The sequence below is a fragment of the Sus scrofa genome, chromosome 17 (assembly GCF_054392235.1).
Source record: "Sus scrofa isolate SSC_HxYL_T2T_F1_AM1 chromosome 17, Sscrofa_HxYL_maternal_Yorkshire_Landrace_v2.0, whole genome shotgun sequence".
Lineage (NCBI taxonomy): Eukaryota > Metazoa > Chordata > Mammalia > Artiodactyla > Suidae > Sus > Sus scrofa.
Window position 1 is genome coordinate 55,335,390 of NC_139399.1, and position 58,140 is coordinate 55,393,529.

Genomic DNA, 58,140 nt, shown 5'->3' on the forward strand with positions numbered 1-58,140 from the left:
AGGAGGGTAATGATAGTGTATGATCATTTCTGTCCTTTTATATGTTTGGTTCTAAGTCTTCAAATCATAGACTCTTAAGATTAAAAGGGATCTCAGAGGTCATCTAGACCAGGGGTCAGCAAACAAAAGCTTCAGGACCAAATCCAGACAGCTGCCTGTTTTTCTAAACGACGTGTTATTGGAACCCAGCCATTCATTCATCTGTTTGCGTATTGTCTGAGGCTACTTTCTCACTACAATGGGATAATTGCACAGTTGTGGCAAAGATCCAAATTAGGCTTTAGACAAAGCCTAAAATATTTATTATCTGGCCCTTCACAGAATATGTTGGCTGACTCTCGACCCAGACCCAGCCTCCAGCTGGCAGCAAGAGACTGAGGCCCCCAGGAGAAGTACAAGTCCAAAGCCAAATAATGAGTTATTACACAATAATAGATAGAGCTTTTCTAAAACTGGTTATTCTCATGCTGATCCCCAGACCCTGTTTGATAAGTAATGGGTGGACACTTCCCCTCCTAACCCGAACTTAACCCAAGATTAATTCACTCAGCCTACTTCACATACCCTGTATGGCCTCTAGAAATACTACGGACTTTTTTTTTTTTTTGTCTTTTTAGGACCACCTCTGCAGCATATGAAGTTTCCCAGGCTAGCGGTTGAATCGGAGCTGTAGCCACTGGCCACAGCCACAGCCACACCAGACTGGAGCCATGTCTGCAACCTACACCACAGCTCACAAGAACACTGGATCCTTAACCCACTGAACGAGGCCAGGGATCGAACCTGCATCCTCATGAATACTAGTCAGATTCGTTTTCTGCTGAGCCACGATGGGAACTCCCTACAGACTCATTCTTTCATTCAGTTCATTCAAAAAAAAAAATTGATAAATTCACATTGTGTGCCAACTATTGTGCTAGGCCCTCAGGCTACAATCAAGAAGACACACAGAGGCAATATCACGTGGTCATTATGAACCTAAACTTGAGAGTTCCCACCATGGCTCAGCAGGTTAAGAACCTGACCAACATCCATGAGGATCCCTGGCCTCACTCAGTGGGTTAAGAATCCGTGAGCTGTGGTATAGATTGCAGATGTGGCTTGGATCTGGCGTTGCTGTGCTGTGGCCGGTGGGGCACATCAGAGCTACAGCTGCTGGCCTACACCACAGCCACAGCAACGCCAGATCTGAGCCACATCTGCGACCTATACCACAGCTCACGGCAACAACAGATCCTTAACCCGCTGAACGAGGCCAGGGATTGAACACACGTCCTCATGGATATTAGCCAGGTTCGTTACCACTGAGTCACAGTGGGAACTCCCCCCATATCATCTATTTAATGCCAGTTACATCATTGTCCCCAAGGCTGTATGGTCCATTACGGACCCTCAGTACTGGCTTCCAGTGACTGTCTCAAAGGTTGTCCTTGTTTCGGATCATGAATGCAGCCAGAAGGAAGGGGGCCTGAGTTGTGGGATGGGACCTGGGGCACTGGAAGGGTCGGATTCTCCCTGCGAGTGTCCCCATGCCTAGGGGAAGCAACATCAAGTGACAGGTAAAAACCACCGCGGACAGATCACAAAAGAAAGGCGAAGTTTGCTTGGGTGTTTTTCACTACCTTTAGCAGCACTTTTTTCCTGCTTTGAATGAAGGCCCCCACATTTCCACTTTGCCCTGGGCCCCAAAGACTGTGTAGCCAGCCAATCCTGGGGGCGGTCATGGGTGAAGTGAGAAAAGAGGTCCAGTCACACAAGAAATGTGTGCCTGGGAGTTCCCTAGTGGCTCAGCGGGTTAAGGATCTAGCATTGTGACTGCTGTGATTAGGCCCAGGAAGTTCTGCATGCCATTAGTGTAGCCAAAAACAAAAGGGGAAAAGTGTTGCTGTTCCTAATCCTGCGCGACTACAGATTGACCCAAGAGTGATACCTTTGTATGGCATCATATATTGTAACGAGACATAGTTACAGTCATTTGAAATAAGTAAAAATCTCAAATCACCATGTTGTGTAACAGGAACTCACGCGGTGCTGCAGGGCAATAGACTTCCAAAGCAAACAAACTCATAGAAAAGGAGATCAGAAGAGTTCCCTGGTGGCCTAGTGGTTAAATTCTGGCATTAGCACTGCTGTGGCATGGGCCACCTGGCCCAGGAGCTACTTTCTGCACGCCATAGGTGCGGCCAAAAAAAAAAAAAAAGAAGGAAAGAAAAGAAAAAGAGATCCAATTTATGGTTACCAGAGGTGGGAGATGGGGGAGGAGAAAGTGGACAAAGGCAGTCAAAACATACAAACTCCAAGTTATAAGATAAATAAATATTGCGGATATAATGTAGGACATGGAAATATACATATAATAACGATACTACATGTACGTTATGCGAAAGAGGGTAAATCCTGAGTTCTCATCACAAGGAAAAATACGTTTTTTTCTTTAGTTTTATATGAGATGATGGATGTTCACGAAATTTATTGTGACAATCATTGTATGATGTATGTAAGTCAAATCATTAAACTTAAACTTGGACTGTCAATCACACTGGGGGGGGGACGGACTCAGAAGAACAATCAGAGGCCAAAAAAAAAAAAAATTCCATTGGAAATGCCCCGTGGCATTGCCAAGCTATGGTCCCATAGGGTGACTGCCATGGATGCCAGCAATGAGGGGGAAATTCAAGGGAGGAAAGAGTCCCAATAAATCATCTATACTTCATTAATAATAATAATAATAATAATAATAAAATGAAAAAAAAGCTTTAAAAAAAAAAAAGAGCCCCAAAAGAGAGAAAGCAAGACCAGGACCCAGACAGGTCCCAGGCCAGGCTGGAGGGGCTCCGCCCCTGTGGCACCGCTGCCCCTGGCTGGTCCCAGGCCGCTGAGGGAAAACAAATGATTGTGAGGAAGGGGCTCCAAACACACCTGAGCCCTGAGGTGTGAGGCCCAGGGCAGGAACCCTCATTGCCTGGGTCTAAGGGATACCAACATCTTTGCAGTCTCTCCACATTGAGAGTAGGAGACATCTTTGCCCTTAGCTCAAATGCACTGTTTCTCGGTCTCAAAACAAGAGCAAAAACCCTGTCCGAATCTGTAAATCAGGCGACGAAGGATCTTACAGCTCCTCCTGTATGAGTGAGGCAGCCACTGCTCTTCTCTGTGCCTCTGCTCCTCCGTCTGTCCCAAGAGGATAACTGTGAGCTAAGAAACCAGGCCGCCCTGCTTCCTCACAGGCCATAAACACACCCAAGAGCCTCAGCCCATGTTCTGACACCTGCAGTTGTCTTTATATCTTAATTTGACCTATTCCCGCAAATGAAACATGCATAATATATATAATGTATAATATTCAGTCATGACCCAAGAAGAGTAGGAATGCAGAAGCCAGGAGGCCAGGAGAAGTATCCAGACGTGGTGCTGATGATATCCAGGAAGGCCACCCCTGAGTGGGGACAGAAAGAGCAAACTGAGGACGAGAAGGAAACGAGGGAGGGCCAGGGCTTGGTCGCTCACCTCTGGAGACCCATGGGCGACAGGTGTGGCCCCAGGTATCCCCACACCTTAGAGAGAAGCATATAGCCTAACCACTTCCTGCTTAGTCCTTCCCCACCCCAGAAAGTTCAGATTATACAAGGTTTGAATTTATTCCCCAACCGTTCATCATATTTCTAATAAAACTGCGGAGGGTGTACGATTCTTTGTTTTTTTTTAGGGCCACACTCATAGCATATGGAAGTTCCCAGGCTAGGGGTTGAATTGGAGCTGCAGCCGCTGGCCTACACCACAGCCACAGCAACGTGGGATCTGAGCCGCGTCTGTGACCACACCACAGCTCATGGCAACACTGGAGCCTTAACCCACTGAGTGAGGTCTGGGATTGAACCTGTGTCTTCATGGATCCTAGTCAGATTCATTTCTGCTGAGCCAGGATGGGAATTCCTCTTTAAAAAAAAAAAAAGTGTGGCCGAGACAGGCAGTGGCTGGATGTGGGATCCAGTCCCCAGACTGGATCAAACCTGGGCTCCAGCAGTGAAAGCGCCAACTCCTAACCACTAGACAACCAGGGAACTCCTGGTGTATTATCCTTTTAGGATCAGATTTGAGTGGGAAGCTCCCAGGTAAAGCAGAATCTAAGCAAAGGTGAAAAATATCCATCCGTGGAAGAAGTAGCTGGAGGAAATAACCAAAGCGGTAGATTTCAAATATCTTCCTACCTGTGCGCATCTAAGAGGGGGTTCATGTACCAAACGGGGCTCTGCAATTTGTTCCTTGAAAGGCTGAGTGTCCTCCTAAAAGAAGACAGTCATTTACCACGAGATTAAGGAAACAGGCTGAGGAAATGCTTAGCAGTCTCGTGAGACAAAAAGAAAAGCAAATGTTTGTTGGACATTAAGGAACCGTGAGCCAGACTCTCTGTGGAAGAAAACAAGACAAAGGAAAAAGGAATTATTTTTCTTTGCAAGGCCCCGCCTGCGGCATATGGAAGTTCCTCTGCTAGGGGTCAAATTGGAGCTGCAGCTGCCAGCCTACGTCACAGCCACGGCAATGCAGGATCCAGACCACATCCGGGACCTATGCTGCAGCTTGCAGCACCACCAGATCCTTAAACCACTGAACGAGGCCAGGAATCGAAACCGCATCTTCACTCATGCACTCGATGCTGGGTTCTTAACCCACTGAGCCACAATGGAAACTCCAGGAAAACTGAATTTTTTTAATTTTTTTATGTGTGAGGAAAACTGAATTTTTAAAAATTTAATTTGATTTTTATTTTCTGTTGAAGTATAGTTGATTTACAGCGTTGTGTTAGTTGCAGGTGGACAGCAAAGTGATTCAGTTAAGCATAAACATATATCCATTCTTTTTCAGATTCTTTCCCCATATAGAAAGTTTTTTTTTTTTCTTTTCTAGGGCCATACCCGCGGTATGTGGAGGTTCCCAGGCTAGGGGTCTAATTGGAGCTGTAGCCGCCGGCCTACGCCACAGCCACAGCAACGCCAGATCTGAGCCTCATCTTTGACCTACACCACAGCTCACTGCAATGCTGGGATCCTTAACCCACTGAGCAAGGCCAGAGATCGAACCCACAACCTCATGGTTCCTAGTTGGATTCGTTAACCACTGAGCCATGACAGGAACTCCTAGAAAGTTTTTTTTTTTTTAAACCCTGAATTTTAACACTCTTTCCAGTGTTTTCCAAACCAACACTTACATAAAGGGCACTCAATTTCTGGTACCGCATTCATCCAGTTTGGAATCTAGATGAAAGCAGTTCTCTCCATGAAGTCCAGATAAGCTTCTTTATAGACTTTACAGATTAAATAAGTTCAGTAATTTTAAAGAAGTTTAACAACTTCTAATGTACTCAACATAAAATGGTAGAATGAGAACAGAATAACTACAATAAAAAAACCCCTCCTATTTACAAAAGAGAAAAATATGAAGCAACATTCAGGGGGTCACTGGTCCACAGGACACATTGTATATCCAGTAAGACAGGGACGTGGGGACTTCCAACCTGGTGCTGCAGTGACTTCCTTGTTCAGTGACCGTGGCTTATCCAATTCTGCTCTCTGGGAGTCTCTCCTTTGCCCAGTGTTTCCCACGGCTATATCGCAGAGAAGTACTGCAGAGGATATATCTTTTCAAGAGTTCACTTCGTAAGGGTGCGGCAGGACATCCTTATGGATATGAACAATCAGTGCCCATTGTTGGAGAGGCTTGGGTTTCTTGTTTAGCTGACTCCTGGTCTGCTTGCTTCAGATAAAAGCATAAACTAATAACCATAGTCAGAGATCCTGCAGAGTCATGTTTGTCTTTTATGTACTCTGCCCAACCCTAAATGCACACTTTTAATCTGAAGATGCATACCTTATTTAATTTTGAACATTTTCTTCTTTTTAACTCTTTAAATATGGCTTCTCTGCCATTCTCTCCATTCTCCTTCTAGAACTTCCATTGGTTATTAATTATATCTCCTATTTACAGCCCCCTTGTCTTACCTTTCTCTCATATTTTTCTCATCATCTCTCTGTTCTGTGTTACAGGTGATTTCCTCAGTACTATCTTCCAATTCACTAATTTTTCTTTCACCTGCACTCAATCTAGACTCCATTTTGTCTAATTAGTTCTTTTGAAGTTTGGAATTATCTAAGTATCTGCTTCTGAATGTACTGTTGGTACATACAATCTCAAAACAGTTAAATTCTCTGTCACTGAGAAATAGGTGATGACTCCCAAACTTTGAAAAGAACTCACAGGAAGGCATTGTACTTGAGCACTGATCAGTGTACATAGAGGCTGGAACAACACCAGATATCTACCATCTATAATTTAATGACCATTTGTCCTTATCTTAAAATCAGAGGACATTTGCCCTGAAACATACCTCGGAATAGATTTAAGCCCTGAATCTAGTCACTCTCATCTTATCTCAGGAACCTGTTCTGTTTGGCTTTGCCCTTCATGACTTGATCTGGATCCTAGATCCTTGACTGCATCTTCTCCAACCAGCCTCTATCATCTCTTCCTATATCCAATGGTCTTGAGGATCTTTATTCATTTGCTCACTCAAAAAAACTGTATCGAGTGCCTACCATGAACCAGGCACTATGCCATGCCCTAGAGATACAAACTGATAGATGGAGCACAGTGTAGTGGATAAATGCATGAACACTAGCGTTAACCCAATCTGGATTCAAACCTTGGTACCGTAATTTACTATCTGTGTGGTCCTGGACAAATCAGGAAAGATCTTCTAGTGCCAGTTTCCATGAAGCAAGCAGGATCAACCTTTTCTTCCTAGAGTTGTTGTGGGGAGTAAATGAGCATCTAGCCCAAGGCCTGGCATACAGAAAACACTTAATTATGGTTGCCATTATGATTATGACAAAATATTCTCTCTCTCTCCCTCTCTCACACCCACACACACACACCCATTAGAGCTCACAGAACGATATCAGGTCTTCAGGAGTTCCCTGGGTGCTCAGCATGTTAAGGATCTGGCATTGTCACTGCTGTGGCTTGAGTTGCTGCTGTGGTGAAGGCTGGATCTCTGGCCCGTGAACATCCACGTGCCTTGGGCACGACCAAAAAACAAACAAACAAAGAACCCAACACAGACCGAGGACATGGCTGGTGGGCCCTCCGGCTTTCAAGGGCCATCTTGGCTATGCTGGTCTCCTAAGGTCTAGGATAAGAAGAGGGACCAGGAGGAAGACGAGTGGCTACTCCTTCTCAAGAAAGGCTACTCTACCTCCCCTCTGGCTCCTGGCTGTAAGACTCATGGCCATGCCTCTGTCGGATGGGCTTCTCTCTTTCACTCGCAAGCGCCCTGCCATCCACTGATGTTGGGGAAGGGGGAGTAGAGGGTCTCTGACGTCCTTTACATTAGATGCCCCTCTCTGGGCCTCACTTCACCTACCTCTTTGTCTATTGATTTGCGTGTCTCCACCCTAGACTAGGATTTCTTTGAGGGAGAAAACGTACATCATTAAAATCTCATAGGCTTTGGCATTAGACTGACCTGGTTTCAAATCCTGACTCTCCCACCTAATAAATGTTCCTTTAGATAATTACAGCAAATAATTACTGAGCATTTGTTACACTCCAGGCACAGTGCTGAGCGCTTTGGGTGACTCATCACCTTTAAACCTCATAACAATATATAAGTAGGTATATAGTCATCCAGTTTTACAAATAGCAAAAAAATAAGGCTGAGACTGGCCTTCCATTCAAGGGGACAGGAGGAGGGAAGACGGGGTGAGGTTGATCAGGCGCTGCCTAAGAACTGATGCTACTCGCCCAGGCCTGAAAAGCAGCCCAGAGGTTCCCTTAATTCCAAGCTGGGGTCAGAGGAAAGAATCCCTGTGAGGTCACCTCTGTAGTTCATGCAATTGCTGTGAACCATGTACAGATGGTAAATGAGCTCCAGAGAGAAGTATCAACTAGCAGACACTTTAGTTTTAGTGTCATCTTTTTTTTTTTTTTTTTTTTTTTTTTGTCTTTTTAGGGCCGCACCCTCGGCATATGGAGTTTCCCAGGCCAGGGGTCAAATTGGAGCTGCAGCTACCTGCCTACACCACAGCCACAGCAGTGTGGGATCCAAGCCACGCCTGCAACCTACACCACAGCTCACAGCAATGCTGGATCTTTAACCCACTGAGCAAAGCCAGGGATTGAACCCAGATCCTCATAAACACCATTCAGGTTCGTTACTGCTGAACCACAACGGGAACTCCTAGTGTCATCTTTTTAAAGGGTGTACTTTTTATCTTGATGGAGTCCACTTTACCTCCTCTTCTTTAATGAATTTTTTATGTTAAGCTACCCTTACCTAAGAAGCATCCCTTCTATACTTTAAATATCTTTACAAGTTCTCTTTTCCACATTTAAGTCATTAATCCATCTGGAATTTAGATATTTATTTTATGTATTTATTTTTTTGCTATACCCATGGCATGCAGAAGTTCCCAGGCCAGGGATCAGACCCGTACCACAGCAGTTACCAGAGCCACAGCAATGACAATGGCAGGTCCTTAACCCTCTGAACGACCAGGGAGCTCCCTGTAATTTACTTTTTGTGAGAAATTTGAAGGAAGGATCTTGTTTCATTTTTTTCCTAAAGTGTTTCCCCATAGCCTTGATCCCCTGTTAATTTATAAAGCCACATCTATTTTGTACGAAGTTTTCATACATAAAAGGATGCGTTTCTATGTTCTATTATGTTTTCTTATTCAATTTATTCTCAAACCAGTCACTTTTAATTAACATGTACATTTTATATATCTTTGAAGCACAAGTCTTTTTGATTTTACTTATTCAGAATTGTTTAGGCTATTCTTACACTTTTAATCTCCTACATAAATTTTAGGGTCAGTTTCTCCAGGTCCTCAAAAAAAATCTGTTGAGATTTTTATTACAATCGTACGAAAGCTATAAATGACTGAGGGGAGCCATATGAAGTCTTCCCAAGTATAAAAACAATGAGTATCTCTCTATTTATTCAAAGCCTCATCAAGCCATTTAATGAAGTTTAATTTTCTTCATGTAATTCTTACAAACTTTTATCTGGCTTATATTTACATAGTAATAAATTTCATGGCTATTGTGAATAGGATCCTTTTCTCTCTTTTTTTTTTTTTTTTGATTAGTTTTTTGGGCATAAGTATGCAATTGATTTTTTTGTATATTAACTTTTGTAATTGCAAACTCAATGAACTTTCTCAGGAATTTTAATAGCTTACCCTTGAGTCTCTTGGATTTCAGTGAGACGTTTGTATCATCTGTAAGCATTAACTATGCCACCTCTTCCTTTCCAATCCCTCTACCTCTTTATTTTTATGTCCAGTTTTATTGCATTGGCATAACTTGATCACTAACTTGATATTGAATCAGAGTGGCGAGAGAGGACATACTGTTTTTAAGGATATTGCTTCTACATTTTCACCGCTGAGCATAATATTTGCTGTGGGTCTTTGGTAAGTACCCTTCATCAGGTGCTTAGATCAAGAATAATCACTTTTGGAGTTCTCATCGTGGCTCAGTGGTTAACGAATCTGACTAGGAACCATGAGGTCGCGGGTTCGATCCCTAGCCTTGCTCAGTGGGTTAAGGATCCGGTGGTGCTGTGAGATGTGGTGTAGGTTGCAGACGTGGCTCGGATCCCACGTTGCTGTGGCTCTGGCGTAGGCTGGTGGCTACAGCTCTGATTCGACCCCTAGCCTGGGAACCTCCATATGCCGTGGGAGCGGCCCTAGAAAAGGCAAAAAGACCAAAAAAAAAAAAAAAAGAAAGATCACTTTTGTTCTTAGTATACTGTGGATTTTTATCATGATTGAACATAGAACAATATAGAATAATTTTATGAATCAGTTTAAAGATTCATTTGGATTCTCTTCTTTAAGTTTTTAATTTGCTTAATCACATTAATAGATTTCCTGTTCTTAAACTACCCTTAAATTCCTGGGATGTACCCTATTTATTTATGAGGGTTTTTTAAAGCATACTGAGAAGTTCGATACCTAACATTATTATACTTATCACTTTGAAATAATTTCAGGACTATAGAAAAACTGGACCATAACACAAAGAGCTATCATATTTCTTTCACACAGATCCACTAAAATGTTAACATTCTGCCACATTTATCATTCTTTCTTCCATATGTGGGTGAGAGATGATATCATGTTTTTGTTTGTTTGTTTGTTTGTTTTGTCTTTTTGCCTTTTCCAGGGCCACACCCGTGGCATATGGAGGTTCCCAGGCTGGGGGTCCAATCGGAGCTGTAGCCGCTGGCCTACACCACAGCCACAGCAATGCAGGATCCGAGCCACGTCTGCAACCTACACAACAGCTCGTGGCAATACTGGATCCTTAACCCACTGAGCAAGGCCAGGGATCGAACCCACAACCTCATGGTTCCTAGTCAGATTCGTTAACCACTGCGCCACGACGGGAACTCCAAGTTTGTTTGTTTGTTTGTTTGTTTCTTGTCTTTTTAGGGCCGTACCCGAGGCATATGGAGGTTCCCAGGCTAGGGGTCCAATCAGAGCCAGCCTACACCAGGTCCGAGCTGCGTCTGCAACCTACATCACACACAGCTCACAGTGACACTGGGTCCTTAACCCACTCAGTGAGACCAGGGCTGGAACCCACAACCTCATGGTTCCCAGTCAGATTCGTTTCCGATGCGCCAGGACGGGACCTCCGATATCATGGTTTATTCTGAGCCTTGAAAGTAAGTTGTATACAGCACGCTCCTTTATCCATGAGCATTTCCATGTATCTTCCCTACGAACAGATTGCTTACATCTTGATAATAACCTTGACGGAACATTTAAAGAGTGGGATACATATCACTTTACTATAAATTTAACTTTGCGTTGACCTCATTTCTATAATTACAGCTGGGACCTGATAGTGTCCTGTTTTTTATATTGCATATGTAGCCAAGCTATGTGAGAGATCAGTTTTAATTCAGATGAGTAAAGGGGATGTGATTAGAGATTTATTACTAAAAAATTAAAGGCATCGGGGTCTGTAGGGTTGAAAAACACTTATCCGGATCATCTCCAGAGGGACTCTGACTGTGGTACAAGTTTGGGCTTGACCCTAGGCAGCAATCCCACAGCTACTTCCATCCCACGGAGAAATCCCAGCGACGCATTTCAGAGAGCAGAGGTATAGCGGCATCTATGACCTGACTCAACGTCCATTTCGAGCTCCTTCCTGTGTACACCCTACAAAGCACAGAGGCTGGAAAGGTAAAAGCTCCACTTCTGAGACCACCTTCCCCCCTACCCCCCGGAGCCGGGGTTCTGGCTCTGATTTGGGTTTCCCTGATCGGGTGTGCTCTCTACACCAGAACAGTCTGGAGGGAAGCAGAACGCAAGGCACAGACCATGGCTGAGAAGCATTCTTGGATTATGGCCTCAGCAGGATAAGTGGGGGAGGAAATGTATCCCTAAAACTCAGTTTACAGTCTCTTTCTCCAGCCCTTCAAGCGATTTTGTAGATACTAATTCCTGATAAGAAGTAGCTTTCTGCTTAAACTAGCGAGGATGGCTCCTGGTTTTGCAACCAACCCTTCACCAATGTGGAGGACGAGAGAGAGACAGGGCTTGCTTGCAGTCAGTCAATTGACAGCAGAGCCGAGGTTCATACCCAAGACTCTTTAGGACGTGGGCTCCTGCTCCACATCCCCAAACAGCCCTCAGTTCCAGGACCCAGATGAGAAGGGACTGGGGTAAAAACACTTCTAGGGGAGATCCCACTGGTGAGGAAGGGGTCCCTGCTCTAGGGTCTGAGGACAGTCGAACACATGACCCCCAGCACTGACTGGATGAGATCAACAGCAGTTTACCAGTGACACATACTCACAGCTCAAGAGAGGACACCACACACCATGCAGGACCACGTGAAATTGCGCTTGAGGAGTTCCCGTGGTGGCGAAGCGGAAATGAATCTGACTAGGAACCATGAGGTGGTGGGTTTGATCCCTGTCCTCGCTCAGTGGGTTAAGGATCCGGCACTGCCGTGAGCTGTGGTACAGGTCGCAGATGTGGCTCGGATCCCGAGTTGCTGTGGCTGTGGTGTAAGCTGGCAGCTATAGCTCAGATCCGACCCCTAGCCTGGGAACCTCCATATGCCATGGGTGCCGCCCTAAAAAGCAAAAAAGAGGGAGTTCCCGTCGTGGCGCAGTGGTTAACGAATCCGACTAGGAACCATGAGGTTGCGGGTTCGGTCCCTGCCCTTGCTCAGTGGGTTAACGATCCGGCGTTGCCGTGAGCTGTGGTGTAGGTTGCAGACGCGGCTCGGATCCCACGTTGCTGTGGCTCTGGCATAGGCCGGTGGCTATAGCTCCGATTCGACCCCTAGCCTGGGAACCTCCATATGCCGCGGGAGCGGCCCAAGAAATAGCAACAACAACAACAACAACAACAACAAAAAGACAAAAAAAAAGAAAAAAGAAAAAAATTGCACTCGAGTGGGCAACCAAGGGTCATGGGAGGCAGTGTTGGTAGTATGTCCCCTGGTTCCCATAGAAGGCTGTGAGTGGCTTGTTGGGATGATTCCACGAGCTGGCAAGGAACTGACAGGCATTCCTCAGGGAAAGTGGGAATTGTGCTTGGTCCCTGATGAGGGTGTTGTTTAGCTGGAGACCTAATTAGTGGGAGCAGAGTGGGGAGGGGACCCTGATGTTAGGACATTTCAGGTTCTCTTCCTATCTCACCTGACGTCAAGGCGACACATCATCCTGAGTCTTCATTTGAAGTCTCTCCCAGGCACAAACTTGTTGCAGTGATGGAAGAAAGTGCTGAAGTTAGAAATGCCAGACAGATGCTCCTCCTAACAGGTGAACAGGCAAGTGATCTTGTCTCCAGAGCCCAAGGCACCAGAGGCTGTGGTCATAACCAGGTTTTGCCTGAGGTCAGCCTCTTCTGACTCTTCCACTATGGGAATACATGGGAAATACACACCCTTGCAATTTCGTGAGGGTTTGAGCCTAACATACCAGCCTCTGGATACTTCCAGGGTTTCATCACAATAGGTGAGCCCAAGGCCATATGTCATCCCAGCTACTCCCATTGGTGCCACAGAGCCTGAGGACTGCCTTCAGGCATGAGCAGTCCACCTGCTGACCAACGTAAGACTTTCCCTGCCAATACAACCTGTAACTTAGCTTCTGGCCTATTGGCTTTTAACCAAAGCCAAGTACCATGTTGTGTAGATATTAATTTATTCATTCTGTTCCACGGTTGATGTGTGCTCTTGATCTAAACACTCGCATCACTCTTTGATTCTGGAAAACCCTCTCCCATTACTTCTTCGACTCTCTCTCCTCTGATTTTCTTTTCTCTCACTCTAGAATTCCAACTGGCTGTATATCACATCCGCTTATTTTCCCCATGTCCATCTGTTTTTGATTCACATTTACCTATTTTTATTCTATACACTTTTGCTCTCTTTTTATGACTGCTAGGGGGCAGGCACCATTCACACTGTTCCAACCAGATGCCTCACTCTCACCAAGACTTTTGAAATTGTGCAACTTGGAAGCCTTGCCAGGAAAGTCGGTAGTTCGAGGAAATAAAAGTCAGAAACTAAGAAAGTCTGTCCAGGACACCAGCAAGAATCATCTGGTTAGGATTCCATCAGTGGACTCTCAATATTGTCACTGCACTGTCATGAATGACCTAGCAGTCCCTGCTCCTTTGCCTTATTCAGCCTCAGCCATGCATTTTGGGTTTTTAACAAACACTCACACTGGATACATACTATGCACCAGGCAGAGTTCTGGCTCCTGTAACCGCCCCTCCAAAAGGGAATCAGGAGATGGACAAGGGAACCAGCCCATCAACACTTACGCAGAGCTAGTAAGAAGCAAGGCTGGTCTTCAAATCCAGGAGCGTGTGGTTATTGCCCAGGAAATGAAGCAGCTTATAGGCTGGGGTGGTCCCCCAGAGTGAGGGGGAATGGTGTGAAGGGAGAGGAGAATCTTTCACAGAAGGCCAGTCCAAGAGCCAGACGCCAAGGACCTGCAAGGACGCTGGGACCCGACTCCAATTCAGAGCTCCAAGCGCCATCCAGTGGCCAATTCAAAGACTGCAGGAAAAAAACTTGGAGAGGGGAAAAAACCCTGCAGAAAGCAGTCCTGGCCTGTGCCATGGAGAAGGAGGGAGCCTGGCCTTTGCCTTAGAGCCACCCCATCAGTTGCAGACCCCACTGCAATCAGATCCTCTCAAGACTGCTGCCTGATCCAGCTGCAGTTCTCTCACTGTGATCCAAGCAGACAATTCTGCCCTCCAGGCCTGGTCTACCTGCCCTAAAACAAAGGGGTTGGACAGGCACACAGGCCAGGGGCTGTGCTTAGTGCTTTTGCTCATCCGACCGTCATGTCCAGGTAAATTATCCATCACCCCTTCACCCCTCTCCCTGCGCCTCCAGTCACTCCTGACCCCCGCCTACCTCTGCTTCACTGACCTGTGAAATCTCACTTAGCCGCCTGAAGAAATTCCAGCCACAGGTTAAGATTTGGCTAAAAGGCACCTCCTCCAGGATTTCTCCCTCCTTACCTGCCTTTATTCCATCCCCTCACCTGAAGAGCCTTCTTTCTTTCTTCTTCTTTTTTTTTTTTTTTCTTTTGAGGGCTGTACCCATGGCATATGGAAGTTCCCAGGTTAGGGGTCGAATTGGAGCCGCAGCTGCTGGCCTACACCACAGCCACAGCAACATCAGGTCTGAGCTGTGTTGGTGACCGACACCACAGTTCACAGCAACACCAGATCCTTAACCCACAGAGCGAGGGCCATGGACCAAACCTGCATCCTCATGGACACTAGTCGGATTCATTACTGGTGAGCCACAAAAGGAACTCTCCAGGCCTTCTTCTGCTACCCCTCTCCACCCCTGAGTGCCCCCAGATCAGGGGTTTTTCCCAATCATCTTTTGCCCTCCTCACCACGCCCAGCATAGGTGTGATTAACAGTGCCTGCTCTGAGTTCAGTCCTCCTGGTGTCTAGCCTGGTGTGGTAGGCACAATAATGCCCCCCTGAAGATGTCCACGTCCTAATTTCTGGAACCTGTAAATATGTTACTTTAGGGAGTTCCCTGGTGGTCTAGTGGTTATGATTCAGCACATCCACTGCTTCAGGTTGGAATTCAATCCCTGGCCTGGAACTGGGATCCCACATCAAACTGTTGAATGCCTCAGCCAAAAAAAAAAAGAAAAAAAGGAAAAAATCTCCTAGCTCTATCACAATTGCTACAAAAAGAATTTTTTAAAAATATCTTACTTTGCAAAGAGAGTTTGCACATGGGGAGATTATGGTGCATTGTCTGGTCAGCCCAATATAATCACAAGGATCCTTTATGAAATGGAGACAGGAGAGTCAGTCAGAGGCAGGAGATGTGATGCCAGAAGCAGAGGTTGAGGTGATGAGAGAAATTCACATAGCCTCTCGAAGCTCAAAAGGGCGAGGAAACAATAGTCTCCAGAAGGAATGCAGTCCTAACAACCCATTTTAGACTTCTGGCCTCAAGAACTATTTGCATTTTTCAAGCCACTAAAAAAATTTTTTTCCTTTTCATGGCTACTCCTGCGGCACATGGAAGTTCGAGGGCTAGGGGTCGAAACACAGCGGCAGCTAGCAACCTACACCACGGCCACAGCAACACCCGATCCAAGCCTGGGACTTACACCACAGCTTGTGGCAACTTGGGATCCTTAACCCACTGAGTGAGGCCAGGGATGGAACCCGCATCCTTATGGAGACTATGTTGGGTTCTTAACAGGCTGAGCCACAATGGGAACTCCTTAAGCAACTAAGTTTGTGGCACTATTACAGCAGCCATAGGAAACAAATACACCCTGGTTCAACTTCTTACTAGTCATACGTCTGGGAAACTTAACCTCTCTTTGACTCAGTTTCCTGGTCTATAAAATGGGAATGATAAAGGCACTAATTCCTACCTCACAAGGTTGTTGTGAGGATAAGATGAAAATATCTGCAAGTCGCTATGAATGATGCACAAGACTAAACATGTCAGCTATTATTATAAGAATAGTTTAATAGCTACCATTAATGGAGAGCCTAATATAGACCAGGCACAATGTTAGATACCTTAAAATAATTTCACCATCACCCTAGGGGGTAACTTTTCTATCCACATTTACACATAAGGAAACAAACCCAGAGTAATTTGCCCATAATCACTCTAAGACGAAGCATTTTAATCTTTGCAGTTTCTAACAAGCACTTGGGAAATTGTACTGGTTTGTGCTCTTTACAGAAAGAGGGTTAGTTTTTGTTTTGTTTTGCTTTGGTGAAGAGCAGAGGGTGAGGCACAGGCTGGGCAGGCTACCCTGGGCCAGAGGTCCCGGCTGACACCCTATCTTCTTCCTCCCTAGTACAGGTAGATAAAATCCTGGTGAAATTCACTTATCCCGCCCCCATCTCATCCATTTAGGGGTTCAGTTACTTCTCCCGCTTCCTCACCGACTTCCCAGTCCAGTTATAACTGCATTTGAGCCAGACTCGGGGATACCAGGAGATAGGCAGGGCCAGAGAGAGAGCCAGGTGTCCGATCCACCGGAGGATGGAGGGACGCAGACCTGCCCAGATCCCGGGGGTACCCGTGAAGCCCCCTCCCTTCCCTCAGGCTGCATAAGGAGCCATCTGTTCTCGGCTGAATAAACAAGCAGGGGGAAGCTGCTCCCGGTCCCCTGCCCCCCGGCCGGACCCCCGCACAATGCGCCTTTCTCTAAGGAGACGCCGCCCGGGCGCCGCTGGAGCGCGCTCCGTCTGGCCTCCCCTCCCCCTGGCGGCCCAGCGGGACACTCACACCGACCTCGTGGAAACCAGATTTTTTTTTTTTTTTTTAGAAAAAGAAAACAAAAAAAGAAATCCAACAAAGAACCGAGCGCAGCACGCGTCCCCCACATCCTCTCCCCCCGCGCCCCCGCAGTCCGGCTTCTGGTCCAGGCGAGGCCAGCTCGAGCGCAGCGCTGGGAGCCCGCCAGCGCCTCCTCCCCGACAGCCCAAGCCCGGGGGACCCAGGTTCTGCCCGGCCCCGGCTCCCCAAAGGCGCACGGGGGGACCCAGTCCGCGAATCTGCGCCCCCTGCCCGGGTCTGGACCACTCGCGGCCCTCACTTCTGGGCGGCCAGCTGGTTCTCCAGTTCCTCCAGGCGCGCGGTCAGCTGGGCCAGTGAGCGGTTAAGGAAGCCGCCGGGGGCCGCCGGGGTCCCTGCCTCTCCCCTCCAGCCCGCGCCCCCCTGCCCCAAAGGATATGATTCTGCGACAGACTCTCGAGCGCCCCCAGCGTGCGTCCCTGGAACTCCACGAGGCTGTCGCATTCGCAGGGGCTCCGAAGCTCTGTCCCGGCGCCGATGCCCTCCTCTGCCAGCGCGACACAGAGAGTCAAGGAAGTGAGAAGCTGCAGGAGGACCAGCCGGCCCTGGCCGAGCCCCTTCGATATCCCGCCATCTGGCCTGAGGCTGAGTGTATGGGTTTAGGATTCAGACAGTTTTAGGATGAGTCCCAGCTACATAACTGTGAGATACTGGAAAACTCACTCCACCTTTCCAAGCCTTAGTTTCCTTATCTATAAAAATGGATATAATGAAAAAACCTATTCGTTGGGTGGTGCTGTGGCTTGTAGGATTTTTCGAGTGTGTATGCGTGCACACATCTGAGAAGCTTTCTCAAATATTGATGCTTACTGGAATCACCAGGAGACTCGTATAACAGGGAAGGAGCTGAGATGCTGCATTTCTAAGACACTCCCAAACGATGCTGATACTGCTGGTCCTTGGACCACACTTTGAGTAGCAAGAATCACAGCAGCACCATCCAGATGCAACTTTAATAAGCAGTGATGGAAATGTTCTGCATCTGCCCTGTCTGGTGGAGTAGCCGCAAGACACAGGTGGCTATTTAACCCTTGAAATACAGCTAGCATGAATGAGAAATTAATTTAATGTAATAATTTAATCTAATTAAATGGGCATATGTAGCTAGTGGCTATCTTACTGGATGGTGCAGATCTAGCACATTACCTGACACAAGTAAATACTTTATGGTGCATTTCAACTAGACCAGTGGTTCTCCAAATGTGGTCCCTGGACCAGCAGCATCAGCATCACCTAGGAAGTTATTAGAAATGCAGATGGGGAGTTCCCGTCGTGGCGCAGTGGTTAACGAATCCGACTAGGAACCATGAGGTTGCGGGTTCGGTCCCTGCCCTTGCTCAGTGGGTTAACGATCCGGCGTTGCTGTGAGCTGTGGTGTAGGTTGCAGAGGCGGCTCGGATCCCGCATTGCTGTGGCTCTGGGGTAGGCCAATGGCTGTGGCTCCGGTTCGACCCCTAGCCTGGGGACCTCCATGTGCCGTGGGAGTGGCCCAAAGAAATAGCAAAAAGACAAAAAAAAAAGGAAATGCAGATGGTCAGATTCCACCCCAGACTGAGTGAATCAAAAACTCTGGGGTTGGAGCCAACAATCTGTGTTCTAACAAATCCTCCAGGTGAGTCTGTTGTACATGGCTGTTTAGAAAGCACTGATCCAAGTCTATCTTCTCATACAATTTAGTATCTCTGAAATCAAAATGAGTGCCTTACAAATATTTGGCACCTATTTTTTAGCAGTATAGAAAAAATGGTGAATTTTATGATGGATGGTATTTTATATTTACTGAATTCTGTAAATATGTGCCTTTGGGGGAGGTCTTTTTTTTTTTTTTAGGGCCACACTTGTGGCATATGGAAGTTCCCAGGCTACAGGTCCAATTGGAGCTGCAGTTGCTGGCCTATGCCACAGCCACAGCAACGCAGGATCTGAGCCTCATCTGTGAGCTACACTGACCTACACCACAGCAACGCTGGATCCCTTAACCCACTGAGCAAAGCCAGGGATCGAACCCATGTCCTCATGGATACTGGTTGGGTTCGTTACCACTGAGCTACATTAAAAACGGGAACTCCCCATTTTTAATATTATAGCACAATGTCTGGCACTTGGCTTTCAATACAGAGTTGCTGTTATGATTTAACAGTTATATCTCAGTCTTGTACGTGCCCTCATACAAACTGTTGTGTGTTGTGTCATCAGTGGTATTGATAATGGTCCCTAGAAAGGCTCCTAACTTTGCAGGTGGGGAAACTGAGGGCCAGAAAGGGGGAAGGATCTGCCCAAGGTCACCCAGCCAATTGGTGATGATCTCAGCCACAGAGCCCAGATTTCTCTTAGGATTCTGGAGGGAACCTGGGGCAGCCAGCACCTTCCCCTGTTACAGGAGAGGAAAGTTAAAAGAGGGATGGGGGTTAAGTGACTTGTACAAAGTCACACTGCAGGGGACCTAAGAGTTAAGATAAGAAGGAGCCTGAAGGAGCAGATTATCCAGTGCCTCCACAATACCTTAGCTAATGATTAGAAATAGCCTGGAGAGACTGGGGGAGAGAGAGGTTTGTGTGTGTGTGTGTGTGTGTGTGTGTGTATTTTTTTTCCTTTTAGGGCCGAACCTACAGCGTATGAAAGTTCCCTGGCCAGGAGTCGAATCAGAGCTGCAGCTGAGCCTTTACCACAGTCACAGGAATGCGGGATCCAAGATGCATCTGTGACCTACACAGCAGCTTGCAGCAATAGCGGATCCTTAACCCACTGAGCAAACCCAGCAATAGAACCTGCATCCTCATGAGCACGATGTCAGGTTCTTAACCCACTGAGCCACAGCAGGAACTCCTATTTTTTTTTTTTTTTTAACTATAGGTTCCCCAGGCCCGGCCCAGCCCTACTGAACCTAGCTCTGGAGGTGGGGCCTGGTAAACTGAAAGAACAGTCACATTTTGGGCCTAGGTTAGAGTCTAAAGACTATAGTAAAAAGCACCCCCAAGAAATGTCCTGTATCACCTCTAAAACACAGTACACAAAGTTCAACAGCCCACGTCCCCTCCACAGATAAAGTTGGTCATTTTTCCTTCAGTTGAGCACCACGAAAAGAGAATGGACTGAATTTATGGCAGATATAGATAGATATAGATGAGACATGTTTGTGTACTTGAAACATACCCAGTCCTGCCACTTTGCCAGGTCTATCAAGTTGAATTCCAGCAAGGTAAAGGGACCTAGGATGTGGCTCCCCTTACCCGTGCCGAGTTAGGCATGCCTTTGAAAAAACTCCCCCAAATTATTCTGAACACTCACTAATATGGGGGACAGGGAGCTTAATCTAATGCTTCTTACCCTTTAACATACACACTAATCCCCTGAGGGTCGTGTCAAAGTGTAGAATCGTGTTCAGCAGGTCTGAAGAGCGCGGGAAATACTCTAGTTCTAACAAACTACCGGGTAACCAACAGACCTACCGCGGATCCCCGCGGATCCACAGACCGCCCTTTGGGTAGCTGGGCTCTGTCCAGGAGCCCAACCCCTGGCTGTCGCTCAACGAAGGAGGCGGGATCGAATAGGAAAGGGCGTTGGAGGGTGCGCCGTGAGAGAGAGGAGGGGTCCCGCCCGAGACAGCTGTGCTCACCTGGGCAGATGCTGCCTTTGAGGTTCTCCAGCAGGTGCGTCATGGTGCTGAAGTCAGGCGAGTAGGACACGTGTAGTTCCGCCGGCTCCGAGGCGATTTCTCGCAGCTCCTCCTCCACCGCTTTGCCCACGCCCACCGCGTACATAACGATGCCTGCGGGGTCCGGGGGGACAAAGGGGGCGCCCCAGGCCTCAGGAAAGCCTCCTCCCCGCGTCCAACGCAACCTCAGGCCAGGGGCGCCCAAGCCCAAGCCCACCTTCCTCCTTGGCGCGCGCTGCCCACACTGAGACGTCATCCTGGGAGCGGCCGTCGGTGAAGACCAGGCCCACGCGTGGCACGTTGAGGGCTCGGGGCCGCGCGCCCTGAGCCTCCGAGAAGCTGTGCTCCACCATGTGGCGCAGCGCCAGCCCGGTCATGGTGCCGCGCTCCATGTACTCCACGGCCAGGACCGCCTGCTTCACCTCGGCCGCTGTGCCGTAGCGGCCCAGGGGGAACTCGGTACGCACGCGGCTGGAGAACTGCACCAGTCCCACGCGCGTGCCCTCGGGGGACACGTCCAGAAAGTCCACGATCTGGTTCACGAAGCGCTTCACCAGCTCGAAGTTCTGCGGGCGCACACTCTTGGAACCATCGACCAGCAGAACCAGGTCCACATGGCCTTCCCGGCATCCTACAGCAGGAGGATAAGAGCCAGGATTGAGCAACCAGATCCCGGCTTGGTGGCAGCCACCTGCTCATTCATTCATTTGCAAATACTTGTTACATAACAGATACCAGGAGGATGTAGGTTCCACCCCTAGCTTCCCTCAGTGGGTTAAGGATCCAGAGTTGCCATAAGGTGCGGCAATGGTTGCAGAATCTGCTCAGACCCGGTGTGGCTGTGGCGTGGGCCAACAACTTCAGCTCCCATTTGACCCCTAGCTTGGGAACTTCCATATGCAGCAGGTACAGCAAAAAAAAAAAAAAAAAAAAAGTTTTTTATATCACTAATATGATTTCATTATGCACTGTGGTTACACCCATTTCTGTATCCAGTATGGTTACACCCACCATTTGAAAAACTCGGAAGTAAGGCATTTAATCTTTATTTTGTAAGCACTGGTGAGCCATAGAAAGCTTCTGAGCAAAGGAGGAATGTGATCAAATACGTAATTTGAAGTTAACCTTGGCAGCAGGGTAGAAGGTTGAAGAGGAAAAGATGGAGACAGGGCATGGCACACCCTCCAACTCCACCACCACCAACACACACACATTCATACTGCACCCCTGGGCTACAGCGAGGTTGGAGTCAAGGGATGCTCAGAATGCAGGCAACTGGGCAGAGGCAGATGGAAACCCCTCCAACCCTAACTCACGGTTGCAGCTCTTGCCATCTGCCAGGAGCTGCTGCCCCTCAGGGCACAGGCAGCGGTAGGAGAGGCCCTCACTCACACACTGGAACTCGCATCCATGGTCTACACCGTTGCAAAGGTCCCGGGCTTAAAGGAGAGGTACATCAGGATGAATCGGGGCAGACTCCACCAGCTAAGATCCTTTTTGTGTGTGTGTGTGTCTGTGCACAAATGTAGGAGACCCCTTCTCACCCTGACAGCTCCTCCCGTCAGGCAGCAAGTCATGGCCCTCTCTGCAGCGGCACCTCGGGCCACCAAAGGTGTTAACACACTCATGTTGGCAGCTGTGGTTCCCAAAGCCGCAGTAGTCAATGGCTGGGGGGGAAGAAATGGACAGCAAAACATCACTTCCGGTTGGAATCCTCAGAGACCTCCTTCCAGGATGCAAGTGTGGGGGGTGGGGAGGTTCTGCTCACCCCTGCAGCTCCTCTGGTCCTGCTGGAGTACAAAGCCAGCTCGGCAGTGACAGAAATAGGAGCCTGGGGAGCTGACGCAATGATGCTCACAGCCATGGGTCTCTTCGGCGCACAGGTTGATGGCTGAGGAAGAGGTGAGATCAGCATGTGCCCTGCAGCTGCACTTTTTAGCCCTGACAGCACAAACCGCTGGGGAGCTTTTTAAAAATAGCTATGCCTGGGAGTGGAAATGAATCTGACTACTATCCATGAGGACGCAGGTTTCATCCCTGGCCTCCCTTAGTGGGTTAAGGATCCTGTGTTGCTGTGGCTGTGGTGTAGGCTGGAGCTACAGGTGTAATTTGACCCCTAGCTTGGGTACCTCCATATGCCGCAGGTGCAGCCCTAAAAAGACAAAAACAAAAACAAAAACAAAAACCCAATGCCTGGAACCCAACTCTGAAAGATCCTGACCTAGTCTGGGGTTTACCCAGGTATCTATGATTTTTCTAAGTGTAGCCTCCTTCCCACTGGGCCAAATGGCCCTCCTAACTCAAGCCCCTGATGGATCCTAGCATGCCCATTACTCAGCCAGACATAAGAACAGGAATCCACAGTTGTAGAAGACAGGACCCCTGCCCTCAAGATGCTCACAGGGCAGGACCCGGCTCTGTCCCTTTACCTGTCTGAGTCTTCACTTTCCCATCTGCAAAATGGGTATATAATGGAAGAGGGCAATTGCTATTTACACCTGCCTTCTGGAGAGGGTGCGCTATCGCCCCGTTGAGTATCTTGATGGTTCTTATGTGAAAATATGGCATGGAGCTGAGCTGGGGGAACAGAGAGAGATAAACTGCTCTCATAAAAATGTGAGAATGTGTTGTTCCTAGAAAAGAGAGAGGGAGTGGAGAGAGGAGGGGAAAGAACAAAGGAGATGCTGCGAAGGAGAGTAACTGGGTTGAGTTTGTCAGTGAAAAATCCCCTGGAGTGGGGTGAATGAGAATTTTCAGGATCAAGGGTGTCTAATATTCAAATATGAATAATGTGGAGGTTTTTTCTGTGTGTGTGTTTCCCATCACTTAGATATAAGTCATGCCTCTGTCCACCTCCATCTTTTGTAAAACAGAGGTATGAGCGACCTACATAGACACACACATACCCTTGTGTGCACAAGTATGTAAACCAAGAAAGAGGCTGATCTACATGCATAGGACAAGAAGAGCGTGTGGGGATTGGGAAATTGAGAGAGGACCCATAAACTGAATGAATTCAGCAGAAACTCAGAGCGAGAGGTGACCACAGAATGTAAGCACTTGGGGAATTCTCAGAGATCTTGGGGAGGTTTTTGGGGTTTTGTTTTTGCTTTGTTTTGTTTTCAGCATGCCTGTGGCATGCAGAAGTTCCCAGGCCAGGGACCGAACCCACCCCACAGCAGCGACCTGAGCCACAGCAATGACAATGCCAGGTCCTTAACCTGCTGAGCCACCAGGGAACTCCTTGGGGAGGGTTTTGAATGTTCACAGATCATCAAACGGAGCTTCAAGCCAGCCTTTTCTAAGCCCCAGAAACAAGAAGACCCCAGCTGACATCTGGGTTACTGGAAACACAGGACCCCTTTTTCCAGAATGTTGTGAGGTTGAGAGACATCATGTATGTAACACCCCTAGCACCATGTCTGATGCTAACTTGGCATTCAGTAAATGGTAGCTACCATTATGATCAGAAGGTTGGACATGTATACACACAGGGGGAAAAAATCCAATTGTATAAGCAAAGCCTTTCGGAAGGCAAAAAGGAAGAACCAGGTCTTGAGAGATTTGCAGGTGCAAAGCGGAGCAGCAAGAGCAGCCCAGGTGAGCAGCCAGGAAAGAACTGAGATGCAGAGGCAGGAATGAGCAGCATATACGGCGGTGGGGAATTTAGGGGTGTATGGAGACCCCAACATTGTCTAAGTAACAGAAACAGTAAAGATGTGCCTGTGAAAAGATATATGTTTGGGAGGTGTTTTGAAGCCAGGGAGGAGACAAGCCTGAAAGAGGAGGGAGAGAAGGCTGTGGACAATACACTTAACAAGGGGGTCAAGATTTCTAGCCCTGGTCCCGCCCAGGACTTTGTGTGACCCCAGGAAATACCTTCCCTTTCCTAGACCTGAAAAGTGAGGGAGCTGGACTTTGACTTGCAAAGGCCCTTCCAGGCTCATTGGATTGATGCTGGGCCAATAGGGAGCCGCAGAAGGATCAAGAGCAGTGAGACTGCAGGGCAGGGGTAGTTCTCACCCAAACAGCTCTTGTTATCTGCTGCTAGCCGGTAGCCAGGGTTGCAGGCACAGTGGAACGTGCCTGGGGCGCTCACACACTGGTGCTGGCAGCCGTGTCCCCCCTCAGCACACAAGTCCTTTCCTGAGGACACACAAGAGTAGAGTCAGCAGGGGACAGATGGCCAGAACCTTCAACAAGAGAGAGCTGGATGGGGTCAGAGGCAGACACCATTCTAAAGGATGCCTTTAGATGGACTATGACTCCTTTCACAGGGGCCAATCCTGATGAGAGGGACGTGAGTAGCCCCTGTGAATAGGCTCAGAAGACCGGGGCACTGGACCAGATGGGTCAGCAGGATAAGGGAGAACTACACGGAGTAAGGCAGAGGAGGTGAAGAGATGCTAAATCAAGGTGGACTTAATAACTCAAGGTGTGACTATGACAGATCTTGCAGCGTTGTGGGAGGGGCTAGAATGAGCATGGCCGCGGTTTATGCCTAGGCGGGCGGGGCTTGACTCTTCGACGTAGGCAATGGGTCTCAGTTTTGAGAAGTGGTGTTTCTTTTGTAGATGGGACGGGTTTGGAGTTAACGAGCCAGTGGTAAAGGACAGCCTCTCATCAACGTGGGCCGGCAAGCTAAACGTAGCAACCTGCGGGCGAAGCCTTAAGCAAAAATGGGCAGGGCCGAAATTCGACACAGCCTGCAGTAGGTCGAGGCAAAACTACTGCCTGTTGGGCAGGGCTAAAGGTAGAGTGGGCGGGGCAACCCGGGAAGGGGTGCGAATCACTGCAGGGTTGGAACAGGAATCCAAACGGCCGAAGAGTTCCAGCCTTGCTCCAGCGCTCCTCTCACTCACGACACAGCCGGCCCTGGAACTGCTGGCCAAACTCCTGGATGAGGTCGAAGGACTCAACAAGGAAGACGTGCTCGTCCAGCGGGGGAGATGCCATGGCGCGCAGGGAGCCGACGTCGGCGCGCTGCACACCCACGGCGTAGATCTCGATGCCACGGGCGCGCGCCTGCGCCGCCACTTCGGCCACGCGATCCTGGGGCCGCCCGTCGGTCACGATGACAGCGACACGCGGCACGCGCGCCTCTGGTGGGCGCGCGCCCTCGGCCACGCTGAAGGCCACGTTCATGGCATACTGGATTGCCAGACCCGTCATGGTGCCCTGCGCCAGTGGCACTAAAGCGCGAATGGCGCCCTCCATATCCTCACGGCGCGAAAAGGCACCGAGCGGGAAGACGCTCTGCACTTGACTCGAATACTGGATTACTCCGACGCGCGTGGCGTTAGGTCCTACGTCCAAGCTGCGGAGGAGGCCCACCAGGAACTGCCGCATCGTCTCAAATTCGAAGGGGCGCACGCTGCGGGAGCTATCAATCACGAACACCAAATCCAGGGGCCCAGTGCGGCACCTGGGACCTACGAGGAGATCAGAGAGAACTTTCCTAGGTTAGCAAAGCCTCACCAGCAGAAAAAATTACACAGAAACCCAGGGCGGAACGGTGCCCTTCTGGTGTAACAGCACACAGCACAGAATTAACCAAGCAAATGCGGGTTAGATCTATTCCACTCTGCCAGCATTTGCTGAGGGCCTGGGCTAGGAAGCTGCACCAAATCTCTACCGCACAGCTCTGAGAGCTATTCTGAAGAGATATTATTCATTCAGGATGGAGGCGAAGGGATGCTGCAAACTCAAACGCCTAAAGGAGCCACACAGGCAACATAAATGAGGGAATGGGTTGAGTTAGGATGGCGGATATCCTGAAAGCCAATATCGCTTTTTAAATTCTATTTATTTATTTATCTATCTATCTATGTTTGCTTTTTAGGGCCGCACCTGTGGCATAGGGAAGTTTCAACTGAGCGAGGCCAGGGATTAAACCCGCATCCTCATGGATGCTAGTCACATCCACAACGGGAATTCTCCCGTATTGCTCCTAGAGTAGGCAGCTCCTGCCACATGTTGCCTTGCAGCTGTGAGGCCCCCATGTTAGCGGATCTTTGGACTTTTCAAGAGAAGCCCCAAATCGGAGTTTTTATCTGAAATCTCTTAATTTTTCTTCCCCAATTAACTTGTAAAATTGAAACATCGACCGGGCAGTTTTGCATGACCCCAAATTTGTTACCTCCAATCCACATCCTACAGATGGGAAAACTGAAGTCCAGAGACGTGAACCCAGCCCCTTATGGTCCCAAAACTCTTGCTTTTCTCTCCCCAGCAGGCAGTTGGCTGCGGGTGGAGAACCTGCTTTTGCTCCCCTCCCCCTACTGGTGAGGGTTGGGCCCCTGCTCACCTGCGAACTGGAGCTGCGTTTCCCAGGGCTGGAGAAGGAGCAGTAACAGGGGCAGCAGCAAACCTAGAAGCCCCCTCATGGCGCTCGGGGAACAGAGAGCGGAACTATCAGGACCTGAAGGGAGGAAGGAATATAGCAAAGCAATAGTATTTACAGAACTCTTGTTTAGGCATTTTGAAGGGGAGGAGGGTCATGGGTTTATTTTACTAATTTCTCTACTTTTGTGTATGCTTGAAACTTTTTATAATAAAAGAAATTCATTAGCGTGAGATTGCTGGAAACACAACGAATTCCACTTTGCAGAACTGCAGAATAGTAAATAAATAGAAAGTAGGTAAAAATATACAAACTGTAAAAAGGAAACACCTTTCCTAAATGCCAGACACGGTGCTTCAGGGGCATTCATTAAATCCTCTGGACAATTCTATGAGTCTAAGGCTGTTGTTCCCATTGTACAGATGAGGAAACAGGCTCAGAAAACTTCCTCGCTGGTACCCAAAGTCACGCGGCAAGAAAGTGGTTGCGCCGGGATGCAATCCTATGTCCATGGAGGTCCGAGGACCAGCCCGCGTAAACCTTTGCAGACAGAAGCCATTCCCCACCTCGCTCCCTCCCGTCTGCACACAAGGCACCTCTGTGTGGCAGTCCTCCCACTCCACCCCCTGCCCCCACCCCACCCCACACACACATGTGCACCGCCCCGCCGCAGTCGCGCACTGCATTGGCCGAAACCCACAACGCGGATCAACTCGATACTTGGCACCGCCCTTGCCGTCTGCTCTCAAAAGAGGCCGCCAGGGGGCGCCTTCTCGGGTCTGGCTGTGTTGGCTAGGTGGCCGTGGGAAGCCCACATCTGCCCAGCAGGTGCCCCTGCCCAAAGCAAACAGGGGGCCGGGAGCCCCAGGGCCTTGGAGATAAGGCCCGGGCAGAATATATCCGGGGGTAGGGCCGAGGAGCAGAAGCGCCGGGTTCCGGGGAGAGTGGCATAGGACACGCGCCGGACGCGAACAGGCCGGGGCCTCGGAAAGCGGCCATGGACCCTGTGGGGGCAGGTGAGAGCTCGCTTTTCCTGGGCCCTTGGCGCCCTCCCTTGAGAACCACGAAGGACCCTTGTACAGATGGGAAAAGCGAGGCCAAAGAAGGTGGTCCGCGGAGCTGCAAAGGAACCTAAGATTCCTGGCCCCCTTTCTCCCTTCTGAGCTACCTAGCAACCTGGCGCCTAGACAGCACTCTTTTCCTTCCATTCATTCCCTCGGGGGCCCTACTCCACCCCCACCCCCGCGCCCCTTGCTGAAGCTGTGTTAGCCATTTTTCTGTGTCTATTTCTTAGCAGAGGGGACCAGCTGCCCCAAATTCAACCGCAGCCCCGCCCCCCCTCCCCAATTCCGTGAATGGTCCTATTCTGAGCAAGGTCGGGTGCCTGTCTCTTCCTCCAGGCGCCCTTCCCGGCCTGGATCCCTACTGCCTTTGCCTTTCAGGCTTCGTAGAGGAACAAAAACCCCTCTGGCAGGACCCATAGTGGGAGGGTGACTAAGCCAGAAGTGCCAGCTGCTGCTGGAGGTGGAAGGGTGAGGAATGCCTCCTCCAGCTTGGCCTACACTCCAGGCATGGCTACAGTCCAGGAAGGCAGTCCAGACATGTCTCTGAGGAGCATGAGGGTAAAGGCACAAGGGGCCTTTGCCACCTCCCATCCTTTCCCACCTGCAGAAGCCTCTGGGCTCCCAAATCTTGATTAAGCTCCCCCTTAACCTGCTCTTGGCCTGAGCCAATATCTCTCCTTGGCACCCCACCTCCACCCAATCCTAGAAAGTCAAAAGAGCGCTTGCCCTTTGAGCGCTTGTTCTCTTTGTGGCCCAGTGAGCTAGGGACCCAGCTAGTATCCATGAAGATGCGGCTTGGACCCCTGGCCTTCTCAGTGGATTAAGGAACCCCCAATACAGTGAGCTGTGGTGTAGGCAGCCGACGCAGCTTGGATCCCTCATGGCTGTGACTGTGGCTGTGGCTGGCAGTTGCAGCTCCGATTCAACCCCTAGCCTGGGAACTTCCATATGGTGCAAGTGGGGCCCTCGAAAGCAAAGAAAAAAAAAAATAGCGCTTGCCTCAAAGTTCATCACCTTTCCCACCCCTTATTCTACAGAGGAGGGAACCAGGTCCAGGGAGAGTAAAGTTTTGCCCAGGTCACACCACAACGTGGCAAGTGACAGGGCTGCCACTAGAACCCGGAGCTCCTCTGAGGGGGTTAATCCTGGAGTCAAGAAGAAAGATTCAGGAAATGCACTTAGGGTGGGGAAAGTGGACTGTCGAGAGAGGAGAGGTCTGTGAAGGTCCTCAAGACTTGGCTGAAGAATAAATACCTCGAGGACTTTACTGGGGCTGGGAGCGGGAGGGGGTGCTGGCAGGGGTCCTTGGAGGGAGAAGATTAGGGGAAAAGCCCCCCTCCCCATTTTGGAGGCCCTGCAGGCGCGGGGCTCAATTTGAAAAGGACCCTACAGAGCTGGCGAAGGGCACTGCAGGTCAGACGGGGGCACAGCGGTCACAAACCATCGCCAGGTCTGGCTTGATGCCTGCTCCCCGCAGACCCTTCAGGGCCCCCAGGCCCTTTGACTCACCTGAGCCTGCCGGACAGCTCCGAGGCGCGGCCGCAGAGCGGAGCCGACGGGCGGAGCCTCCGGGGCAGTTGGACCAGGTAACGGCGCGGGCGGCTTGCCGGAGGTGGGGACCGCCAGGCAGCTGGAGCGAGCGGAGGCGGCGGCCGCATTTAACCCGGGGGCTGGCGGGTGGGGAGAAGGAGCGCGGCCCGCGACCCCTCCCACTGGCAGGGAGCGATCCCCCTTCCTCCGGGGGCTGGGGCGGGGCCAGCGCGGCGCCCCCCGCTCCCGCTACCCCTGGAGCCGCAGAAGCGAACTGCGGGGCGGGAATTGGGCTACAGCGGGAGGCTGGGCGGCTGCGCTCTGCGCTGCCGGAATGCGTTGGAAGCCTCCGAGGCATTACCCTGGGGAGAGCCCCAAGGGGCGGAGCGGGGCCTGGCTCAGCCGGCTGCCTGGCCCCGCTTCCGAGGGCGCGGTCCCGCTCTAGCCTCCCCCACCCCCTTCGCCCCCACCAGGGGTGGGGGGAGGTCGGGGACTCTGGTCCTGCGAAGAGGGTAAAGAGTTCAGAAGGGCAGCTTCAGGGTTTGTGGCTCTGCCCAGGCCCTTCCTGGTGGTCCCTCAAATTCTGCCATCACGAACGCTGTTCCACGTTCTCGGCAATTACTTAGGTCTTAGGCCCACCCACCCTCACCCATCAAAACTCCCAGGTCGAGAAGCCACTAGACCTAGAGGCTCTGACTGGCCCATGGCCCACTCCACGGGGCCGATGGAGGCCCTGTAATCTGGGGAAAGGAAGCTAGGACAGCAATAGGCCCCCTCTTGGGAGAAAGGATTTAGGAGTGTTGCTTTAACCCAGAAAAGACTCCAATATTCCCCCAGGATCCCGGGGACACGGTTGGGGGCCCACCCACGTTTTCAGGCATCTGCGGGCAGCCAAGAAAGCACTCTGGTCCAGGGGTCCAGCAAAAGCTCTTCCCCACCCCCATCAAGACTGCGCTGGGGTGGGTCTCCTCAGGGTGCAGGCAAGCCATGCGCCCTCAGAAACTCTTTCTTCATCCCAAGCCCGGCACAAGCAGGGCCTTTGTGCCACCGGGGCCTCTCCCCAAAGCTCCAGGCGGCAGTGGGCGCCAAGCCAGACCTGCGGAGTGGCGCCTGGGTGGTCCCGGTGGGCTCCATGCAGGCTTCCCTGAGCACCACGCAACCCAAATATTTAGCCCACAGCTTGCGCCCAAGTCCCCTCCCTTGCCCAATGCTTATTCTCTTTGACCCCGAGGGGGTAGAACTAAAACGGTGCCTTCCTCCGATCCATTTCATTCAACCTTACCCCCTTCCGGCTCTCTGTCGCCTGGCGCCTCGATGTTCCCTGCTGCTGGCGCCTGCCCGCCCCCACTCCCAGGTCATCCCCAGAGCCCGCCGCCCTCCTGCGGGAAGGCGTGCGCTGGTGCCTGCAGCAGCAGTGCGAACAGACGGTGCGGATCCTGCACGCCAAGGTGGCCCAGAAGTCCTACGGAAATGAGAAGCGGTAGGTCCCTCAGTGGCCCCTCCAAAGTCCCTGCGACCCGACCTTCATCCCTATGGGCTCCTCCGTGTTTGGCGTCTTAGAACCTGGAGAGGACTCAGGGCTCAGCCGTTGGCCAATCAGGGGTCTTTTCCTTCAGCCGCCATTGGCTCTGATGTCGGTTCGTAGCAGAACCTCCCTGTGAATTTCCAATTCATTCACTCATTCACCCATTCACTCATTCTTTCTTTCCACAGCTATCTACTGAGTGCCCCTCATGTGCCAGGCTCTCTGGCACTGCTGAGCATCAGGCATACAGCTGAATGAGACAGATACAGTCCCTGCCCTCGTGACATCTTCACTCTAGTGTGAAAGAGACAGGCAAATAAAGTCTTCACAAATCAGTGAACGAGACGCTTCCAGATTGCGATGAAAGCTAAAAGGGAAGCAGAACAGAGGGATGCGATAGAAACTGAGGAGCAGGGGTACTTTAGCTGGCAAGGACAAGGTGGTAAGCCTTTTAAAGAGGTGACTTCTGAATTGAGACTTGAAGGGGAAAATGGAGCCAGACATGAGAAAATCTAGGGGAAATGGGAGTTTCCATCGTGGCACAGTGGTTAACGAATCCGACTAGGAACCATGAGGTTTGCGGGTTCCATCCCTGGCATTGCTCAGTGGGTTAAGGATCCGGCATTGCCCTGAACTGTGGTGTAGGCTGCAGATGTGGCTCAGATGCCACGTTGCTGTGGCTCTGGCGTAGGCCTGCGGCTACAGCTCTGATTCGACCCCTAGCCTGGGAACCTCCATGTGCCGAGGTAAATATAAATATAAGCTTAAAAAAAAGAAAGACAATCTAGGGGAAATGTATTCCACTTAGAAGGGACAGGAAATGCGATGATCTTCACACTTCACACTTGGCCTGTACAAGCTATAAAAGAAGTCAAAGTTGCTGGAATTAGAGACAGAGGGGGGACCTTTAGGAAATAAAATTGGAGAGGTAAGCAGGGGCCAGATCATGTGAGGGCTTTGAGTTTAAACCTGGTGGCCTAGCCATTGAGGACCCTGCATTGTCACTGCTGCAGCGTGGGTTCGATCCCTGGCTCAGGAACGTCGACATGCCAAAAGAAAAAAAGGAAAAGAAGAAAAAAAAAAATCACTGGAAGATTTTAAGAAGATGAGTAACATACTCTTTTTTTTTTTTTTTTTTTTTTTTTTGGCTGCACCCACAGCATTTGGAAGTTGCTTGAGCCACAGCGATGACAATGCAGAGTCCTTAATGGCGAGGCCACCAGGGAACTCTTGAGTAATATGCTCTTTAAAAATATATATTTTTTGTAAGAACATTCTGGGAGTTGCCTTCGTGGCTCAGCGGTAAAGAACCTGACTAGGATCCATGAGGATATGGGTTCGATCCCTGGCCTCACTCAGTGGGTTAAGGATCCAGCGTTGCTGCAAGCTGTGGTGTAGGCCAGCAGCTGTATCTCTGACTCGACCCCTAGCCTGAGAACTTCCAATATGCCACGCAGGTGCAGCCCTAAAAAGCAAATAAAATAAAATAAAAAATTTTTTTAAAGTTAAAAAAAAAAGAACATTCTGGCAGCTGTGTGAAAAACATGTTGAAGGAGGTAGGAATGGAAGCTGAGACATTAGTTGGAAGGCTGATGCTGTGGTCCAGGCAAAAACGGATGGCAGTTGGGACTGAGGTATAGGTGTTAAGAAGCCAGTGGATTCACCCTCTCAAAGAGGGTGATGGGCTTAACTGATGGATTGAATGAGGAATAAGAAAAAAAAAAAAAAAAGATTGAGGTGTTAATGAAGTTCACTGTCACAGAGAAGGGGGGGCGGTGAGAAATGTGGAGGGGAATCAAAGATTCTGTCGGGTGTTTTCTACCTTTGAGATATCAACAGGACAGTCAAGTGGAGATCCATTTACGAGTCCTGAGCTTACATGTCTCCGCAGGTTCTTCTGCCCCCCGCCCTGTGTCTACCTTGCAGGTCCCGGATGGAGGGTGAAACCACTGCAGGGACAAGGTGAGGGCGGACCCAGGGCTGCCAGGCGCCTCCCTCTGCTCCGGGACCTCTCAGTAGGGCCCGGGAGCGGGAAGGTTCGTTGTCACAGTCTCGCCGCGCCCCCTGGTGGCGAGAACCAAATTTGCCTGGCACCTGATTCGGTCTAGAGCCCGCTCGCGTCCCTTTCCAGCCCACCAGGCAGGGGAGACCGGGCCCATGGTGTGTGGCTACATGGGACTGGACGGCGCGTCCGGCAGCGCCGCAGAGACGCAGAAGTTGAATTTTGAAGAGCAGCCGGACTCCAGGGTGAGAGTGCATGGGAGGGGGTCTGATTCCTGCTCCCATCCCTGCCTCTCCTTTGAAGAAGGGCGGGGGGACCCCTTCCCTTGCAGAAGCCAAAAGATAAGTGGGGATGCTGAGAGACCGGGGTTCTGCCTTGAGGGTGAGCCCAAGAACTTGGACATGCAGCTTCATGGCATGTCCGACGGGGCGGACGTTAGATGACTGCCGGAGATCGGTTCATCGGGGGCAGAGGGCTGGAATGAGACCACCCCATCCTCGCGAACTCCGTAGGAATTCGGTTGCGCCAAGACTCTCTACATCTCGGACGCTGACAAAAGGAAGAACTTCCGGCTGGTGCTGCGACTAGTGCTGCGAGGGGGCCGGGAGCTGGGCACTTTCCACAGCCGCCTCATCAAGGTCATCTCGAAGCCGTCGCAGAAGAAGCAGTCGCTGAAAAATACAGACTGTGAGCGGGGCGGGGCCTGGCCGCCGGGCTGGGTGGGGAGGTGCCAGCCGGTTCTGGTGGATAGATTTGGGAGGAGGGAGGGGGAGAGGCCTGGATTGTGGGAGTGAGTTATTCTAGCGAGAGGGGCGGGGTCTGGATGAGTGGGCTGAGCTTCAATCTGAAAATGGGAAGAGTTACGGAGGCAAGAGCAAAGGGGAGAGATCCGACTTGAGGTGAGGGTCCCCCAAACTGCCAGCAAGTGCCGAACTAAAGACAGATTGAAAGTTGATGATAAGGAGTTCACTTGTGGCAAAGGGGGTTGAGGATCTGGCGTTGTCACTCCAGCAGCTTGGTATACCCCGGTGTGGCCCTAGAAAGAAAAAAAAAAGTGATAATAAAAGGGTCAAGGAAATTCATTTTAAAATATTCAGTGCTTGATGTATATGCAAGTGTCTCTTTTAGAGGAACACACAGCCTAGCAGCTGAGAAAGAGACAGAGAGCTCAACAGCTGAGGTTTTGGTTTGATCCCTGGCCTGGGAACTTCTATGTGCTATGGGTACAGCCATAAACAAATTTTACTTTATTTTTTGTTTTTTTTGTTTTTGTTTGCTTTTTTGGGCTGCACCCACGGCATATGGAGGTTCCCAGGCTAGGGGTCTAATTGGAGCTACAACTGCTGGCCTACACCACAGCCACAGCAACACAGGATCAGCGCCTCACCTGCGACCTCTGCCACAGCTCACAGCAACGCCAGATCCTTAACCCACTGAGCAAGGCCAGGGATCGAACCTGCAACCTCATGGCTCCTAGTCATATTTGTTTCTGCTGAGCTGCGATGGGAACTCCCATAAACAAATGAAAAAACAATTTAATAAAAACATAAAAGAGCTAGTTTGAGATAAGTACTGCCCTGGATGCCAAGTGCTGGGGGTTTTGAAACTATGAGGATAAAAAGCCTAAATGCCTGTAACCTTTGCTGGAAGAAGGGAGGGAGAAGTAGGAGAAGGGGGGCTTACTTGGTGGGTATAGACATCCATCACCTTATTTGATGCTCACCATCTCGATGGGGTGGGTACTGTCCTTGCTCCTTGTAGATGAGGAAAATGAGGTTTGGAATTTCCATTCCTCCATTCATTTAAAAAATATTTGGGCCCATCACATTCCAAGTGACTTACCTAGCTTTGCCCAGCTAGGAAGTCAGGATTTGAACTTGAGTCAATGTAACTCCGGAGCCCAGCTCCCACCCATACACCTCTTTGCTTTCTGTCTGCTAAGAACCCTGCAGAATGTCTCAGATCCAGGCAGAGCTCCGGCTGGCTCTTGTTATCAAGAAAGGGCTGGGGAGGGGTAAGTGGAATAATGTGATAGTTTTGAGAGCAGACCCAGGCAGCCTGGGTTTGAATCCTGCCTCTGCCTCTGACTAGCTGTGTGATCTTGAGTGAGTTGCTCTCTCGAGTAGAGGTAATACTATCTTATCTCGGTGGTTGTCGAGAGAAGCAACATAGCTAACTCTTGTTAAGAATTTAAAACAGGACTTGAGGGTTTCTGGCTCTAGTGCAGCAGGTTAAGGACCTGGCATTGCCACAGCTATGGCCTAGGTCATAGGATGAAGCTGTGGCTCAGACCCTGGCCCAAGAACTTCCACGTGCTGTGGATGCAGCCAAAAGAAACACCCAAAACAAACAAACAAAAAACAGTACTCGAAACACAATAAATGTTAGCTATCATCATTATGCAATGGATGGAAACTTGGGTTAAGTATATATTGAGCACCTACAGGATGCTTAGAACTGTGAAGCGAGAGAGGCCAATGACCCAGGGCTTTCTCCCCGAGGTGGTCAAGGTCCAATTAGAAAACGAAATGGGGAGTTCCCATCATGGCGCAGCAGAAACGAATCCGACTAGGAACCATAAGCTTCTAGGTTCAATCCCTGGCCTCACTCAGTGGGTTAAGGATCCAGCGTTGCCATGAGCTGTGGTGTAGGTCGCAGACGCGACTCTGATCTGGCATTGCTGTGGCTCTGGCATAGGCGGGCAGCTGCAGCTCTGATTTGACCCCTAGCCTGGGAACGTCCATATGCTTCGGATGTGGCTCTAAAAAGACAAAAGACAAAAAAAAAAAAAAGAAAACAAAATGGCAGCTCTGAGTCTCTGCTAAAGTCTGTGCTACAGGCTGCAAGAGATCAATGTCAAGCCCTAGGAATATTATACTGCAGTTTCACACCCTTTGCTTATGCAGCCTCCTAAGCTGATCTTACCTACTTCATGCTCCCCAGCGGAGAGTATAACCTCCTCCAGGAAGCCCTCCTTAAGCCAGCCAGCTCTTTTTTTTTTTTTTTTTCTGTCTTTTTGCCTTTTCTAGGGTCACTCCCGCAGCATATGGACGTTCCCAGGCTAGGGGTCGAATCGGAGCTGTAGCCACCGGCCTACGCCAAAGCCACCACAGCAACGCGGGATCTAAGCCGAGTCTGTGACCTACACCACAGCTCAGGGCAACGCTGGATCCTCAACCCACTGAGAAAGGCCAGGGATTGAACCTACAACCTTATGGTTCCTAGTTGGATTCGTTAACTGTTGACCCACGGCAGGAACTCCAAACCAACCAGCTCTTCATACATCCTATTGAGATTTTATATTTACTTTTTTGGCTGCACCGAGGCATAGGAGTTCCTGAGTCAGGGAGCAGATCCAAGCAGCAGTTTCAGCCTACACCACAGCTGCGAGAGTGCCAGATCCTTAACCTACTGTGCCGGGCTGGGGATCGAACCTGTGCCCCAGTGTTCCAGAGACACTGCAGATCCCATTAGCACCACAGCAGGAACTCCAAGATTTTAACATTTATTCCTTGTCTCTCCTCGAGACCATGAACTCCTTTAGAGCAAAACAGACTCTACTTCATCCTTTAGGGCCTAGTACCCAGCGCAGTGCCAGCTGCCCAGTAGGTGCTTTGTGTCTACTTGATAAAATTCTGTTTATTGAGCTGAAGGATGCCCAGGCAGCAAAAAAGGGACAGAGGTACAGAAGCAGGACCACAGCAGGTACTAGATAAATAGCTGTGACAAACAAGTGTCCAGGGTGTCTGGGCATTTGAGCCAGACTGGCTCAGGGAACAGAGGAGGGGAACTTCGCTGGCAGGTGCCAAGGGACCGAGCCAGGCAGAAGCCCTGACTCCACCTCCCCTCGCAGTGTGCATATCCTCGGGCTCAAAGGTCTCCCTCTTCAACCGCCTGCGCTCCCAGACGGTCTCCACGCGCTACCTCTCGGTGGAGGACGGGGACTTCGTGGCCAGCGCGCGCCAGTGGGCTGCCTTCACTCTCCACCTGGGTAATCACATCAGCGGGCCCGGGGCTGGGCACTTGGCCTGCATTTGCTGATTTCATCCTCAGCGCAACTCCTCAAGGAATGTTCATTTTGCCCCTTGGAACTAATCCCCAGAAACACAAAAAGACTTGCCAGCATTCCTAATGAGTTGGTGACTGATCCAGGCTCTTCCGACTCCAGTGTCCAGGCCTTGGGGGTGGGAGGAGGGCCACGAATGACTTCTCCAGGCTAGGCATCTTCAGCCGTAGCTGCCTCCCTGTGTGCCCACCATGCCCCTAAGAACCATGTGTGATGTGAGATGGAGCCAGCGGCAAGAAGGGTGGGGTTGGGGACAGATGCTTGGTATCCCTGAAACCCTCCTTCCTTCCTTCTTTTTACTCCTCTCCCCCAGCCGACGAACACTCTTCCCAGGGGGACTTCCCGCCTCGAGAGGGCTACATCCGCTACGGCTCCCTGGTGCAGCTCGTCTGCACTGTCTCGGGCATCACACTACCCCCAATGGTATGGGAAGGGAGGGCACACCTGGAGGGGTCCCCCCAGAGCCAGGAAGAAGGTATGACCCACAAGGGCAGGGCTGGAGGGTGCGTGCCCAAAGCATGATGACACCTGTCCTGGCTCGGGATTCTCAGAGCTTTGCGGGGCTGGAAGGAGGTCAAGGGCTGGCTTGGGGAGAATATGCCAATGTCCCACCCAGCTATTGGAGCAGTGGCGAGCTGGCTGGGAGGGCAGCCTGTGGGCACCTAGGACCCCCATGCTTCCTCCCACCCTCCTGCTGTAGATCATCCGCAAAGTAGCCAAACAGTGTGCACTCCTCGACGTGGACGAGCCCATCTCCCAGCTGCACAAGTGTGCATTCCAGTTTCCCGGTGGTCCTCCAGGAGGGGGTGGCACCTACCTATGTCTTGCCACAGAGAAGGTGGTGCAATTCCAGGTGAGCAGCAGAGAATATGAGCACTGAGCAGAGAACCATAGAATGTTAAGATCATTTTCGGGGAGTTCCCGTCGTGGCGCAGTGGTTAACGAATCCGACTAGGAACCATGAGGTTGCGGGTTCGGTCCCTGCCCTTGCTCAGTGGGTTAACGATCCGGCGTTGCCGTGAGCTGTGGTGTAGGTTGCAGACGCAGCTCGGATCCCGCGTTGCTGTGGCTCTGGCGTAGGCCGGTGGCTACAGCTCCGATTCAACCCCTAGCCTGGGAACCTCCATATGCCGCGGGAGCGGCCCAAGGAATAGCAACAACAACAACAACAACAACAACAAAAAAAAAAAAAAAAAAAAAAAAAAAAAGATCATTTTCATCACGGCTGCTCCTTAGCAACACCGCCCCCCATGGAATGTTAGAATCATGGCTTATCAGGACAGAATCAGAGAATGGAAGAAAAAACATAGCATTATTGTGCAATACTCCTCCCCAAGGGATATAAAATGTAGACCAAAATAAGAATAGGGAGTTCCCGGTGTGGTGCAGCAGGAATGGATCTGACTAGTATCCATGAGGATGTAGGTTTGATCCCTTGCCCCGCTCAGTGGGTAGGGATCCGGCATTGCAGTGAGTTGTGGTTGTGGTGTAGGCTGGCAGCTGTGGCTCCCATTCGACTCCTAGCCTGGGAACCTCCATATGCTGCGGGTGCGGAGCCTTTAAAGCAAAATAATAATGATGATAATGATGATGATAATAATAATAGAAGGAGTTCCCACTGTGGCTCAGGCGAAAAGAACCTGACCAGTATCCGTGAGGTTGTGGGTTTGAACCCTGGCCTCACTCATTGAGTTAAGGATTCTCTGTTGCCCTGAGCTGTGGTGTAGGTCACAGAAGGGGCTCGCATCTGGTGTTTCTATGGCTGTGATGTAGGCTGGCAGCTGCAGCTCCAATTTGACCCCCTAGACTGGCAACTTCCATATGCCACACTTTTGGCCCTAAAAAGCAAAACCAACCAACAAACAAAAAGACATCGAATTGTAGAATATAGAAATCATTATTACTGTTATTAAGCAATTCTATTCCCAAAAGAATATTATCATAGAATGTTGAAAGATAAAAGAAGATCATGTAGAAATGACATTATTATTGAGCAATAATTCCTCCCAAAGAATTTTAAAATTACGGAATGTTAGGGCACAGAATTGCACAATGTTAAAAAGGGTTTTGTCCAAGCTCCCAGGGCAGGTAAACCACAGGGCTTAAGGCTGGAATCCTAGGAATGCAGAAGCCCAGGCCCTGAACGGGCTCCGCCTCGCAGATGGCCACCGTCTGAAGCTTCCACCCCATCCCCCAGGCCTCCCCCTGCCCCAAGGAGGCCAACAAGGCGCTGCTCAATGACAGCTCCTGCTGGACCATCATTGGCACGGAGTCGGTGGAGTTCTCCTTCAGCACCAGCCTGGCATGTACCCGAGAACCGGTCACTCCGGTGCCCCTCATCAGCACCCTCGAGGTGAATCCGGGCCCTGGGGAGCGCTGGCGGGCGTGGACCCCAATTGCATTGGGAGTTGAGGGTGCCTCTGGTTCCCAATTGCGCTGGGAGGTGAGGGCTTTGGGCTCTCAGCAGCGACAGCCTCTCTCACATCCCCTGGTCTCACCCTCTCCCAGCTGAGCGGCGGAGGAGACGTGGCCACGCTGGAGCTTCACGGTGAGAACTTCCACGCGGGGCTCAAAGTGTGGTTCGGGGACGTGGAGGCCGAAACCATGTTCAGGTATGGGGAGGGGCTCCCATGGGTCCTGGGGAACGGAGTAGGTGGGGCAGGGGGACGCATGCCATCAGCATCACCGCAGCCCTGAACGCGATGCGCCGCCCCCAGGAGCCCGCGGTCACTGGTGTGCGTGGTACCCGACGTGGCCGCCTTCGGCAGCGACTGGCGCTGGTTGCGCACACCCATCACAGTGCCCCTGAGCCTCGTGCGCGCCGACGGCCTCTTCTACCCCAGCGCCTTCTCCTTCACCTACACCCCCGAGTACAGCGCGCGGCCCGGCCCCCCGGGCGCCCCCGCGCCCGCCGCCGACCCCGACGAGCTGCTGGAGAGCATCCACCACGAGTTCACGCGCACCAACTTCCACCTCTTCATCCAGACGTAGTAGACGCCGCCTGGACGCCGGGGCCTGGCCCGAGCCGCCTTTCTGGGTCCTGGGTCCTGCCCTCTGCCCCTGTGCTGTGGAAGTGAAGGCTCTTGCCCTAGAAACCAGGCCCGGCGGGTCTGACACGGGACACGCACCTGCCCTTTGCGTCTCGGAAGACACGACCTGAGTGAAACTCCCTTTGCCGTCATGTCAGGAGTGTGGCTTTCCCTGTCTTTGTTTCACTCTCTAAATCGATGACTCTCTGCCTCAGTAACTTTGTAAAATCTCTCTTATTTGTGCCTTTCCATCCCCCACCCCCACCCCCATCTGGTCTTTGCCTTTCTTCATCTCTCTGTGTCTCCCATACAGTTTCACACACTGAAAATCTAAGCCTATAGGGCATATACCCTCGGGACAGCTGTGTCTCCCCTAAAAGAGAAAACCCCTAGTTCCTTTCTGTTTGTCTGTCTGTCTGTCTGTCTCTCTCTCTCTCTCTCTCTCTCTCACACACACACACACACACACACACACACACACACACACACACACACACACGCTCATGAGTCACGACCTGCTTGCCCTGAAACACCAGGTCCTGCCTGGATCACTGGATCCCACTCAGAGCTCAGCTCCCTGTACCAGCCCCTGGGGGTGCCGAATGGGGACAACTGGTCTGAAATGTAGCTTTATGGCTCTCACCCTTCTGGGCCTTTCCTTGAACTCTGAAGAAGTGCATTTCCTGTGAAATTCCTTTTCTAGAACATGGAAACCCCCGTGAGAAAGAAGAAGCTGACATTTCCCAAGGGGGACAAAAGCCAGTTTGCTCTTTAGGCTCCTCAAGGTCTTGGCTAAGCTCTGCCCTCTGCCATCAAGCCTCCATCATGGAAAGAGAGAAGCTTGGGAGTTCCCTTCGCGGCTCAGTAGGTTAAGGATCCAGCGTTGCCACTGCTGTAGCTCTGGTTACAGTTGCAGTGCAAGTTCAATCCCTGGCCCGGGAACTTCTGCATGCCACAGCCAGAGAGAGAGAGGGAGAGAGAGAGAAAGAAAGAAAAAAAGCTTGTTCAAAGACCATCTTAGCCCCTGAAAGTGGATCCTGGCTGAGGAACGCAGGGAACAAATTGATGGGAAGTGTGGCTGACACGAGAGCCTGACTCAGGAGAGTTTGCGCCCACTGCCCCATGACGATGTTGAAGCAGGAAGCCCCTTGTAAAGAGGCTAAGAGGGCTTTCATAACACACTGCACAGGGAGTTGGGGTCAAGGGCCTTAAGAACTTCCTCCACCACTCCACAAGGCAGGAGTCTCAGAAGCCAAGGACCTAAGTTGGCCTGAAAGCCCTGGCCCAGTCTTGCAGTTCTGTCTTTTTGTGCCCTCCCCTCAGGGCACCCCAGGACCCTTGGTCCCACCTCCGCACCCACCTGAAAGTTTGTGGCCCCACAGCCCCAGCCCTGGCCTTTCTTCTGAGTTCCAGCTACTGGACCATCCTTGGAGGTCTTCCCAAATCTGAACCTGGATCCATCAAATATCAACCTCCCCTCCCTCTCCATCTCCCTTCCAGAATAGACTTCCTCCTCTCCCCTCCCTAGTACTGCCCTGTTCTCCAAACTCAGCCCAGAGAGCCCCTTCCCCAAGATTTCCCCAAAGCAAGACTGACCATGTAATTTGTGGGGCCCAGGGCAAAATGAAAACATATGGCCCCTTGTTCAAAAATTATTACAGAGAATCGGGAGAGAGGACAAGATGGCGGAGGAGTAGGGGGACACGCTCGCCCTCTCCCACAAACACAACAAAAAAAGCACATCTACAGAAGAAATGACTCGCACAGAACAACAACCAATCGCTGGCAGAGGAACCTAAACTCCAATAACGGCAAGAAGTTCGTGACATTATTGGGCAGAACGGGAGAAAAGAGGAGAGTGAGAGAAGGTGAATCCGAGCGGGACGGGCGCTCCCGAAAGGGAACTGCGGAGGAGAAAGGGATCCCGCACCCTGGAAAGTCTCCTACCGGGGGAAAGATCAAACGAACCGGAGGAATCTCCAGATGCAGAGAAGAGTGTAGCAGTAAGTCGGAGTACGGAAAAAAGATCAAGAACCCAACGGACCATCTGAACTACGGGCACAGTCAGCAAAAATTGAGACGCCTGGGTGGGGGCTGGGCACCGAATCCTCGGCTCCAGAGGTTAGTCCCCGGGAAAGGGCCGGGGGACGCCTGGGTGGGGGCTGGGCACCGAGACCTCAGCTCTGAAGGTTGGTCCCCGAGAGGGGGCCGGGGGACGCCTGGGTTGGGGCTGGGCACCGAGACCTCGCCCCCGAAGGTTAGTCCCCAAGAAAGGGCCGGGGGACGCCTGGTGGGGGGGGCTGGGCACCGAGACCTCGGCTCCAGAGATTAGTCCCTGGGCTAGGGGGGCGGGGAAGAGCGGAAACTGCTTGGGAGGTCTCTAAACCATTTGACGGGGCAGAGACTGCCTGGGAGACTAGAAAACAAAGCTGTCGCAGAGGAAGGGAGCAATACTCTAGGGGCGGGGAAGTGGAAAGCCGCCTCAGAGGGAACCTGGGAGAAGAGCCTGGTCTGCGCCCGTGCTGGGGAGGGGAGAGAAGAAGGGGTGGGTCCCCATAGAATACCCCCCACGCCACAGCAAGCTTACAGGCCCGCTAGCTAGCAGAAAGCTGTGCTTCCCAGTGCATTCCCTCCCCCCACCCCCGCCACCCCCTACGCTCTCGCCGAACCTGGGGCTGCCTGCCATCCAGGAGGGCTGGCCTCAACAATTGCCTGAAGCCTACCACCGCAGGGGCTCTCCCTGCACAGGCCTGCTTGCCCTTTGGAGGGGCTACACTTCCACAGAGCAGCACCAAACACCACCAGCCCCCTAGAAAAGGCCTGCAGCCCAGAAAAGCTAGAACAAGCCTAGCCAGGCCGTGAATAGATCGACCTAATTCTCCCACGGTTTTTCTGAGACGGGCTCCCCCGGGGAGGAGCCTCTTGAGTCTCCAAGGGCCTTGCTACACGCCCAAGACCCCAGGGGGTGCTAAGACCTAGTGGACCAGCTGCATAGGACTGCCAGCTCCAGGCAGGACCCCCTGCAGCCCAGAAAAGCTGCAACAAGCCTGGCCGAATCGGGAAAAGATCTCAGACGGTCTTTCTGAGTCGGGCTGTCCTGGGGAGGAGCCTCTTGAGTCTCCAAGGGCCCTGCTACCCGCCCAAGACCCCAAGGGGTGCTGAGACCTAGTGGACCAGCTGCATAGGACTGCCAGCTCCAGTCAGGACCCCCTGCAGCCCAGAAAAGCTGCAACAAGCCTGGCCGAATTGGGAAAAGATCTCAGACGGTCTTTCTGAGTCGGGCTGTCCTGGGGAGGAGCCTCTTGAGTCTCCAAGGGCCCTGCTACCCGCCCAAGACCCCAGGGGGTGCTGAGACCTAGTGGACCAGCTGCATAGGACTGCCAGCTCCAGGCAGGACCCCCTGCAGCCCAGAAAAGCTGCAACAAGCCTGGCCGAATCGGGAAAAGATCTCAGACGGTCTTTCTGAGTCGGGCTGTCCTGGGGAGGAGCCTCTTGAGTCTCCAAGGGCCCTGCTACCCGCCCAAGACCCCAGGGGGTGCTGAGACCTAGTGGACCAGCTGCATAGGACTGCCAGCTCCAGGCAGGACCCCCTGCAGCCCAGAAAAGCTGCAACAAGCCTGGCCGAATCGGGAAAAGATCTCAGACGGTCTTTCTGAGTCGGGCTGTCCTGGGGAGGAGCCTCTTGAGTCTCCAAGGGCCCTGCTACCCGCCCAAGACCCCAAGGGGTGCTGAGACCTAGTGGACCAGCTGCATAGGACTGCCAGCTCCAGGCAGGACCCCCTGCAGCCCAGAAAAGCTGCAACAAGCCTGGCCGAATTGGGAAAAGATCTCAGACGGTCTTTCTGAGTCGGGCTGTCCTGGGGAGGAGCCTCTTGAGTCTCCAAGGGCCCTGCTACCCGCCCAAGACCCCAGGGGGTGCTGAGACCTAGTGGACCAGCTGCATAGGACTGCCAGCTCCAGGCAGGACCCCCTGCAGCCCAGAAAAGCTGCAACAAGCCTGGCCGAATTGGGAAAAGATCTCAGACGGTCTTTCTGAGTCGGGCTGTTCTGGGGAGGAGCCTCTTGAGTCTCCAAAGGCCCTGCTACCCGCCCAAGACCCCAAGGGGTGCTGAGACCTAGTGGACCAGCTGCATAGGACTGCCAGCTCCAGGCAGGACCCCCTGCAGCCCAGAAAAGCTGCAACAAGCCTGGCCGAATCGGGAAAAGATCTCAGACGGTCTTTCTGAGTCGGGCTGCCCTGGGGAGGAGCCTCTTGAGTCTCCAAGGGCCCTGCTACCCGCCCAAGACCCCAGGGGGTGCTGAGAACCAAGTGAAATCTGCTACCATCGTGGGGTGGACCTCCCAGTCCTGTCTGCCCTCAGGAAGTCCTCCTTTGCTTCAAAGAAACACTGTTAGTCCCATCAACACTCCAGAAAAGCCACACTGCCTCAAAAAAAGATTGACCAACAACGACAGCCCTCAGGAAATATTCCAGGGCAGTGACAAGGCAAACACTACCCGATAACGGAGAGTACAACTCCCTCAGGAGAAAGAAGACAACAAGCAAGATGAAGAAGCTGAGAAACCACCCCCAGTCAAACCAACAGGAGAACTCACCTAAAACAGTCAACAATGAAACTGATCTCTGCAGTCTGACAGACCTGGAGTTCAAAAGAGAAATAGTGAAAATACTGAAGGAATTAAGAGAAGATATGAACAGCAATGCAGATACCCTCAGAAAGGAGCTAGAAAATATAAGGAGGAGCCAAGAAAAACTAGAACATTCATTTGCAGAGATGCAAACTGAACTAGGGGCAGTAAAAACCAGAATGAATAATGCAGAAGAACGAATCAGTGATATGGAAGATAGAATAATGGAAATCACTCAATCTGGTCAACAGACAGAAAACCGAATCAAAAAACTGGAAAGCAATATAAGAGACCTATGGGATAATATAAAACGGGCCAATCTACGCATAATAGGAATTCCAGAAGGAGTAGAAAAAGATAAAGGAATGGAAAATATATTTGAAGAAATTATCGCTGGAAACTTCCCAAATCTAAAGGATACTGGATTCAAGATACAAGAAGCACAGAGGGCCCCAAACAAACTGAACCCAAACAGACCCACACCAAGACACATCATAATAAAAATGGCAAAAGTTAGTGATAAAGAGAGGATCCTAAAGGCAGCAAGAGAAAAACAGAATGTTACCTACAAGGGAACCCCCATAAGAATATCAGCTGATTTCTCTACAGAAACACTACAGGCCAGGAGGGAATGGCAAGAGATATTTAAAGTGCTCAAAGGAAAAAATATGCAACCTAGAATACTTTATCCAGCAAGAATATCATTTAAAATAGAAGGGGAAATAAAAATTTTTCCCAACAAACAAAAACTTAAAGAATACAGCAACACAAAACCCAGGTTAAAGGAAATATTGAAAGGGCTTCTCTAAACCAAAAAGAAAGGAAGGAAAGGGAAGAAAAAAGAAAAGAAAAAAAAAAAAAAAGAAGAAGAAGAAGAAGAGGAAGAACTAGGACTGAGGAAGATACAATCAGAGAGCAGTCACTCAAATAAGCCAGCATACAGATTTAATCATGAACATGCTTCAAACAAAATAAAATTAAAAAGAAAAAAATAAAAGAGTCATCAAAACCATAAAATGTGGGCAAGGGATGTTAGGAGGTAAATAATCCTTTTTGTTTGTATGTATGTCTCTCTTCTTAATTTTAATATAATAATGAAGTGTTTGAACTTACAGGACCATCAGGCTAAAACACACAATTATGGGAAGGGGTTAGCATACTTGAAAAACAGGGCAACCACAAGCCAAAACCAAATATTGCATTTGCAAAAAATGAAAAAAAAAAAATACACTCAAGCAGATAATAACAGGAGACCATCCAACCAAAAAAAAAAAAGAAAAAAAAAAAGAAGAATGGAGAACCATAGAATCAACTGGAACACGAGGATCAAATGGCAATAAATAATCATCTATCAATTATCACCTTAAATGTCAATGGACTGAATGCCCCAATCAAAAGACACAGAGTGGCTGAGTGGATAAAACGGCAAAAACCTTCAATATGCTGCCTACAAGAAACTCACCTTAGGACAAAAGATACATATAGATTGAAAGTGAAAGGCTGGGGAAAAGTATTTCATGCCAATAGACATGACAGAAAAGCAGGAGTTGCAACGCTCATATCAGACAAAATAGACTTTAAAACAAAAGACATAAAGAAAGACAAAGAAGGACACTATTTAATGATTAAGGGATCCATCCAAGGAGAGGATGTTACTATCATCAACATATATGCCCCAAACATAGGAGCACCCAGATACATACAACAAATATTAACAGACATAAAGGGAGATATTGATGAGAATACAATCATAGTAGGAGACCTAAATACCCCCCTCACATCAATGGACAGATCCTCTAGACAGAAAACCAATAAAGCAACAGAGATCCTAAAGGAAACAATAGAAAAGTTAGACTTAATTGATATCTTCAGGACACTACATCCAAAAAAATCAGAATACACATTCTTCTCAAATGCTCATGGAACATTCTCAAGAATCGACCACATATTGGGACATAAAGCGAATCTCAATAAATTTAGGAGCATAGAAATTATCTCAAGTATCTTCTCTGACCACAATGCCATGAAATTAGAAATCAACCATGGGAAAAGGAAAGAGAAAAAACCTACTCCATGGAGACTAAACAACATGCTACTAAAAAACCAATGGGTCAATGAGGAAATCAAGAAGGAAATTAAAAACTATCTTGAAACAAATGATAATGAAGACACAACCTCTCAAAATCTATGGGATGCTGCGAAAGCAGTGCTCAGAGGGAAATTTATAGCAATCCAGGCCTTTCTCAAAAAAGAAGAAAGATCCCAAATTGACAACTTAACCCTCCACCTAAATGAATTAGAAAAAGAAGAACAAAGAAGTCCTAAAGTCAGCAGAAGGAAGGAAATTGTAAAGATCAAAGAAGAAATCAATAAAATAGAGACTCAAAAAACAATAGAGAAAATTAATAAAACCAAGAGCTGGTTCTTTGAAAAGGTGAACAAAATTGATAAACCCCTGGCCAGACTCACTAAAAAGAGGAGAGAAAGAACCCAAATCACCAAAATTATAAATGAAAAAGGAGAAATCACAACGGATACAGCAGAAATTCAAAAAACCATAAGAGAATACTATGAACAACTATATGGCAACAAGTTTGACAATCTGGAAGAAATGGACAATTTTCTAGAATCTTACAGCCTGCCAAAACTGAATCAAGCAGAAGCAGACCAACTGAACAGACCAATCACTAGAAATGAAATTGAAGAGGTCATAAAATCACTCCCTACAAATAAAAGCCCAGGACCAGATGGCTTCACAGGTGAATTCTATCAAACATATAAAGAGGAATTGGTGCCCATCCTCCTTAAACTCTTTCAAAAGGTTGAAGAAGAAGGAATACTCCCAAAGACATTCTATGAGGCCACCATCACCCTCATTCCAAAACCAGGCAGAGATACCACCAAAAAAGAAAACTATCGCCCAATATCATTGATGAATATAGATGCAAAACTTCTCAACAAAATCTTAGCCAACCGAATCCAACAACATATCAAAAAAATTATACACCATGACCAGGTTGGGTTCATCCCAGGTTCACAAGGATGGTTCAACATACGCAAATCAATCAACATCATACACCACATTAACAAGAAAAAAGTCAAAAATCATATGATCATCTCAATAGATGCAGAAAAAGCATTTGACAAAGTTCAACATCCATTCATGATCAAGACCCTCGCCAAAGTGGGTATAGAGGGAACATTCCTGAATATAATCAAAGCCATTTATGATAAACCCACAGCAAATATAATCCTCAATGGGGAAAAACTGAAAGCCTTCTCACTCAAATCTGGAACAAGACAGGGATGCCCACTCTCACCACTGCTCTTCAACATAGTTTTGGAAGTCTTAGCCACAGCAATTAGACAAACAAAAGAAATCAAAGGCATCCATATAGGAAGAGAAGAGATCAAACTGTCACTGTATGCAGATGACATGATTCTATACCTAGAAAACCCTAAGGACTCAACCCCAAAACTCCTTGAACTGATTAATAAATTCAGCAAAGTGGCAGGATATAAGATTAACATTCAGAAGTCAGTTGCATTTCTGTATACCAGCAATGAAGCATTAGAAAAGGAATACAAAAATACGATACCTTTTAAAATTGTACCTCACAAAATCAAATACCTCGGAATACACCTAACCAAAGAGGTAAAGGACCTATATGCCGAGAACTATAAAACCTTAATCAAAGAAATCAAAGAAGATGTAAAAAAATGGAAAGATATTCCATGTTCCTGGATTGGAAAAATCAATATTGTGAAAATGGCCATCCTACCCAAAGCAATCTACAGATTCAATGCAATCCCTATCAAATTACCCATGACATTTTTCACAGAACTAGAACAAACAATCCAAACATTTATATGGAACAACAAAAGACCCAGAATCGCCAAAGCAATCCTGAGAAACAAAAACCAAGCAGGAGGCATAACTCTCCCAGACTTCAAGAAATACTACAAAGCCACAGTCATCAAAACAGTGTGGTACTGGTATCAAAACAGACAGACAGACCAATGGAACAGAATAGAGAATCTGGAAATTAACCCTGACACCTATGGTCAATTAATCTTTGACAAGGGAGGCAAGAACATCAAATGGGAAAAGGAAACTCTATTCAGCAAGCATTGCTGGGAAACCTGGACAGCTGCATGCAAAGCAATGAAACTAGAACACACCCTCACACCATGCACAAAAATAAACTCCAAATGGCTGAAAGACTTAAATATACGACAGGACACCATCAAACTCCTAGAAGAAAACATAGGCAAAACACTCTCTGACATCAACATCATGAATATTTTCTCAGGTCAGTCTCCCAAAGCAATAGAAATTAGAGCAAAAATAAACCCATGGGACCTCATCAAACTGAAAAGCTTTTGCACAGCAAAGGAAACCCAAAAGAAAACAAAAAGACAACTTACAGAATGGGAGAAAATAGTTTCAAATGATGCAACTGACAAGGGCTTAATCTCTAGAATATACAAGCAACTTATACAACTCAACAGCAAAAAAACCAATCAATCAATGGAAAAATGGGCAAAAGACCTGAATAGACATTTCTCCAAAGAAGATATACAGATGGCCAACAAACACATGAAAAAATGCTCAACATCGCTGATTATAAGAGAAATGCAAATCAAAACTACCATGAGATACCACCTCACACCAGTCAGAATGGCCATCATTCATAAATCCACAAATAACAAGTGCTGGAGGGGCTGTGGAGAAAAGGGAACCCTCCTGCACTGCTGGTGGGAATGTAAACTGGTACAGCCACTATGGAGAACAGTTTGGAGATACCTTAGAAATCTATACATAGAACTTCCATATGACCCTGCAATCCCACTCTTGGGCATCTATCCGGACAAAGCTCTACTTAAAAGAGACACGTGCACCCGCATGTTCATTGCAGCACTATTCACAATAGCCAGGACATGGAAACAATCCAAATGTCCATCGACAGAGGATTGGATTCGGAAGATGTGGTATATATACACGATGGAATACTACTCAGCCATAAAAAAGGATGACATCATGCCATTTGCAGCAACATGGATGGAACTAGAGAATCTCATACTGAGTGAAATGAGCCAGAAAGACAAAGACAAATACCATATGACATCACTTATAACTGGAATCTAATATCCAGCACAAATGAACATCTCCTCAGAAAAGAAAATCAATCATGGACTTGGAGAAGAGACTTGTGGTTGCCTGATGGGAGGGGGAGGGAGTGGGAGGGATCGGGAGCTTGGGCTTATCAGTCACAACGTAGAATAGATTTATAAGGAGATCCCGCTGAATAGCATTGAGAACTATGTCTAGATACTCATGTTGCAACAGAAGAAATGGTGGGGGAAAAACTGTAATTGCAATGTATACATGTAAGGATAACCTGACCCCCTTGCTGTACAGTGGGAAAATAAAATTAAAAAAAAAAAAAAAAGAAAAAAAAAAAAAAAAAAAAAAATTATTACAAATTTCAGAGCTCCCTGGTGGCACAGTGGGTTAAGAACCAGGAGTGGTCACTGTCGTGGCATAGGTTTGATCCCTGGCCTGGGAACTTCCTCATGCCTTGGACAAGGCCAAAGAAAAATGGTTAAGAATTTCAAGACAGTGATAGCAGAGCATGAGCTCAAGGCAGCGCCCTGCTAAGCACAGGCTTTTGTGTGACTGCCCAGGTCACAAGCCCACAAAGCTGGCCCCGGCCCCATGCTTTCACCTGGTATGGAAATGATCAAGTAGAACCACATTGAGGCCATATACTGCCCACCTTGGATCAAAGGGCTTTATGTATGCGTCAAGTGTCCCCTCTAGACTGTGAGTTTCATGTTGAAAGGAGCTCATCCTGGCATGTCCTGGAGGATGCATTACAATGCCTTGAACATGGACTTGGTGCTCAATAAATACCAAGATGAGCAGCATCGCATCTGCAGGTATTTGGACTTTGCAAGTGCAAAGTCAAGCCAGCAGGTGGCACTGTTCTCCTCCCAAAATTGAGTTTTCATTCTTTTTCAGTTGAAGACCTGTTAAGGTTCTTAAAGAGTATCTTTTAAAAGATAAACTTTTTCATGCTCTCAAGATCAGAACCCTGCTAGGCTGAGAATCACTGCCTTAGTCCATATCCCCTCCTCATCTTAGAGCTAGAGAAACTGAACCTCTGAGAGAGAAAGCCCACGAAACTCTGAGAGCAGGTTGATGGCAGTGCTGGATTTGAATCCTATCCTTTTTGGTGCTAAGTTTGGGACTCTGAGATTCTTTTAATTCTCTACTTAATACTCGTCTTTTAATTCCCTTCTACCCGTCGTTAGTGTGTGTGTGCTCCAAGAAGCGGGCGAGGGGAGCAATGGGGCACGTGGTGAGAATAATTGCAAAATCTCCATTCCAAAATCTTTCCGTTTACCAGCACTCATGCTGTCTGAGGGTCCCCTGGGGGAAAAAAAGCTGGTCTTCTGGCTTAAGCATTGAACTTTGGGTTTCTCTCTCTTTTCTGTTTCTTTTGAGTTTCCTCAAATAGAAACTCATCAGAACCACAGTATGGGTAAAATTCTCAGACACCTTCCTCCCTGGGGAGGATGCTGACAGCCGAAGGCACAGACTGTGAAGATGACAAGGGCGAGAGGAAGTGGCTTGAATGGGGGACCAAACTAGTACGACAATATAGTCTAGGTTTTGCAAGGGTCAGCTCTGACCATGTGCACCAAGAAAATCACCCCCTTCAAGCCCCGGTCAGACCTGGCTCTGTTCCAGACCTAAAGGAACAAAGGTAGGCAGGGCAGTGGGACCCAAGGAACCATTTCAGCCGTAAAGTGGTTAACACCTGTTCCAGCTGGCCGCTTACACCCTAGGAGGCTGGGAGGGGCAGGTGAAGTTTGGGGAGGGCGGTGGAAGCAGAGTCTTGTGACCAAGCTGTTTGAGGACTCCCATCTGGTTCGAGCAGCCTCCTCCTGACCCTGGCTGGGGTCTGGACGTGCACCATCAGCCCCTCATCCTGGGTGGGAGTATCCTGGGCTTGGCTGGTTTTGTCCCAGTGGGTACATGTACAGATGGTCCTCGATTTACGTGGTTGACTTAATGATAGTTCCACTTTACGGTGCTGCAGAAGCGAGACGCATGCGGTAGAAATCGTACTTCCGATTTTGAATTTTGATCTTTTCCTGGGCTATGCAGTCCAAACCTCTCTTCTGATGCTGGCCAGCGGCAGTGAGCCTCGGCTCCTGGTCAGCCACGCAAGATCAATCACAAGAATCAACTGCTGATTGCACTTACAACCGTTCTGGACCCAGACAACCACTGTGTTTCTCACTTTCAGTGCAATGTCAGTAAATTGCATGAGAGAGTCAACACGTTATGATAAAGGTAGGCTTAGTGTTAGATGATTTTGCCCGACTGTAGGCTAATGTAAGTGCCCACAGGCGAAACCATGATGCTCAGTAGGTTCGATTTGTTTTCAACTTATGATCTTTTCAGTGTACGATGGGTTTATCAGGACATATCCCCATTGCAAGTCGAGAAAGATCTGTATATATTCATACACTATACATACATACATGTATGCCTTTCTCCTCACACTCGTAAGGAACACAGAGCTAATAGTGGCTTTTCAGGCAACAGCCAAGCTTTATATAGTAACTAGATGAGTTTGGCAAGTTCAGTGCACTTGAATTCTCTGTGCTTCAGCTTCCTTTTTTGTCAATGGGGAAAATAGGATTTGTTTCATAAGGTGTCATGAGGAATGTAATAATATATGTAAGCATTTTCAACAGCGTCTGACCCATAGTTAACCACTTTATATGGGCTAGTTGCTGCCACTGTTACTTTAGAAGCACTTTTACAGATTATCTAAATACCGCAAACTTCTTCTTCTTCTTTTTTTTTTTTTTTGTCTTTTTGCCTTTTCTAGGGCTGCTCCCGCAGCATATGGAGGTTCCCAGGCTAGGGGTCTAATCAGAGCTGTAGCCGCCAGCCTATGCCAGAGCCACGGCAACGCAGGATCCGAGCCGAGTCTGCAACCTATACCACACAGCTCATGGCAACACTGGATATTTAACCCACTGAGCTAGGCCAGGAATCGAACCTGAAACCTTGTGGTTCCTAGTCGGATTCATTAACCACCGAACCACAACAGGAACTCCCCGCAAAACTTCATTTTTTTTTTTATCTTTTTAGGGCCACACCCAAGGCATATGGAAGTTCCCTGGCTAGGGGTCAAATCAAAGCTACAGCTGCCAGCCTACACCACAGCCACAACAACGCCAGATCCAAGCCACATTTTCAACCTACACCACAGCTCATGGCAACGCCAGATCCTTAGCCACTGAGCGAGGCCAGGGATCGAACCTGCATCTTTATGGATCCTAGGTGGGCTCATTAACCACCAAGCCACTGAGGGAACTCCCAACCTTCTTCCCTTTAACAGATAAGGAATTTGATGGGCCAGAGGAGGCGTGACCTTCTTGTATTTATTTTCTATGTTACATAAATAATAACCACAAACATAGCAGGTTAAAACAACACCATTTATTGTTCCACAGGTCCATGGGCAAGGAGTCCACACACGGCTTAGCTGGGTCTTCAGCTGAGAGTCTCCCAAGGCTGTCATCAAGGTGTCAGCCAGGGCTGCAGTATCTTAGAGGCACAGGGTCCTCTTCCAAGCTCATGTGGCTGTTGGCAAACTCCATGACCTTGTAGCTGTAGAAATCACAGCAGCTCGCTTCTTTGGGGGCCAACAAGAGCGCATCACTCTCATTAGGAAGCTTCCAGACCCTCTTACATGTATTTTCAACTGATTAGGTCTGGCCCACCCAGGATAATCTCCCTTTTTACTAACTCAAAACCTAACTAATTCGGGACCTTAATTACAGGTACAGCATCCCTTCTCCTTTGTTACCCAGTATAACCATAGCATGGGAGTGACTTCCATCATATTTACGGGTTCTGCCCACACTGAAGGGAAGAAAATATGCAGATTGTATACACCAGGGGGCAGAAATCTTGGGGGCCAGCTTAAAACTCTGACCATCCTCCTCCCTAAAACCATATAGCAAACTATGGACAAGGGGGAATCTTTGTGGCCAGTAAGCTTTCCTGCGCCCCCAAGAAGAAATTCCCCCACACAGGGGTCAGTGCTTCTGCTGCCTCAGAAGACTGACAAGATCATGCCCCAAACTGGCCCAATATTGTCCAAACCACTTTACATTCCGTGCCCAACTCTCAGAAATAATATCATATACCAAGTTCCACCCAGACTTTGCTCTCCCGATAAACAGACCCCTGTCCAGAGTTGACCAGCAATGGGGCTACTAGTAACCAGCGTTTAAGATGGTTTCTGACAAGTCTTGCCTCCTGGTACGCCCGCCCTTCTGGCCTCCCCTCTCGCAATGAATAAGGCTGACCCGTGTGACCAATGAGATTTAACAGAAGTGACAGTGTGACTTCCGAGGTTCAGCCATTAAAGGTATGATAGCTTCCACTTGGCTCTCTTCAATCATTCTCTGGCAAAAGCCAGCCACTATGTCATCAGGACACTCCATCAGCCCTACGGGGGTCCACATGGCAAGGAACTCAGGACTCTTGCCAACAGTCAGCACCATCTCGCCAGGCATGTACGTGCGCCATCTTGGAAGTGGCTCCTCCCGTCCAGTCAAGCTTTCAGAGGACTACAGCTTTGACCAACGCTGGGACTACAACCTCAGAAGACCCTGGAACCAGCTAACTAATTCCTGACCCAGATATTTATGTAAATCCCTAAGTCTGGGGAACAAATACTTTACCCAAAAGATGTGCTTATGCTGAGTGTAAAGTGCCAATTCTGGAGCACTTCCTATGGGCCAGGTTCTAACCTACCTCCCCAGAGGAGCCCAGGCTAACAGCTAATAAGCTGAAATCCAAATCCTGAGGTCCCGAACCCTGGTTTTATACATCCAACACAGCTCTAACAAAATTGCTACCACCTTCATTATGTTCTATATCTGCCTCCTCCAGCAGTGCAGCCGCCAGCCACATGTGGCTGTTGAGTACTTGAACTGCAACTAGTACCACTGAGGAAGTGACTGTTTTCGAATTTTTATTAACTCTTTAAAATAGCCACATGTGACTAAGTGGCCACTGTCTGGGACAGCACAGCTCTGACAGATGTGTCTCAAGTTGCAAGGAACAGAAACTGACTCAAGCCTCATGGGTCTCAGGAAGGATGTGAAACCAAACTTCCAAGGGAGTGAAGCGGGCCTGGGTGACATAAACCCTCTGATAGGCAATGTGTTTGTGAGAAACTCCAGAGCCTTGGGTTCAAACCCCAGAGACCGCCTGGGTTCAAATCCTGCCTCTACTCTTGGTAAGCTGCGTCTCTTTGGGTAAGTGACTTCACCTCTTAGCTGCCATTTCTGCAAAATGAGACTAGTAATAGCACCTATTTTGCAGTATTATGACAGATATAAAACAGAGAGTGGGTTTCCACCATGAACATTTGCAATGTGAGGGTTTGTTTCTTTCTTCTTTTTTTTTTTTTTTTTCCATCAGCTCTACAGCTGCTGGCCTACACCAGAGCCACAGCAACACTGGATCTGAGCTACGTCTGAGACCTACACCACAGCTCACGGCAACACCAGATCCTTAACCCACTGAGTGAGGCCAGGGATCGAACCCACAACCTCATGGTTCCTAGTCGGATTTGTTAACCACTGAGCCATGATGGGAACTCCCTTTTTTATTTCCTTTTTGTTGCTGCACCGGCAGCATATGGAGGTTCCCCAGCTAGGGGTCCAGTCGGAGCTGCAGCTGCCTGCCTACACCACAGCCACAGCAATGTGGGATCCGAGCTGTGTCTGAGACCTACACCACAGCTCATGGCAACACCAGATCCTTCACCCACTGAGGGAGGCCAGGGATCGAACTCGTGTCCTCATGGATACTAGTCAGGTTCTTAACCTGCTGAGCCACAACAGGAACTCCGCTTTGTTTCCACTGCCCTTTCTTCGTTGCATCCTTCCCTTGACCCCAACGAAGCACTGGGCCATGAAGTGCCTGCCAAAGGAAGACCACCCAAGCCCCAGGCCCTGGAATGAAGGCTTAACTCTGCACAAACCAGCAAAGGGTGGGTGTCTCCTTGGTTAAAGGGTTCTTACCCACCTCAGGGTAATGAAGACCAAGAGAGGTGTCAGTGGTATCTATACAGAACCCAGCAGCTACGATGCCCAGAGGCCAAGCAGGTGATGTGAGTGAAACAGGTGACAGAGGCTGTGGGGAAGGAGAACCTGCCTCTAGACGGCAACGCCCAGTGCTCACCATGCAGCCTAAGAATCAGCAAATCTTGATTTTTATTCCCTCATTTAAGAATCTGGATTTTTTTTTTTTTTTTTTTTTTTGCCTTTGTTTTTTAGGGCCACACCCCATGGCATATGGAGGTTCCCAGACTAGGGGTCAAATGGGAGCTACGGCTACCAGCCTACACCACAGCCACAGCAACGTGGGATCTAAGCTGCATCTGCGACCTACACCTCAGCTCAAGGCAACAATGGACCCTTACTTAACCCACTGAGCGAGGACAGGGACTGAACCTGCATCCTTATGAACACTGGTCAGGTTCTTAACCCACTGAGCCACAACGGGAACTCTCAGGAATCTACATTCTTATGGGAAACAGACTCAGTTCCATAGCTGGCAACTAATCCAAGGATTTTTGTTTGATTTTTAAACACGATGCCATCTAAAGAAAACTCTGAGGTAGGCACGACATGGCCCAGGGGCCGCGATGTGTGTGTCTGATTTCCTCCCTCCCTTCCCAGCTGTCTTAGCTTCTGATACCTCCTTCTTGGGTGTCTGGCAGCAATTCTTTCAGGCTGCCCTGAGATCAAGGGAAAGGATGACGTCTGACGAACTCTGAAAGGATAGAGGCAGGCCAGGAGGTCTAGAAAGTACCAGGTTTTATTATCTTTTTATCAAAAAATCAGTAACAGACAAGAGTGTGAGGTGCTTGCTCCCAACATGGCTGGAGGGAAGGGACATGGGAGGGGGGGAAGAGGACCCAGCCAGCTGGGACCCGGGGTGGTGGGGGTGAAAGGTGAAGGAAGCGAGGGTGACCCCACCCCTGATCCCAGCCAATGGGGTCAGGAGAGGCAGCCTGCCCAGGTTAAGCCGCCAGGCCTCTCCTCCCTGGAGGGGAAGGCTCATCAGGCCCCAGAGCCAGGGCCTGATCAGCCCTCCCCCATTCCCCTTTGTCCAGGGAGACAAAGGTCACCCCAGCCAAGGTGGGGGCTGTGACTTGTTGAACCAGTTTAGTTCTCTAGCTGCGCTGTCCCACAGATGCCCACGGGGCCCTCCTGGGCGTATCTGGTACAGAAGCAGCCACCAGCCACACACGGCCGCTGAGCCCTTGAAATGTGGTTAGTGTAACTGAGGAAAGAACACTCAACTCCATGTAATTTTAATTGATTCCACTCACCACATGTGGCTAGCGGCTGCCCTACTGCAGAGGGCAGCTCTCTCTCCAATGTTCCCTTCCATTTGGAGACAGCGAAGGAAGGAACCCCAGCTGGGCTCAAAGCAAAAGCTAGAGAGAAGGTTCTCCAGCCCGCTCAGAAGGCACCAGGAACGGGACGAAGAGAAGGGGGCGAAAACTCCACTCAGCCACACAAAAATGCACTCACTCCATCACCCACCCAACTTCAAACGGGAGTATCATATCACACTATTTCCTGAAAAAATATATTTATCTATTTGTCTAGAACCAAGGAAGAATAATAATATATTACATGAAAAGAGACACAAATATCCCACCATCCCCTACATTATATTTTGGGAATCTGCTAGAAAACTATATTTCAGCAAAAGCTTCTTAGAGGAAGTAGCTTCAGAAAGGGCCAAGGACATGAGCAGGGGTGTATCATTAAAAAAAAGGGGGTGGGGGATTTAAAGGAAAAGAAACAAGAGGGAAAGGGGCCCTTATCTGAAGGTATAAATAGTAAAAAAAAAAAAAAAAAAATTAATAAAAATTATACTTCTGACTCTTCTCTCATTTTAAGTAACAAAAACCATTAAATACAAACTTAGCAGGTACTGTGGAAAGGTGCAAGGGTGTGGAGACGGCCTGGGCTTCTGAGCACTCGCGCCCAGGGAGAGAGGCTCTGTACAAAGCCATGGACCATTAAAAAAAAAAAAAAAAAAAAAAATACCCCATGAAAAATAGACTTACAGGTATTCCATAAGTCGCTTTCAGGATGAACCTTCAATTCTTCTCCTCACCCTCTCCAAATGAAAAAAAAAAAAAAGTTGATTTCCAAAAGTCACTCGAAAGAGGCTAGAATGGCCCCAGGTGGACCAGAGAGCCCCGTGTGTGGTCGCAGGTGCCTTTTGGCAGACGCCTCTCAAGGTGCAGACAGATGGTT

At 49.3% G+C, this 58,140-nt stretch overlaps 2 protein-coding genes across 2 annotated transcripts; one reads left to right on the forward strand and one right to left on the reverse strand.

Moving 5' to 3' along the window:
• Window positions 1-16,846: 16,846 nt before the first annotated feature.
• Window positions 16,847-29,795, reverse strand: MATN4 (matrilin 4). Its single transcript, XM_021077596.2, has 11 exons — window positions 29,480-29,795; window positions 26,871-26,984; window positions 25,426-25,995; window positions 24,587-24,709; window positions 22,332-22,454; window positions 22,108-22,230; window positions 21,880-22,002; window positions 20,781-21,194; window positions 20,525-20,677; window positions 17,288-17,395; window positions 16,847-17,204 (listed from the first exon to the last, which is right to left on the reverse strand). The coding sequence occupies exons 2-11, from the start codon at window positions 26,947-26,949 to the stop codon at window positions 17,146-17,148; spliced, it is 1,875 nt and encodes a 624-aa protein (XP_020933255.2). The 5' UTR covers window positions 26,950-26,984; window positions 29,480-29,795; the 3' UTR covers window positions 16,847-17,145.
• Window positions 27,692-45,500, forward strand: RBPJL (recombination signal binding protein for immunoglobulin kappa J region like). The gene is made up of 12 exons (XM_021077696.2): window positions 27,692-27,922; window positions 29,448-29,556; window positions 30,855-30,980; window positions 32,917-32,987; window positions 33,157-33,272; window positions 33,540-33,714; window positions 36,881-37,018; window positions 37,407-37,516; window positions 37,794-37,946; window positions 39,291-39,446; window positions 39,602-39,705; window positions 39,811-45,500. The coding sequence occupies exons 1-12, from the start codon at window positions 27,904-27,906 to the stop codon at window positions 40,082-40,084; spliced, it is 1,551 nt and encodes a 516-aa protein (XP_020933355.2). The 5' UTR covers window positions 27,692-27,903; the 3' UTR covers window positions 40,085-45,500.
• Window positions 45,501-58,140: the final 12,640 nt, after the last annotated feature.

Excerpts from the sequence above, each read along its gene's own strand:
- MATN4 (XM_021077596.2), bottom strand. The coding sequence starts at position 26,949 with ATGAGGGGGCTTCTAGGTTTGCTGCTGCCCCTGTTACTGCTCCTTCTC. Across the intron at positions 22,003-22,107 it reads TGACGGGAGGAGCTGTCAGG|CCCGGGACCTTTGCAACGGT; the intron begins GTGAGAAGGGGT and ends CTCTCCTTTAAG. Across the intron at positions 17,205-17,287 it reads CGAGAGTCTGTCGCAGAATC|TGGCCCAGCTGACCGCGCGC; the intron begins ATATCCTTTGGG and ends TTAACCGCTCAC.
- RBPJL (XM_021077696.2), top strand. Across the intron at positions 32,988-33,156 it reads GAAACCACTGCAGGGACAAG|CCCACCAGGCAGGGGAGACC; the intron begins GTGAGGGCGGAC and ends GTCCCTTTCCAG. Across the intron at positions 33,273-33,539 it reads AAGAGCAGCCGGACTCCAGG|GAATTCGGTTGCGCCAAGAC; the intron begins GTGAGAGTGCAT and ends CGAACTCCGTAG.